Raw genomic sequence first — 60,948 nt, forward strand, 5'->3', positions numbered from 1 at the left:
TTATTGTTCTTAGTATCATTTGCAGCAGATGGGTGCTTATTTCTGTGCCGCTATCTGCAGTAAACAGAGATACTATAATGATAGTATACAATATTCAAGAACTACTTAGTCAAAGGCTTCTCAAAAGTGATGTTTCTGTTATCACCACACTTTCCTTGTCTTCTTTCACTATTTGCTATTTATCCCATAGGGTCTATTTATCCCATAGAGTGTGAATACTAAAAAACTGCTGGCTATAATTTGCAACAAGATTTGCCTCCAAGCATTAAAAGAAGCAACAGCATCGATCAGGCGATGTTAGCAGGACCACGCGTGGTTCATTTTTGGTATTTGGCAAAGGTTAGCAATGTTGAAATGACTGAGTAATATGAAAACAGATTACTGCCTAGAGATTTGAAAGTTGCGTAAAATATCTTTTTGGTAAAGTCACCAATGCGTGAGTAGCAATGAAAGGTTCAACAAGCTATTAACGCACAAGGAAATTGAAAACAGTACAACAAGACTCAGTGTATTAAGACCTACGACACAGTGAGTGCAATCCTTTGGGAACATCCCTTGTGCCAACCCCACTCAAAACGGGAGGAAAGGGGAGAAAGAAGAACACAGCTGTGCTCTTGTGCAACCTTTATTTATTTCAACTGTTGCTGAATCTGGAAAAGATGGCCCTTTTTCAGTATGCCCAATGTAAGAGACAATTCTGGTATATCATATCCACTAGCTTTTCAGCTTCCTTTTTACCTTTTATAATAAAGTTTATCTCCTTCAAATATAGACTGGGGGAGAGGTGATAACATTTCCACATAGTCATTTAAAGCATGCTTATTATATAAATATTTGTTAATGGTGTAATAGTCTGAGGTAATACCCATGATTCAGTCAAACCTAAATCCCACTTATTTTATTTTGCTTATAAGCATGATCAAATATATCCTGCCTTTCTTTATTCACTTATTATTTTAACACTGTTGTGTCTTTGCCTTGTCTGACATTAATATGTGTATGTTTATACTTGTATAATTTTAGTATCATAGGGCCATTGAGGTTATTTTTCCTTTGTTTAGCCTGGCATTTAACTAGTTTTGTATGGACTTCATGATTGTATTTAGTGATTTGATGTTTATAAACCACTTTGAGCTATATATGGCAAAAATGATAATGAAGATGAGAGTGATTAATTTTGGAAATTGCATTGTTCTCTATATATATTGCCCAAAACAATTTCTTCCTCTTGCTGCTAAAGGCTCCACAGGCTCAAAACACTAAACATTGTTCCTGGGAAAAGCAGCTTTTTCGTTATAGTCTTGACAGTTCTCACACAAGTAATTGTTTATGTCATCTCCATTCCATTCTATTTTTGCTTTAGCATTTCATTTAGAGTCAAGAAGGTGTAGTGTCTGACTAGAACCTTACAGATGCAGATTTAGGTTCCCAGACTGCTATGAAGCTTGCTGGATTACCTCAGGCTAGTCTCAGCCTAAGCTTCTTCACAGATTGTTGGGAGGATATAATGGAGGAAGGGAGAGCTATGTATGCCACTTTGAACTCCTTTGAAGAAGGGCAGGCTAAATGTGGAAATTGTGGTTTGTTGATTGTCTACTCATATATTTCCCCAAAAATACATTATTATGTCAAATTCACATATGACTTTTCCTACTAAGATTGCTAGATACCCCTGGCACCCAGCAGCGGTGTGGTTTACTATGAGTAAACAAAGGCCTAGGCCAGCATTGGTAGCAGCATCATTTCCAGAGTGCACCAGAAGTAACATCATGATGCCACCAGTGAAGCAGCCTTTCCTACTCAGAGATATTTTCCTATAGAAAAAATGTCAGATATGAATCAGCCCTGAGTGCTAATGGTCAGCTATAAACAGAATGCAAGTGATATCTTTTATAAAGGGAAGGTTATGTGTCATGTGAAAATTGCCCCACTGTTGTAGTCATGAGTTATGAGTTTGTTTTGAGGTTTGACTGTCTTGAATAGTATGACTATATCTCACCATAAGTTTACTTGGAAAACCTGTTGGGTGATTAGGGATTTTTAAAAGGGAGTGAAATGTGCCTTAATAGCCTTGAAATGTTTTCATTCTTCCTTCAGAAAGTGATACCATCAGAACAGGGGAAGGGCTGAGGGAAAACTAGAGTAATTGAAAGTTATTACTTTGGATTCAGATAGAGGCGAACAGCATTGAGAGGTTTTTAGCAAGCCTTCACTGGACTGGAAATAACAAGGATGGTTAATGATTCCTAATGTTTGGATATATGTACTGCTGCTTGGGGCAATCTGAAGCAGGATCAAAAATCTAACTATTTTTATAGGACTCTAATTGGTTCTGGTAGGCCCTTGTTATATATTTGTAAATAAACAAATACTGGCCCATTCCGCACAATCATTCCGCACAATAAATCATTTTGAGGCAGGAAATGAAATATTTCCTCCATGAAGTTCCACATGGCTTTTAGCCCAAAATGTTTAATTTCCTGCCTGAAACGTTTTATTTACATGTTGTCTTCTAGCATTCTCTTTTGAAAACATTTTGAAAATGTTTTCACTTGCTGTGTGATCTCTTTAAAACATTTTTCATTCTGATGACACAGGGCCAAGGGGGGAGAAAAGGCCGGAGGGGTTGGCCTCTTGATGGGTGCTATTAACCCACCAACAGTTTTCTAGAGCCTGCTAAATTTGTTTGTTCAATGGGCTTTACTATTAGGGTGTAGAATATTCACTATAAAGTGGTCCTCAGTTAAAATGTAAATAAGGCTCAAGAATAGCATGGGGTCCCATACAGTATCAACTTTGTGCTTGGTCAAAGCCAAAAGACAAAAAAAAGTCAAAAAACAGATATACCAATTTCCAAATCTCAATTGCCAGCGAAATCTTCTAAGATTCAATGCAGAATTAATTTTTCCTTTACATAGTGAATGTAAGTTTAAAATCCTTCTAGGTAGGAAATAAGAACATGCATTGTAATTATACTGTATTTGAGATCACCTGTTGACTTGCTTCAGTGACGAGTAAGTTGACAGGGAACGAAACCCTTTCCCTTCCTGAAAATGGGACTTTGTGGTATAGTTAAACCAGGACAACTGAGGGTAGATAGTCTTCCAGTGGCAGGACTGTACTGTGATACATTGTTGTATTTATGGTCTTCTGTGGTACTTTAAAAGAAAAAGAAAATAGAACCAAGTTTTGTAAAGAAATATTTCTTAAAATAAAGTGAACATGAAAGCATATAAGTTCATGCTTCCTTGAACAGCATGAATAGCACAGTTCCTTTTTAACAGCTCCAGCTGAAATTGCATAGTCATTGACAGACTTCAGCAAGTTCAGAGCACATTAGGAAACGCAACATTTTAATTGTGCCACACATTCTGTTTTATGGAGAGAATTAACACTGGAAAAATGATCTTTCCTTCAAGCATTATCTTTTCTGAAGAAACATTTGTTGTATTGGGAGCTTTTCTGAAAAATGTTCTTTCAGTAGGCATCAGAGGTAAAAGAGGCATATTTGCTTCTGCTCCACTGTCAGTTCCAGTATTATTTTGGTCTTGTCTCCCTAGAAATACCCCAGAATTTGCCTCAAGTGTCTGACAATCAAATTTATTGATTTATATCACTTACAAAATTTTCATCCCACCTTTTTTCCCTCACAAGGGCCACCAAGGCAGTCAACAATTTAAAACATACATTTTAACCCCTCAACACATATAATTAAAATAATTAAAAGCGGAGTTAAAATACATACAAGACATGAGCAATTAAACCCTAGGTTAAAAAAGAGGGCTCATTGAGGAAATGCCAGCCAGCCAGCCAGCCAGCCAGCCAGCCAGCCAGCCAGCCAGCCAGCCAGCCAGCCAATCAATCAATCAATCAATCAATCAATCAATCAATCAATCAATCAATCAATCAATCAATCAATCAATCAATCAATCAATCAATCACCTTTATTGGCATAAAAAGTTTAAAAACAAATAAACAAATGCCCCCAGTACATTATGAAAATATATTTATACATATATAAACATTAAAAAAATAAAGAAAATAAAGACCCACAATTACATAAGGGATTGACAGCATCTGGCAACAGCAAAAGGAAAGGAACTACTGATTGTGATTGATTTCACTAAGACATTTTTCACATAGGTCAGGACATGGCAATCAGAATAATTCGGGTTGCTCAGAATGGAATACTGGATTCAGGTTCACATACTTTTGTCTAATTCCCACAGACCTAGAGCAATATAACAATTGATGAACCAACGTTTCAACTTGCCCTGTGTACAGGTACAAAGTCTATCTGATTTTACTGTGTTTTTTAACTGGTCAGATAACAGGGAAGATGGCATAACATTAAATCTCACAAGGTAAGAGCCTTTCTTAAATTGCGATTAGTTAGAGAACACAGATAGTGAGTCATTCATCCTTGCTCATATGGGATTGAAAAGGACAGATGTGAGCAGGTTCTCATGGCATTTGAAATTAAAGTAGAAAATTCACTGTCTAGGAGTTGACCTTTTAATAATTTGAAAATGTATGAACAAGAGAGGGTCTAATGAGTCTAATGTCAATCCCATAGATTCAATTTTCTTTTCAACAGGAAAAACCAGGGATTGGCTTGTGTATCAGATAGCACTAAATGAAGAAGGGAACAATTGGATTGCGCGTAATGAATATGTAACCAAAACCTAAGTACCCTAAGCCAAGCCATGAGTTCTAAAGTATTTTGGCCAAACTCCAGACATAGAGCAGCAAACAGAACACAGCTTGGAGGTCATAAGAACATAAAAACTTAAGAAAGAGCCAGCTGGAACAGACCAGAGTCCATCTAGTCCAGCACTCTGCTACTCGCAGTGGCCCATCTGATGCCTTTGGGAGCTCACATGCAGGATGTGTAAGCAATGGTCTTCTGCTGCTGCTGCTCCTGGGCACCTGGTCTGCTAAGTCACTTGCAATCTCAGATCATGATTTTATTTTAAAAAATGGATTGAAATGAATTCAGTGAATGACCAGCTGCTAAAATCCAAATTAGGACTCCATAAAGGAGTTGTGATCCAATTTTTGCATTAAAATCTTTTAGCGCTGTGGGTATAAAGGAGTGACCATTATTATGAAGAAATGAAGAACTGCAGAAATACTATTGGAGGTCATTAAAAGTGCTGTCTTCCTATGAGAAATCCAGGAGAGATTATAAGAAAATAAAGGAATATAGAAAATAAAGAAAATAAAGGAAACAGAGTCCAACTAGAGGACACAGGGAGATCTCGGAAGCAATACAAGCAGCACAGACCTCCTTAGAAGCACCTAAGGAAAGAGTTGATGTCTGCAAATTCTTCAAACCATCTCCAAACATTTCCAGCATTGCAAGTATTCTTTATTTAAATAGACTTCATGGGAGGAGTCAGAGCCCTAAACTTTCAATATTATTAAACCATTTTTGAACTGTTGCTTATTTGTCTGTTCTGGCCATGTGCAAGGCACCTGCTTTTTAGTTTGCTTGAGGAACAGAACATCATTAGTTATCACTCAGAATAGAGAGAATCCCATTGGGAGTCAGAATACTCAAGCTGTTTATCTTTAGTTAACAACTAGCAAGGCCCAGCCACGCGTTGCTGTGGCAATTGTCCTTCTCATCACAGTCTGCAACCCACACAGATGTCCATGCAGGTCCAATGATCTGCAGCATAGCCTTTTGGGGTGGTCAAATGGGATTCCCTTTACAATTCACATTGTTATATGATGGTGTCTTGTTTTTTTTAGTATAAGGTAACCCTTTCCATTCCACAACGGAACTGTTCAGAGTGCGAATACCACTGTCCATGAGGCTGGTTGACACACACAGTCCTGGCTTGGGTAAGGCAGAACTGGGGCTAGGAGGCTATCCCAGTCAGGCAGCAGAGGCAGGGTGGTGAGGCGCTCATTGAGGTCAGCTCCCTGGGTTCTTAAAGGGCCATGTGCAAAAGAAGCAGAGCCAGTAGTGTTGGTTCGCCCCCACCCCGTGGATTTTCTTAGAAGAAAAAGGCAAACTCCAGCTCGCTTTTCGTAAAAGAGAGCTGTGGCGAATATGGGTGAGGAAGTGGGTAAGTGGAGGTTGGATGTGAGGGAGGGCAGAGTGAGGTGTGTGAGGATGAGCTGGATGTGTATTGTGTGGTAGCAGTGGGTGAGGCACAGAGAGTGAAAGTTACCTGTGTGAGAGGGGGAGGGAACCCCACCTGACATCTCACATGGCAAAGTGTGTATGTGTTTCACTTCCACTTATATTACCTAACAGTATTACCTATTTACTATTTTAACTGCTCATCTTTGCCCATCTGCGTGAACATTCTATGCCCTCATACCAAGCCCTCAGGCCACAGACAGACAGGCTGCACGAACATTCTAAGGGTGACAGTTAAACAGAGGCAGCTTCATGGCTTGGTGCGCCAGGAAAAAGACGTTTTACCTGGCTCAGGTATGGATTTTTGGCAATTTGAAGGTCCAATTACCTGCCCGCAACAGGGAGGAACGTCATGTGAAAATTTGGGGGTGATCCGTCCAGTCGTTTTGGCGTTAGGGAGTGACTAACAAAGTCACTGTTAGCTTTTTATATATATAGATTGGAGTTTATTTTTACATTGAGTTAACTGACTAACGAAATCTGGGAATCTGGACCTTCTATAGCACTGGTAAAGGAAACGAATTTATCTATTAAGCACTTCCTGTCAAACCAGGGTGCTCTGCTTGAGTTGGATTTTTTATTAGAGGATGCCAAGAGATGGCCTATAATACACAGTATTAGCTATTCAAAGCTAGCAATTGTGTCAAAAGGAGAAATCTGCTTTCAAAGGAGATAAAACCAGTCTATGGGATCTGAGAAGTTCTTCAAAAATCATCACCAGACTTGATGTTCATAAAATCCTAGGTAAATACTCATTCGTTGGCAAGGAAACCTCTTCATCTCTATCCTCAAAAAGTAGGACAGGGTTTAATGAAAGATGGTCACTCAATAAGAAGTCTTCAATCGGAAAGGATTGCACTGCTGACTTCAGATTTGGAGAAATCAGAAGATAATCAATAACTCTGCAGTCAAGAGAAGTAACAAAATTAAAATCATGGGAACTATTGTAGCTCACCAGACCATTTAGCCAATTTAACTACTTTCCTACCAGCGACATTAACCTGGGAATCCTTGGAGATGTGTGTGGTAGGAAGTAAAAGTTCATCTATATACTCATTGTCACGTCCCTCTTATTCCAGAAGAGAAGTTAAATTGGCCCCAACTCTCACATTAAAATCCCCAGCCAAGATAATTTCAATTGAGGGGTAGTTAAGTTCTAATTCCTCAATAAAAGAGGATAAACTACTCCATTTATCATTTAGAGAGTTTTCAAATAAACCTGGGGGAATATAAACATTAATAATTATCAATGAATTGATCCCCCACTGGATCAACACTGCCTGGGCAATCTGGGAGAGAGATGAGAGAGGTTTAGCAGAAAGAGTCTGGGAAACCAGTATACAGATACTGCCAGAGGGTCGTCCTGAGCTACATGTTTTGGCTGTAGGGAGACAAAAAGAACAGTAACCCGCTATTCCAGTAGTATAACTGGCCCAAGTTTCTTGCAGGAGAATTATATTAGCCTTCCTGAGATAGTTACAAAAATAAATGTTCCGAGACTTATTACCCCATCCTGAAATATTCCAGGATAGAATGGAAAGGTCTAACGGTCCCTGGCGTCATACAGTGGCATCTAAATTAACAACTGTTGAAGAATCGTATTGAATGCAGCCATTTTTGTGTGTCCTGGCTTGAAAAGAAAAAGTTGCTACCAGTTCATCTAAAATGATTTTACTCTGAGTGTTTTGTTGATTACTAGGCTGATGAATTTCAGCCGTCAGCTGTTAACAGTTCCTTTGGAGAGTAGGGCTGGGAGTATTTGAAGACGTCAATTCATATCCAGAGCTGAGAGAATTTTCATTTCTCAGTTCAATTGATGTTTAAATTGAAGGTTGCATAAGAGAAATAAATTTAGACATTAGTTCTAATAGGTCAATGACTGCTTTTTGTTCATTATATGGGAATTCTTGGGATCCAGTGAGGACCTGTGTTTCTATGATCTTGGGGTCAAAAGCAGCATGGTTCTCATTACAGGCTAAAAAAGAGTCCTGTGAGTTGGTAGCAATATTATCCTGACCTGATGCAAGGGACTGGGGCTGGATTGAACCTAACTCTTTAGCCCAGGATTTTCCTGGCAGGCCACAAGGCTAAGTATCTGTATACTGGTTTCCCAGATTCCCCCTAACCCTCTTGATATCCAAGACCCTTGTTGATCTTAAATCAATGTCCCAGTTCAACAGTTCCAAGTACTCTTACAGTACTCAAGGAGTACTTGAATACACTCAGAGGAGAGTATATAAGATTCACAGCTTCTGTTGGAGGTAGATGTTCTGGAGTTGGAACAAGCAATGGGAAGGACAGTGATCTATTCTTTTATGTATAGACAAGATGCAGTTTTGGTAAATAGAACATCCCCAGTCATGTGTATCCAAAGGAGATCAGTCACAGACAATGGGGTGGTTGTAAAATCAGTAGTTCCAGTAAAATTAAGTAGGGTACTAAGTGGCTTTTTAATTGAATATAATACACCAACAGTCTTTTCCAATTAACAATTCTAAGCTTTTCTTTCCTCAATAAGGTTCATAGCCCCCTTAGCCATAGTAGGAAAATCATTAAAGGACCTTGTTGATCCTTAGATGCGCTCTTGGTCTGAACACCAGGGCCCGTTGGCCTCTGGTTCATGAGTTCTTGAAGCACAAGTTTCATCACTTGGAGATTCTTAAATGCCCTTGTAAACCAAATATCATAATGCTTAGCAAAATGATCCTTTGGTTTAAGCAAAAACAACAACAACAGGGCAGGCATGGGAGTCAAAAACTAGAATCATCCTCAGATAGCTGTTATAAATAGGAAGGCGTTAAGTTGATTTAATTTGAACCTTCCTTAGATCACAATTCAGTAGTTTACTTATGGCAAATGGTCTAGCCTTCAGAAAATTAGTGTCTCTTTGAGGAAATGTCAAAAGAAGCACATCTTTACCTGCTGTTGGAAAATGGCAATGGAAGGGGAGAAACAAATCTCCATAAGGAGGGGGTTCCAGACTTTTGGCACCATGGCTGAGAAGGCTGGCTCCTGAGTTGCCACCTGTCTAATCCAAGAAGACAGAGGCACCTGAAGCAAGGCCTCTAAAAATGTCTATGGAGGTCAGGTAGGTTGAGCAATAGACCCTTGAAATTGACATGAGATTTACAGTCTAGCGAAGTAAAGCTAGCCCACATATGGCCACCCCTCACCCCCACCCCAAAAAAGGCAGTGTGCAACCTTCCAAAAGTGAAAGTCTAAGGAAGTGGTAGGCAGGCAAAATGGTGGCTTGGCTGGAGACACTTTGCAGCAGGAGAATCCCTGTTTAAAACAAACGAAAAAACACAGGAAACCCCACTGCAACGCAAATAATTGCATGGAAAGCAGTAAGTGTACAAAAACCCTGTGTATATGAATTATAATGTGAGGCATTGGATACAGATAGCTGCATTTCATTTTCCCATTATTGATTTACCTGTGTGTTTTTTTGCCCATCATACATCATAAATCTATTAAAAACTGAAAGCCTCCTGTTCATCTTCTGCTATTAAATGTCATTATCTTAATGATTGCTAGTAGTTATCTTTTATGTGGCTAAGAATCTCTTCTTTGTTCCCACAATATCTCATCATGACATTTTGGAGTTATCATGTGTGATGACTCTGCTTCACTTTGAAGATAAGAACAAGACTTTATTTAAGCACTATGCCCAATATGGATTATTGTTTAAGGAATGCATAAAAAGAGGCTGGTGGAAAGTTCATTCATTTCTAAGCCATTGTATTACAAGTTAAGAGGAGGTTGTGGAGGAACTCAGTCTTTCCACTGTCCCATAGTTTTCACTGCAGCTGAAGAGTTGGGAAATGTTCAAATAACTATTACCTAGGCTGCCATTTCTGTCTCCTTTAATTACAGTGTGAGGTGAAACTAAAAACCCAGACAAGTATGGACAGCTGTAAAGGGAGAGATAGAATGGCTTCTTTAGCTATTGGATCCAAAACTACTTAATTACAATGGGCAACACCTGCAGACTTCATCCCAAGCTATGCATTTGTCAAAAGCCTGAAATATTAAGCTTGCTATTGAAAGGAAGTTTAATAGAACAGAATGTACTAAAACAACTAAATACAGTTCAGATAGTAGAATACTTTCCTTACAGTAAGCAAAATTCAGTGTTGGGGCAGTGTTCGAAAAAGGGTGAGGAAATCTATAATGTCATCTTAAGTAAAACTGCACACTTCTAAATCCACTGAGGTCAGTGGGCTTAAAATGGCCATGTTTGTTATTCAATAGTTCCTACATTGAAAGACACTTTTGCTCCAACATGGAACCATAAATCCCTGCATGCTTCTCCATTCATGTGTAGTGATAAGGAGAAGATTTTTCCCTGAGGTAAAAGAACAATGTGGAAGATTGTGTAATCATATAACTTTAAGTGGACTCCTGTTGATGAAGATCTGGAGAGCTGCTGTGGTGATCTGCAGTGGGAGATGGGCTCCTCCCCCTTCGCCATGGTACAAGGGAAAGTGAAGGGTAAAAGCCACTACCAACCATTGCAGGTTAATGAAGAAAATAATCTGTATCTAAATTTCACCCAAGGCACAGTGGCTAGAACTGTGTAAACTAGTTTCAGAGGAAGTCACAAAAGTAAACGTCAACCTTTGTTTTACCTTGCAGATGTTTTTACTTATCAGTCCTGGATTAGATGGACTCTGGTCTGATCCAGCAGGCTAGTTCTTATGTTCTTGTTCTTATGTTCTCTGCAATCTCCCTGACCTCCTTTAGCACACCTTTGTTCCTTCATCATCTAATGGCCTACCGCTTCCCTAGCTGGCTTCCTACTTTTGATGTACTTGAAGAACTGTTTGTTGCTGGTCTTGATGTTCACAGCTTCCTGAGCTTTTATGCAGTTCTGCCAGTTTTTCCTCCAGCAGTGGCGTAGGAGGTTAAGAGCTCGTGTATCTAATCTGGAGGAACCAGGTTTGATTCCCAGGTCTGCCGCCTGAGCTGTGAAGGCTTATCTGGGGAATTCAAGCTGGGTGACCTTGGGCTAGTCACAGCTTCTATGAGCTCTCTCAGCCCCACCTACCTCACAGGGTGTTTGTTGTGAGGGGGGAAGGGAAAGGAAATTGTAAGCCCCTTTGAGTCTCCTGCAGGAGAGAAAGGGGGGATATAAATCCAAACTCTTCTTCTTCTTCTTCTTCTTCTTCTTCTGTAAGGCATGGGCTGTCCTGCTGTAAAGATAGCTGAAACATCCAAACCCATCTCTGTTGCCTCCATGTCCAAAATGGCCACTAGAAAACAGATTACTTGGAAGGACTAAGCAGCAAGACCTTTATTTTCCTGGTCTGTCCACCTTTTTCTTTTGTCATTTCTTACCAGATATTTTAACAAGAATTGACTGGCTTGCTGCTCCCTCCAGGCACTACTGCTAATTCAGGTTTCTGGTGCCAAGGTGAGCTGTTCAGGGTGTGGTGTTCAGTGATAGGTTTTATATTTTTAAAATGCCTAAGTAGACACACTCTACAGGTGAACTTTTAAGGCTCACATTCAGATTTCACTGTTTTTAGCACAACTGCTTAACTTGGCTAATCTATTGCAGTTCAGACTGAGTTGCCTGGTATTGTATTTAGAGGTGAGTGAAATCCCAAACTCTAAACCCACCATACAACAACACAGCTGAGTGTCGTGGGTCTGAATCTGCTCCCCTAACCTTCTGTGAGTCCTCACCCCATTATGAGACCCTCTGACTTCCCCACCTTCTCTGTTCCCTTCCCCCTTACCTAGTTTTGGGAACAGTGGCAAAAGTTGTGGAGAGATTCCTTTGGGGGCCTTCCTCTTGGTATTTTGAATGCAGTTATGGCAGCACCCTAGGTATCATGAGCCCAAGGAAATTTGGTTTTCACTCAGTATATGATAATATGTAAATTGTTTGTGGTACTGGCATAGCAGAGCTTAAGGCTCCAGGGATGGAGGGAGAAACCTCCTTGCTTCAGTTACCACCACCAATGTGTGGCAATCTTATACATGGCAGGCAGGGACAACTTCTGCAGCTTGAATTGTGATGTGAGCCAGATAAGAGTTTTCTCTGCTGTAATACTTGCCTCTAATTAGAGGCCAGCATTATGAGCTGCACAAGTTTGTAAACAAAGCCTGTTTATTATGATGCTCCCAACCTTCCATTCAACTTAGCTGCCACTCTAATTGCCAAATGCTAGACATTTTGGGGGGATCCAGATGTCCATAATTTTAGCCACAATCCCACTGTGGCAGTGCAGTCACCTTATTTTGGATAGGCAGGCAGTTTTGCATCCTGAATGTAATGCCAGGGAAGCCTGCTCCTCTGGTTTGCGAAATTGGAACAGATGAGGCTGTGCAAAGAGCTCACTGGCTGGATTGAGTGTCAAAGAAATTCACCTCCCCTTAGCAGTTTCTTAAGTATCTGACTGTTTCTAAAAATGTTAATGAAGCTCCACCCCAAAGTTAGATCAGATAAACATAGAAGCTATTTAGAAGACAAGAAAGGCTGCTTGAAGCATGGTGGAGGAGGCAAAGAGAAAGATGTAATCAGTGTTTGGTTTGGACTCGGAGGTTGTTGGTTGTAAGTGGAAGCCCGTGGTCAGCGTGGAAACCCGAGGCAGGCGGAGATAACATCTGAGTGGAGATGTCGCCAACAGCGGGAGACGGAGGTCCGTGTTCCCTAGCGAATCTCCGTCACCGGTTCCTAGCACCTTTATTGTTCTCTACTCAGTGTAGAAGGGAGGACTGGGGAGTTCGGAGAGCAGGGGCCGGGGAGGAATTGGGAGATCATCATGTTATGTATGATTTCATCTTGCTACGATGCGAGGAAGGAGCATGCAGCGTCTGAGCCTAATCCTCACACCTGAAACCCAGATCATTGTCCCTGCGCCCGGTGATTGAGCCAGACAGTTCATGACCCGTGACTCATGGGGGGATGAGGAGTGGGGGTGCGATGCGACCGGCAAGGCCGCAGGTCCATTGGCATCCCAACGTTCTACTACGGTGCTGCTGGGTCGGCAATGCACTACTACAGTTGGTGTGTCATTTGAAAAGTCAAGGAGGGAGCAAGCAAAGCTCTCACCCCAGCAAAAAAAACCCCTGCATTCACTCCTCTTGGCAGGTCTGTCATATGTAACACAGGGTTTGCAACACAAAAATGCTGGATGAGAGCCAGAAATGGCTCTTCGTTTTACTTATTTATCAATAAACACTACAATGGTGTTTTCAATTTAGGGCCAGAAATGTAGGCTTTTTCTTAAATATCATCTCTCCTTGGCCATTTGCTTCTCAACATGAATCTGGAAATTGTAACATGTTGGGATATTGCAGTCTTCACTGTGAATTAGTTCATCAGGCAAGTTTAGTTCACTATGGTGAACTGTTCCTGGGATTATTTTGCTCATCTGGCAAACATTGAGAACATCTCACAAACTAGTTAGGGGCTATGCAATTGTTTTTTTTGCTACTGGCAATATTATTTGCTACATACCCAGGCATAATTAACAGACAGAGCAGCCATCAACTGACAGGAGGACTAGGAAAAAGTGGATACTGAACTCCAAGAAGGGAACAAAGTCTTTGTGCTTCACAACTATAAGTTTCTCCATATGAGTCACCAAGGTTTCTGGCAAACTAATTTGGTGGTGACGCTCAGTGAATTTGCCTGGCTGAATAACCACTGCAAAAGAAAAACAGAAGAGAGAGAAGATATTCCTCATTCCCCCCATAATGATCAAGAGCTCCAAATTCACTCTCTTATAGGGCACATGATAAACCCTGGGCTAGACCTTTGCATTCTGTGTTTGACTGTGCTTTAAAAGCTGCAGCAAATAGGAGGTATTTTGAAGGGATCGTCCCTTTCCTGCACAGAGGAAAGAGTCTAAAATGGGAATGAAAACTTTCTTCTCCATCCTAGATTTAGGAGAAGGGTATTTTCTTACACTAGATGCAGTGTTTCTGTGTTTCCAGGAGGCACTCCATGCCCATGAAAGTCCTCCTTTTCAGCTACTGTGTTGGCCTTCAACCCTTCTCTGCCCCACTTACTAAATTTACTTGGGTTAAAGTCCTTGCTTTAAGTATTTCTGTTGAACTTTTCACTTGGATTGGGGGGGGGGGGAGTGCAGCCTATGGACCTCACTATAGTAATGTGATTTAGAGGTAAGTTTGGGGTGATTCTGTGTAAAAAACATGAGGATACATTTAAAATCCTCTGGTGAGTTATTGTCAAAGACAGGCCCTCAGGAACCAACAGACAGTCCAGACACAGTTATTCAGCGAGTGCAGTTATTCAATGAGTACACAAGGCTAGGAACAGGGACAGAGACCTGGAAACTAAAACACAATGTTGCTGTCACAAGATAGCTCAGTTGCAACCTCTCTTTTATAGCCAGCCTCCCATTCCCAAGCCTAGTGCAATAACCTCTTGCATCTGGGTTACTTTAGTCTAGCTCAGGGGTAGGGAACCTGCGGCTCTCCAGATGTTCAGGAACTACAATTCCCATCAGCCCCTGCCAGCATGGCCAATTGGCCATGCTGACTGGGGCTGGTGGGAATTGTAGTTCCTGAACATCTGGAGAGCCGCAGGTTCCCTACTCCTGATCTAGCTCCTGTAAGGATCCAAGTCAGCATCCAAGTCCAGCTCACCGCCCCCCATGGTTTGCTAACCTGCTACTGCATCTCATCTGTTGTAAACTAGCATTCAGTCTCCTCCTGCATTGCCTCTGGGACTCTGGAGTCAGAGGGGCGTGACAGGACTGTCAGAACCCCTTCTGGCTCATTGTGAAGGAGGCTGAAGAGACTTGAACCTGGCTGCTGTGGATCCCCACCTGCATGCTCTGCCAGAACCTCTAGGTTTGGTCCTGCAGGGGACTAATGACTGGTGAGGGTTCTGCATTTTGAGGGGGTGCCTGGGGATCTGGAGACAAACTACCTCCTCCTCTCCATCAGAGTCTTCCGGGGATCCCCTACTAGACCAGGCTGAGCATAACACTTGTATAGCCTCATGAATAAAATCCAGCACTCTTGATCTTATGAACTGGTCTCTTCTTACTTACTACAGAACTTCCAATTGCCCATCCAATAAAGAAGCAACATACTAACAGCTTCTGCAAATATTTCAATTACCTGCTCTTGAAATTTAAAGAGAATATTGCATAGAAAATAGGCTTAGAAGGGTGTCCTGCTGAAATGGAGCCCCAAAATGGAAATAAATCACTTGCGGAGGGGTGAGGTAAGGTTTCAACTGCTTCAATGAGGCCCCAGAAGGGAAGGCATTTGTACTAGAAAGTGATGCTTAGAATATCAGCCAAGAACTAATATGAAAAGCTTATGAGACAAAGCAAATCTATTGTGCTGCATGAAGCAGCACACTGCTGCACCTCTCTCTGAATAAATTTGTTCATGATCAAGTATGGCAGTGCAGTTTTGGAAACTTACAGCCTAGAGGTTCCAGTGCAATCAATCCCAGATATGTGGAATCCCACTCAGGGGGCCTTCTTGGCTCTGGCCCCGGCCACAGTGGAATGTCTTTCTGTCGAGTGAGACCCAGTACCTGCTTTGTACACTAATACATTAGTTATTCTGTACATGTGAGTCCTATTGCACGGATGTTTATGAGGATTGGTAGCTTTGAAGTAGCCTATAGTATGGTTTGGGTTCTTTTAGCTTTAGTCTTTCTGACTGCATTATACCTGTAATGTTTAATGCAAATTTAAGCAAACATTTTGTTGTATGTGGCTTACACATATTATTCATTGAAAGAAAGCTTCTCCTTAAAATACAGAGTGGGACTCAATGATCTGTTGGTGGAAGACATGGCCAGATGTGGATTTTTGCCATGTTCCCTTTCCTCTAGCTTTCTTTCTAAACTACTGGAAAGCTGATTCTAAGGGCTGTAGGAGTGCATGGGAAAAACAACCAGTTCATCTTTTCTCAGAAGAACTACACATTCATAAGATGAGGATTCGTTTCATCCCTTCTCCTCTTCACTGCAGCCTCCCTGATCTATGTGACTATTAGTCTCTGAGCCTGGGAATCAGTTTTCCAAGCATCCAAAAGAAACTACTAGAAGAGGGGAATGCAGCAAGCAAGCAAACAAACTCGGCTCTCCTGTTAAAAGGTCTCTGGACCAGGTATATTATCTCTGATAGATACTGATTCTTATCTAATATATCAGGGTGGGTTTTATACAAGAAAATGTTCCTGGAAGTGGGTCAGCTAAATTATTACTTTTATTAATGTAAGATATTCGTGGCACATCTTTCTCATTAGGAAGTCTTCAGAAAGGTTACAGTGATTTTTAATAATAAACAGTTTGAACAACTTCAGACAACTCAGGCATATGCAAATTGTTTGTTTACAGATGTTGAAAAGCTAGTAATGCAAGTGTCTTCCTGACTTTTACAGGAAGTTTATTCCATCAGACAGGAGACTCCACACAAAAAAGCCCTGAGGTGAGCAGATGCGAATCTAATCTGCCTGTATAATGGCACTCTGACAGTGAATTTAACAGAAGGGTGTAACTCTGCTTGGGATTACACTTTAAGTAGGCCATGGTGAAGTTGTGAAGGTATATGGACCCTAGACGATGATAGGTCATAACTAGCACCTTGAATCGCACCCAAAAACAAACTGGGCATGAATGCAATCACTTTAACCATGGTATAAGATGTGAATGGCAGTTACCTCTGCCATTCTCTGTAGTTAATGAACTACAACATTTTGCAATATCTGAAGTTTATAGATCGTCTTCCAGGGCACCCATTGTTAAGAGTGTTATAGTAGCATAGCTGAAAGTTCACTGTAGCATCAGTCATCATGGCCAAATCAGTGAGCTGACACAGGGAGCTTATTTCCCCACCAAATGCAGATTGTACTATGTTCTTTTAGCCAGTACATTAATTGGCCTCTCTGTAAGAACAACAACATATCCAAACCCTTAACAGCCAAAGATAATTACATCCTGTTAAAAGTGAGGAGTGCCATACATGGCAGGATGTCAGCCTTGTTGACCAGCAACACTCCTGCCTTTAATTATGTAGATTTGAGACTTAGGGTTTAATTTTAGAAGAAGAAGAGTTTTGGATTTATACCCCATTTTTCTCTTTTGTAAGGAGTATCAAAGTGGTTTACAAACTCTTTCCTCCTCTCCCCACAACAGACACTTCGTGAATGAGGTGGGACTGAGAAAGTACCAAAGAACTGTGACTAGCCCAAGGTTACCCAGCAGGCTTCATGTGTAGGAGTGGGAAAACAAATCCAGTTCTCCAGATTAGTGTCCACTGCTCTTACCCACTACACCTCGCTGGCTCTCCAAAAGGCGACTTTAGAGTATGTTTAGCATCTGCGTTCATTCACAGCAGAACTCTTTTTAGGATTACACCGACAGCCTCAGTCCCCGCAACTTCTACAGTTATCAGAAACAACAAACTCAAAGGTGTAAATGTTGGAGACAGCGACTCAGCATGCCTGGATATTGGGGACACTAAATCTCTCTGTATAAGTGTTATCTCTTGGGATGTCTTTGTCTCTACCTGAGAGCTGCCCTCTTACCCATCCTCCTTCCAACTCAGTAGTCATTGCTCTTTGTGTTTCTCCACATTGACTTGCATGGAGGTAGACACTTCTACAGGTCTCTCCTTTAGAAGTAAATACTCCATACTTTTCATTCACATGATGCCAGAAATAGCTGACCATTTGTACAGGGAAGTATATTCTTTGGATTAGTATTTCTATCTTTCTTTCAACTGCAACAAAAATCTGAACAGAATCTATTTGAATAAATGTAAGTTCTAACTTTTGCAATTTCTTAGGAAGACTGATTTTACTACACTCAGCATCACACTTCTATGACTGGGCAAAACTCTGCTATATTAACCAATATACCCAACAGTAAGGTTCTTTGAAGTTCATCAGGAGTTTCCTGGGCTCCTAACAGCTCCCTGCTTTGCCAGGAAAGAGGGCCATAAAGTACACCAACAGATTAGTGAGGGTAGAATTGGTTTCCACAAAGAAATAACCATTTGCTCTAGCTGCCAGGAAGGGTAAGCTGGATAGCTGTTGTAAAACATGATCTGTGTATTAAGACAGGTGTGAAATATGAACAGTTGGATTACTGGGAAATAGTGGTTCACCATCGACATGTGAGCGAATTCCCTGATTCCCTGACTGGGCAAGATACTTCCGGCTAGCTAAGGCAAAAAGTGTTAAAAAGTTAGAACATCCAGTTAGTGTTGTTCAAATGATTTGAATCAGATCCCCCTGCATGCAGCAAGTGGAGGTCAGGATTTGAATTTATGCCATGAACATCCAGAAGTGATGTGGAGATAAACCTGCATATTATTAAGTTTACATCAGTGATGTGATTTTTCCTGTTTCTTCCTTTAGAACTGTGAAGCAAGTAGTCATGATAGCCATTTTCCCTTGTTTTGGGCTGTAGTGTAATAACTCAGCAATACATTTTCATGTTAAGAGAGCAAACTTGTGTTTCAGTTCCTTCCTATGTGCCTTGCCCCTCATTCATGTTGACACACACACAGAAGAAAGACTTAAGTACTTTGGAAACTTTTCCCTTTGCATATGCTCAGAGGTAGTCCTTACTAATGATTGCCAAGCTATGGGAGACTGGATTTAGTTTAGGATGGTGGCACCAAAGCAGAGGGAAAACGGGCCCCCGGAGACAAGCCTTCTCCAGGTGCCCCCTGTGCCTGGAAGTGGGACTTGGGGGTGGGGCTCGGGGGCAGGGCCCCACCTCAAGCCTCTCCCCCTGCTGGCCTCTGCCTTCCCCAGAGCCTGGGGAGAGGAGAAGCCGCTTCCAGCCTCTAGCCTCCAGAGACATGCTTTTTAAAGCACTGAGGCCAGGGATGAGGCATAAGGGTGGGGCCATGCCCCCAAGGCCATGCCCCCAAGCCCTGCCCCCAGTCTCAGTGCCTTTAAAAGCCTGTCTCTGAAAACTGTAGGCTAGCAGTGGCTTTTGCTCTCCTCGGGCTCTGGGGAGGGTAGAGGCTAGGCTGCGGGGGCCCCGGAGGGGAGAGTGAGCCAAAGGGGTGGAGGTCTGCCCCACCCCACCCCCTGTTTCTGGAGGCTGACTTCTGACCTCCCCAGGCCCGGGAAGGCCAGAGGTCGGCTGGGAGGGGGGCAGGGCATCGTCTTCTGGCTATCTTGGCCCCATTCATGCCATCGCTCCCACAACGTGGATGGAGTCAAGGAAACCTGAAGACAACGAGGCAGTAGGACAGTGGTGGCAAACCTATGGCACGGGTGCCAGAGGTGGCACACAGAGCCCTCTCTGTGGGCTCACACAAACAGAGTGGCCCCCCCACACATCTAGGCTGGCCTGGGCCACTTGGCTCAATTATTAGCATTAAACCTAAGACCTAGTTTTGGGGAAGCAGTGTAGGTAACCCTGTTAAGCGATGTTAAACCCCACTGATTTTCATGCAAAGAACAAAAGCGCAATCCTTTACCTGGCAATAAGCTCGGTTGTTGGCAATGGGGCTTGCTTCTGAGTAAACCCTCATAGGGTCGTGATTCACCCATTGGAAGAGTTGCACAGTTGCTTCAAAGCAAAGGCACCGACTGCCACCAAGCTTACTCCAGAGTAACATCCGCCTCGGAGCCAACTGTTTTTTCTAAACTAAAACCTCAGTATTCAGGTTAAATTGCCATGTTGGCACTTGCGATAAATAAGTGGGTTTTGGGCTGCAGTTTGGGCACTCGGTCTCAAAAAGGTTCGCCATCACTGCAGTAGGGCTTCCTGCTGCCTCGTCATCTTTGCAAAGGCATCTGGTCATGTGGGGGACTAATTTTGTGCCCCCACGTGACCAGATAATTGGCACCAGGGAACAGGGGTTACCCCTTGTCCCCAGGCAGATACACCACTGCACCAAAGACAAGGAATCCACATAGACCCAAAGTGAATTCATGAATACATTATGAAGGTTTTGGGAGTGATGATATCTATAAGCTTCTAACTGACATGGTACAGTGGTCATTTGAGAAGAATCCTGTGAGTAAAGAATGTAGCTAAAAGTAATGTTTGGGTAGTGTCAGGAATCCCTCCACCTCTAAAATTCTATAGTTCTGTTCCCACTAGAAAATTACTAGCACTATCACCATGTGTAGTTTGATCCTAAGATCCTAAATCTGTTTTCATTTTACTATGGAAAGATGATGATGACTAAGATGAACACCAACATCAAAGGATGCCCTTACAAAACATATTCATCTCATTTTTGTGCACTTCCAAAGGACTGTCAGAAAGATATTTCTTCCAAAGGACTGTCAGAAAGATATTTCTTCCAAAGGACTGTCAGAAAGATATTTCTTCCAAAGGACTGTCAGAAAGATATTTCTGAGAGAAAGAATCTGGACACAATGGGGAGTGATTTCATTGAGTATAGATTCTATTATTTGCATAAACTAAGAAATACGTTGTTACATATCTTCATTGCTATTTGGCTTCTAGTTGAGATTCAGACCTCTGACAAGATACTTCAAAACAGCACTTGTGTGCAATTTTGGGTGCTTGGAAACTTCTTTGGTGACTGGCAGCCATAAAAATTGAAACAGGCTGAGCTTATGACGCACAAATGAAAACCAGAGAAGTTCACATTAAAGGTTGACATTGTATCATTAACAGATCTGACTATTGTGCTTATTTATTCCACCAATGATTTGTGAACAGGAAAGTAAATTGTTGGGTTATTTAAACAGCTGGAATGTGCAATTCCAGACAGCTTTGGGGAGTTGGGCTACTTCAAAAGTCTTTAAAAATAAAGCAAACTCTGTTACTCAGGCTGAAGCAGAGAATAAAAGTGCTTGTTTCAGCAAGTACTATCAATTTCAGATCTTGACATTTTCTGTGTTTTAAATAACTACTAAAATATTTTCTTTCTTCTTGTGGTATATGTCAGAGAGAAGCCGGCTGCCTCTTAAGCAAGTACATATATAATATAGTTCCATAATTTGTAGTAACAGGATTAGCTGAATGGAACCTATTAATAATTGCAGTCATAAATGAATCAGCTGAAGACAGACATTTTCTTGAGAAAACTGGTGGTGCTGGTGGTGGTGTCCTGAATAGTAGTTTGCCACACTGGATGGAAACAACAGGCAGCAGTCAATTGTTAGTACTTCATGTTGGTATAGACTTCCTTTCCAGCCAGCACTGAAAGCAGCTGAAGGCTTAATAATGGGCTAGACCAGTGATGGCGAACCTTTTCGAGACTGAGTGCCCAAACTGCAACTCAAAACTCACTTATTTATCACAAAATGCCAATACGGCAATTTAACCTGAATACTGAGGTTTTACAGGTTCTGGTGGGTTTTCCGGGCTGTGTGGCCATGGTCTGGTGGATCTTACTCTTTCACCTGTCTGGCATCTTCAGAGGTGTATCACAGAGGGAAGTCTGTTACACACACTCTGGTGGTCTGGTGGATCTTACTCTTTCACCTGTCTGGCATCTTCAGAGGTGTATCACAGAGGGAAGTCTGTTACACACTGTGATACACTCTGTGACTTCCCTCTGTGATACACCTCTGAAGATGCCAGACACAGGTGCAGGCCATAGACCCTGTGATCCATGGGCAGAGAAAGCTTGATGGGGATGGGGGTGGGGGTGGATGGGAAAGCTGTCACTGCCCATGGACCCTGTGATCCATGGGAAGAGAAAGCTTGATGGGGTGGGGGGTGGATGGATCAAAGGAGACTTGAGCGTCACTCTCTCTCTGAGAGGTAGCCTCTCAGAGAGAAGTGGGCTCCAGCCCTTCCTCTCAGAGAGAAAGGGGACCTCCAGTCTCTGCATTTGTTTGGGGGGTTTTTTATGCCAAGAAAGGGTCCCGAGCAGGCCGCCCGCTGCCGTCTCTCCCTCGGGCAGAGGGGGTTGGCTGCTCGGCACCACCAGCTCCTGAGCCGTGAGAGCAGGCGGCCCCGAGCAGGCCACAGCTGCTTTCTCCCCTTCTGCCAGAAGGGCAGCCACCCCTTCTGCCTGAAGGGCAGCCACCTTCTCCCTCAGGCAGAGGGGGTTGGTGGCTTGGCGCCGCCAGCTCCTGCGCCATAAGAGCAGGTGGCTCCGAGCAGGCTGCCACTGCCATCTCCCCCTCTGCCTGAAGGAGAAGGCAGCCACCTTCTCCCTTGGGCAGAGGGGATTGGCTGCTCAGCGCCGCTGGTTCCCACGCCGCGAGAGCAGGCGGCCCCAAGCAGGCCACAGCTGCTTTCTCCCCTTCTGCCTGAAGGGCAGCCACCCCTTCTGCCTGAAGGGCAGCCACCTTCTCCCTCAGGCAGAAGGGGTTGGCGGCTTGGTGCCGCCAGCTCCCGCGCCATAAGAGCAGGTGGCTCCGAGCAGGCTGCCACTGCCATCTCCCCCTCTGCCTGAAGGAGAAGGCAGCCACCTTCTCCCTTGGGCAGAGGGGATTGGCTGCTCAGCGCCGCCGGTTCCTGCGCTGCGAGAGCAGGCAGTCCCAAGCAGGTCACCACTGCTGTTTCCCCCCCTGCCCAAGAAGGTGGCTGCCTTCTCCCTCGGGCAGAGTGGGAATGGCGACGGTGACCTGCTGGGGGGAGAGTCGGGCACTCGCGAGCCCGGCGAGAGGACTCCGCGAGCCAGCTGTGTCATGTGTGCCAAAGGTTCACCATCACGGGGCTAGACAGACCATCAGTCTGACTATGTAAGATGGTTGTTAGTCTTTTCTGAGTCTTACTGAAAATGCATGGACTGTGAACCTAAAAATATTTTTAACACTGAGACACTGTTAATGCCAAATACTTTATGTTGACTGTCCACATACATTGTCCTCAACCCTCAGTTTGTGGAAACCTTAGACAAGTATCTCATTCACACATTCCAAGGAACACAATTAAGTATGGTCATTGTGTGCATATGTCATTGTGTGCATATGTCATTGCTGTGCAATGATGAAAGTGTGTTCCATTTCAATTTTTCCTTAAATTTTAACAATACTATAAGCTAAATAATGAACTTGGTGAAGTGTTTTACTGTAGTTCCATACTTGTACATTCCATCAGTGCTTGTATGGTGGTCTTTAAAGTGTATATATTTAAACCATTTAAAGGCCAATGACATTTTTTTTGCCAGATAAGTGATGAAGATCTAAAGTTCCTGTCAGTTCTATCAATAGAAAGAACATATTTCATGCAGAACAATTTCTCTCAGTACTTCACTGACACAAAGGAATTTGCACCTAGTTGTTAAGGGAGGCAGAATTTATGCATAAGAAATAGCACAGCAAGGCATCACTTTGGTTGGTAATGGCTGGTAAGCAGAAAAAGGGATCAGAGCAGTACAATAGTTGTCCAGAACGTAACCTTGCAGTCCCCTGATCTAGAGACCAAAGTGTGGAAGACTAATCTGCAGGCAAGTTAGGGCAGTTTGCAGAGGCCATGGCACTTCTCCAAAGTCAAGGATTTCCCATTCACTACCTTTTTTTCCTGTTCCTGTCCAGCAACAAGTAATAATGTAAAAGCTTTTGCACTGGCTGTGTCATAAGGAGATTCTCTTTTCTAACCAATTTTTAGAGCTAGTTTAGCATTTGCACTCAGGTATGGAGTACAAAATACACAAACAATTCAGAAGGTATGAATTGTAAGTTGTGCCATTTTAAATGGAGCAGCCATGAGGAAAGGACTATTACTTAGGCCCTTTCCGCGCACGTGGGCCATATAGCGGCGCATAGGGGGACGGCAAAAACGCTTCATCCCTGGTAGGGAGCCGCTTACAAGACAGGTGGCGCTGGCGTAAAACGCGAGGCAGCGCTGACCTGGCTCCCCTCCATCACCACCAGGGCGGCGTCAGGCCGCCTCCAGTGCAAAGCTCTCCCTCTTTGGAGTGGGAGGTTTTGGGAACGCAACAACAGGCCATTCTCGGCAGCGCTGCGCTTAAGCGGGCACCGGGCCCGAGGGAATGCACGTATTCTGCCCGTCTCCTCTTCTCCACTCACTCTGCCCAGTCGGCGGTCATTAAGCCCTGCTGAGCCCAGCTCCTAAGACCCTCCCTCGACTGTCCCTCCGACCCCTGGAGTCGGAGGGCAGCGTGCATGGTCTTAAGGAGGCATTTTCAAAGCAGGGCTGCACGACGGTGACGCAGGGTGAGTGGGAGAGGGACGGGGAAGAGGGCGGCTCCATGCGGAGCCACCTCCTCCCTGTAAAGCCGCCCCTGCGGAGGTCGGCCAGACGCTTCTTGCAGCAGTAACGTCTCTCATTCCCTCCACCGGCAGAATTCCTGCCGGTGGGGAAGCGCTCTTTGGCCCATGCGGAAAGGGCCTGAGTGTGATTCAACACTAGAGAAATGTACTGCAATCATTCCTTCACATGACTAAGCCAGCTCCTGATGTCATTTTATAAATCTGCAAATCTTCTATTCTTTTCACTTACATTTCTTTGGAGAAGCTGTTTGGTTGTGACTTCTTCTCTGTGGAATAGATGTGCAATCTCTGAGTTGGATGGATGGTTTTTTTGATGCTGTTTCATCATGATCTCAAGATGGCATCTATTCTGGCACATTGTACATTGGTTCCAGTTGCTAACCTCTGAGCTATTTACTACAGTCACCTTTTCATTTTTTAAAAGTGTTGACTATTTTTTCCATTATACTATTCTGAATTGCTTCTATTTTGACTATTAGACAGTCTTTATGAGGGCATCAGGTCAAGTGAGTCCTGGTGGCTATGTATCTGTTTCATATTTGGAGAAAGGAGAACCTTCAACAATGAAGTCACTAGTTGTTTATTAAAGTCAGCCGTGCTGTGTTTTAATAATGTTGATGGTTGAATCTAAAACAGTCACCAATAACTGCAAATATATACTCAAAAGTGATGAAAGTTTTGTGGAATCTATGACTATGGTCCATTCTGCACAGAACATTTAAAATATCTTGCAAACATTTTAATAAGAACTATTTTGGCTTTTTTTCTCCTGTACAGTGCAGGAAAATGAAGCTCTCACTTCCAGGTGAAAATGATCTTTTTCCTCACCTTTTGCCTGGATGTAAAGCTTGTCAATTTCATTTTGTTGTGCCTGCCATTTTGTGCCACTTCCTTGCAATTGTCCATGGCACCCATCATTAGCTAAAGATTTCCCACAGAGATTTCCTGTGCTGGCATCGGGTCTGGGTGACATTTCACTGATTTAAGCACAGGCATCAACTCATTCCCTGCCAGTTTTGGCAATGTGTTACTTTCCTTTTGTTGTGTTTTTAGTGAAGCAGCTTTGAAGCTACACAGATTTGATACGTGAATCAGCAGTATGCTCAGAATTCAAGTCTGTGTAGTTTTGAAGCTGCTTCATTAAAAAAAAAGAAAGCGACACATTGCAAATATCAGCAGGCAATGCTGAGTTGATTCCTGTAGTTAAAGCAGTAAAATGTCACCCAGACCTGATGCCAGCAGAGGAAACCTCCATGGGCAATCATCAGCAAATGACAGGCAGCTTGGAGACTCACTGCAGCAACAGAAAATGGTGGACTTGAGCTTAGGTAGGAAGAATAAAATGTTTCCTACTTTCTGCACAGCAAGCAGGAAATGTTTGGGAAATATTTCAGGGGAAAATTAATGCTAGTTTGCATTTTTGGAATAAAATGTTTTGAGGAAAAATAAAATGTTTCACAAACATTTTGAGAAAAAGTTGTGTGGGATTCCTGCAGGAAACTTTTTATATTTCAGCCTCAAAATGTTGTATTTATGTTGTGCGGAATGGAATCAATCACTTTCTGAGAAGAAAAGGGAGGTAATGACACTCAAGAAATTATAGTCCAATGCTGAATTATTAACTGGCTTATGTGGGAGGGGGATGGTGAATGTAAATACTGGGTGGAAACATAATGAACCACCTTCTGTGTATGGGAAATATCAAGGAGGTAAATTATTTCAGGGGCACAATAGTCATAAAATGTGTTCTAATTCTTTTGACTGCCAAGAATAAATAGGCTGGCCAACAGACCTGGAAAAGAACTGTCTGATCTGTTTAATATAGACTTAATAGATTTTCAGATTCACAGGTGATGTTATTTACCTCCATGCCCAAAACGCTTTAACTACCCATCTCCATACAGTAAGGGGAAAAGGTGTCCCCCCTCCGTTCTCAGCCTGTTGGCAACCCTAAGAACATCCCTAGTGTTAAAACACCCTGCATATTAGAGGAACAGGCATTCACTTCCTTCATAATTTCAGAAGAAGCTTGTACATTTTGTATGTGGGTATCCGTTCCAGAACAGTTCTGCAATCTAGATATTGGCTGTTTGGGATGAACTAAGTATGATGATCCAGCAGGGATCTGAAAAAGTTCCTCATCAACACTTAGCACCTGGAGATCAGGCAGAACTGACACTATGATGACTTGGATTTCTATTTAAGTTGCAAGAACAGGTGAATTTGCAAATGTAATGCAACTGTTGTCCTTTTCTGACGACTGTTTTTTAGTTGGTCATCTGTAGATGGCCACCCTGCCTGTCTATTGGAGTGCACCTTGTTCCATGGGTTCTGCTGATATGGAAGCTGGCATAGAATTGCCATGCATAAGGGACAAAATTAATGAAATGTACTGAAATGAAACTACTCATTTGACACAATGGCCTTCAGTAGTAGCACACTAATAAAAATTAATGAAATGAAGGGCTAGGCTTGATGCTGCCTAAAATAAAGAGCTCTATAAGGGAACTGTTTGGCACAGACATCTTTGAAAATCACATGTCAGCACAGAAGATTGCTTTAACTTTGCAGTTTAAAGCTTGGAACAAGGAAAATGTTACCCTCTATAAAGATACAATCAGCATAGGCCCACAAAGCAGTGTTAAGGAATGATAATGTAAGTAGCAGCAACTTTGAGATTCAGGTCATGCTGCTGAAGTCAGAATTCATTTCATGTCTTATGTATGTCTTCAGTATAGCAAGGTGTGGTTCAGCTGCTGAAGACACTTCAGCTACAAAGCTGCTGTTCTCCTCTGCATATACATTGAGGTGCTGCTATATGGACTCAAATTCTGACCATCATGATAATATGAAGCATTTTTTTAAATTTCCAAAATGCATAGGATCCAGTAAGAATAATGAAAAGATGCCAGTCCGAAGATTAGAACAATCAGAGCAAATAGAGCATGCACTGTGTGTACTGGCACATACGAAAAATAAATTGCAATGCACCAGTGCATAAAGTTAATATACTTTCATTGCAGTAATAGAAAATTACAAATATTCATAGTACATATACAAACAACAATCCATAACTGTGTATATAGAAACAATCACTTAAGAAACCTTCTTCTACCTCACTTAAGAAACCTTCTTCTACCTTACCTGTTTTCCCATCTATGTAACTGTAAGTAATTGATTCTATAAGCACAATGAATTATGTTTATATGCACCATGAATGTTTGTAATTTGCTATTATTACAATAAAGATATGTTAGCTTTATGCATAGGTGCACTGCAATTCATTGTTTGTACATGCCAGTACACACAGTGCATGTTTGTACATGCCAGTACACACAGTGCATGCTCTTGCTCTGGTTGTTGTAATTTGTCCTGTGTATAGTATAGTGTCCTAAGAGTACAGCAGGGGTGTCAAACATGGGGCTTGGGGGCTGGATCCAGTCCTTTGAGTGGCACTATCAGGCCCACAACCAGCTGAGGCAATTCCCCCCCACACTCCTGATCTGGCCTGGTGAGTGCAAATTGGGAGGGGGAGGAGTTGCCTCAGCTAGCTCACTGTGGGTTCATCAGTTTAGGCCTCCCAGTGCCATTCTGGGGCCAGCCAAGACAGCCCCCCTCCCACCTCCTTCAGAACCTGGCTCGACAAGGTCACATTTATGTCATTTCCAGCCCTCATAACAAATGAGGTGTGATACTCCTGGATTATTGAGCTTGGTTTAAATTCTTGCTCAACAGTCTGGAACAGTAACTGCAACTTCACTCACCCTCCCAACACCCTGTATGAGACACAGATGTTCTTAGCAACAGGGATGCTCCAAGGGCAGAACAGACAGTGTATGTTGACACATATGGGCTGTAGAGGGCTGAACAAACCTTCTCTGGCTAGTAGTATTGAGGAGCACAGAACTTTCCTGGTGAACAATGCAAACTATGGAACTCTGTCTTTCTCCTCTGACATTGGCAGCTCATCACCATAATTCACCCTTCATACCACCGACAAAATAGCCTAAGTTGCTTTTGTTTAATACTGTGATGCCAAAGTTACACAGACACACAAACTGACTATTTGCAAGCTGATTAATACTAAATTTAAACTTTATTGACTAAAGTTTGTTCTCCAGAAAAAAAGTGATCTGATGGACTATGGCAGAATACATGCAATCAATGAGCTTGACAATAGTTTTAACATGGAATGTCAAATGACTTAATATAATATAGTATTTGTCTTGCTGCAAAATGAAACCAGGTTGTGTTCCTGGTTGAACTGTGTTGAAGTAAAAGGCACTGTGGTTGAAATAAAAATGGTATATTTCCTTAGCATATATTTCAAATAAATTAGAACTGCATTCTTTCCAGCCTCACTTGCATTCCCCAAAATTTATGTGCAAATATCAAAATTGTCACTGAGAAGGAATGAAATATCAAAGCTGAATTGAACCATCATGTTACAGTTGAACTGATTTGTACATGAACAACACTCAAGGAATGCTTGCTACCGTAAAACTGACATAGACATTTATTATTAGTACAGCTCAAAGCAGTTATTCTAAGGTCCTATTCACACAATCCTCTGAGACTGCAGTTTTCAAGAGTCTTTTTTTCTCTCTGCCCTTGTATAATCCATGATGCTCTTTTCATACTCTTGAGCAATCATGCGATAACTGCAATTGCTACAGAACAAACATGGTTGTGTAAATTGTCCCCAAGTCTCTCACATTATTGGCAGGCTAACATTTCTCCCCTCCCCCACACAGTACTACCATTTATGTTATTCAAGCATAAGTCATTACAAGTCAGAGAAATGGATTACGTAATCTATCAGATTCTTTCCTTAATTCTTATAAAAGAAAATCATTCGTAACTGCAGAAAAATGTGACTTTTCTCAACAAATCTTATTTATGAAGCAATACGAAGAGGGTTTTTCTTTTGAACTGGTAAGAATTTGTTTCCAAAATTGTAGGATCCTATAGTACTATTTATATTTAGATACTCATAGCATCAGCTATAGAATATAAGAAAGTATTGTTTGATTTGTTAAAATGGGTAAAAGTTGTATTCATTGGAATAATTTAATGTAAACATCATATTGACACATGAATGTGTAAGTATTTGTGTGCATATTGATGTGAGAGTGGGCCATTCACTGATATCTTCTCCACTCCATGCATACTTGTTATTTGAAATAACACACAAATCCCTACTCTTGGCCTAATCTAATAGTGTGCCATGGATATAGGTCTCCAAATTTATGTAGAAAGCTCACTGTACATTGTGGGTGCTTTGTATTCTTGAGGATACAGAGCCATACACTTTTTTAATTACTGAAGTAAATGATGTTTCTTATGTACAGAGCTCTGAGTGTCCTTCTCAACACTGAAGAGACTCTAACAGGAGTAAGTAATCCATGATCCACTCAAATTGAAATTACCAGCAAATTTAATTATCCTGGACTGCATCCAGTGACTATAGTTCCAACCACAGTGTTCAAACACCAATGATAACAGTGGGACTTAACTGTGGACAGATATGCAATCTATGTAAGCGTTTAAATAAAATAAAATGGCTTGATTGTCCAGCTTCACACCATACCTGACAAACTGTTTCCTAGAAACTGTGACAGTGGTATGAGATCAGCACAATATTGAGGTGGTAAAACAATGACACAGAAACAAGAACTTTAATCCTACACCCTGAACTAGATCTGTTTGAATCATCCAGTGAACAAGACCAAAGAATGCTGGTTGGGCCTTGTCTGAAATGTACTTGACTGATTTTAAGGAAGCAGATTATTTTTGCATAATTGTGCAGACACTGACCAGGTCATACCAGGAAGTTTTCCTTCAAAGTGCAAATTTTAACAATGGAATGTTCTAACAGGAAAATGATCAAAATCTTACATAAGACAGTCAGTAAAAGAATACCATCTCCATTTCCTTTTGATCAGAAAAACCAGTTTAACTTTTGTTTTTAGTATAACAAAAACAAAACTCTTTAGAAAAGTCAGCATATTATAAACACACACATACCACTCATTTAGAATTTTTCTAAAGCAAATAACAAACCCAAATTTCCTCTAACATATTGTTGACTAGTTTTTTTTAAAAAAATTAGCATTTTAAACTTTTTAAATCAGCTACTTTAAATACCAACACTTCCTGTATTTCCCCACACCACCCAGCTTCCCACTTAAAAAAATTCCCCAAGTTTTTTAAATGTTTGTTAAAATCTCCTGATTGAGATTGTTAAGTACCACCTCCAATGGGACAGCATGAAAACCATGTGTGCATCTTCTAATGCATTTCATATCATAGTTGTGATAAGTACTGTGGCTACAAAGGGTTAGATCTCCAGATCATCAGGTCGAGGTCTGCTGCTGGCTCGACTACTGGCTCTGCTTGGTGGCCTTTGGTCCACAACAGTGAGAGGTTGTAGCTCATGCCCAGAACCCATTTTTTTATTGTTCTGGGGATCATCAGCAAATTCAAATGGTTGGGCATGTGAGTTGGAGATGGTGCTCCCAGCCTGTCCAATCCTGTTCTGCTCAGCACTGTAATTTGCCCAGTTTTGTTCACTGGCTTGCTTATTGTAGTTACGACAAGAGGAAGAATTGTTCCTGTCTCCAGTGACAAGTTTGTATCCTGGTGGAGACATGGGTGACAAAGGGGCAGTTGGAGAGGAACAACCATTGAAATAGGCGTATTTGGGAGATCCACATTCCTTGGAGGGACTCAAGGCACTATTAGGAGAGAAGGGGTCATTTTTTGTCTTCATGCGATCCTTAACACTCTTGAAGGTGACGTAAAAAATTTCAATGATGTTCAAAGACAGAGAGACTAAAGACACCACCAGCATGAAGATAATGAAGATGGTTTTTTCTGTGGGACGGGACAGGAAGCAATCCACCTTATGTGGGCATGGCACTCTTTCACAAGTATAAATGGCTTGCAGGGTGAATCCATAGATGTACCACTGTATGAGCAAGAAAGCCACCTCAAAGATAGATTTGAAGATGATGCTGATGATGTAGGTGCGGAGCAATCCTCCACGCATTTTGACCTTGCCATGTTCTTCAATCCCATACTTGAATTTCTTAATTTCTATTTGTTTGAGGTGCATCTCTACATTAACACCCTCACTTTGGACAAGCTTGAGCTCTTCTTCTTTCCTATTCAATTTTTCCTCTTTCCGCATCACATAGAAAACATGTGCCAAATACAGGAGGGTTGGCACGGAGACAAAAATGAACTGCAGAACCCAAAACCGCACATGAGAGATTGGAAAGGATTTGTCATAGCAAACGTTCTCACAACCAGGCTGTTGGGTGTTGCACCGGAACGCTGACTGCTCATCTCCCCAGGCAGACTCCACTGCTGTCCCTAACAGCAAGATTCTGAAAATGAAAAGGACAGACAGCCACACCTTCCCTCCAGCTGTAGAATAGGCCTGGACTTTGTCAAGAAGCCTTCCTAATGCACTCCAGTCACCCATCTTCACTGGCTGCTACCTATAAACATACAAGAAAAACAGATGAAGTACTGGTGATAGCCAGCACAATTATGTCTGAAAAGGAAAGAATGAATTATCACACCCAAGCACAGGAACTGCATGATATGATGACATTTAATTGCACTAACTGTTGCTAAGTAAAACTTATATCATATTCATCTGTATGACATCAGTTGAAACACTCATTTTGTTCTTGTTAAAAATATTAGTATTGGGAACTGAGACTCTTCTTACTTGGAAGTCACACAGAACCAAAATTAAGAATCTGAATGGTAAAATTTCTGTGAAGGTAAATCTGGGGATAGTTGCTTCCTAAAAACAAGTTGAGGTTAACCACTAAAAAGGGTTTAGGATACATATCATTAAATCATTGCTTTTTCTGTTCTAAACTTAGGCCCCTTCCACACACGCAAAATAATGCGTTTTCAAACCACTTTCACAACTGTTTGGAAGTGGATTTTACTATTCCGCACAGCTTCAAAGAGCACTGAAAGCAGTTTGAAAGTGCATTATTCTGCATGTGCGGAATGAGCCTTAGATCTAACAATAGCTAATTGAAGCTATCTATTAGATATATAAAAAACAAATTTTAGCTGTGCATTTAAACATTTGCCTTATCCTTCTCAAAAAGATTTCTTTTCACCAGTCCGCTGGCTGGGTAATAGTATTCCCAAATTGAGAACTGAAAATAAGAGACAGTAAATTGCCTAACCCTGAACAGAAATTCAAACCTAGTCTTTTTTTGGTCTCAACTAATATACCAGAGTATATTAGGCATCATAGGCCCATTCCACACGGGCCATTTAGACCGGCGGGGGCCGGTAAAAATGCTGTTGTGGGGGAGTTCTCTCAACTCGCTCATTGAGCAAGTCTTTTTGAAAATGCTGGCTTCCATCTGGTGGTGAGCGAATGGCATCATGTAGAAGCCGACGTTTTCCCTGGCCGCTCCCAGTCTTTTTTTTACCTCCTGCCAGCTCCAGTTGCTCTGTGGAGACCATGGGACATGCCTTTGGCCTCTGACACCAGTGGCATTGCTATGGCCATGGGGGCAGGTCCCCTGGCCTCCACAGAGAAGTGGGAACCGGCAGGAGGTAAAAGGGCACCAGAGCGGCGTGGCCCATGCGGAGGGCGCACTGCCAGCTGCTGGACCAGCGGAACCATTCAAGCAAATGGCTCCGAAGGGTGAATTGCCATAGATTATCAAGGTACACCCCACTTGCTTGGCCTGTGCGGAAAGGGCCATAGTGTCTTTATTTATTAAAACATCTCTGCCCTGCCTTTCCTCCTGGTTCAAGGTGGCTTATTACAATAGATTCAAAACATTTACAGTTAAAACCAGAATACAATATCAAGCCCCACATCTCCCCATCTTGAAAGATGCCTGCCATGCAAGCCTCTGCTAAAGCTAGAATTACTAGCTTCCTGCTGTTAACAACGGATATCCTACAGAGGTGGGATCCAGCAGGTTCTCACAGGTTCCCGAGAGTAGGTTACTAATTATTTGTGTGTGCCGAGAGGGGGTTACTAATTGGTGATTTTGCCATGTGATTTTTGCCTTAGTTACGCCCCTCCTCTCAGCAGTAGCGCGCAGAACTTGAAGCAGTCTAGCAGGAAGTGCACCGGCGTGCGTGGCAGCCCGCGCCTGCGTGCATTCATTTCCCGCCCAAGGACTGGTGCAGCAGCTTTGTCCTTGCCACAGCCCCGCCCCTGGAATGCCCCACCCCCTGAATGCCCGGCCATGCCCCCGTCGTGCCCCACCCAGTCCCACTGGCACTACACCACAGTTTAAATCCCACCACCATGGGAACCTGTTACTAAAATTTTGGGATCCCACCACTGGATATCCATGTTACAATGATCAGTTCTCCTGTAGAAAATAGCAAATTTGGAAGTGGGATGGAAAGGTGTCATACCCCACTGAAGTACCTCCCTTCCCCAAATCTCAGCCTCCCTTCTCAAGCTCCACCCCAAAATTTGCTGGTATTTCTAATGGCATTAGAATGAAAACTCAGCTACATTTGTCTAGAAGTCTCTATAAACCCACCATATGAAGCTGAATACTCTGCATTGAGAAAGAATTATTTTAAGTCTTGTTGCCTGAGATCCTGAGGATGGAACCTTGGATCTTCTTTAAACAGGAGGATTCTGCATGGGCCACTACAGTGGCTTCCCACCAACATATATGATGTAGCCCTGGGGGTGGTTGCACACTGAGGTGTAAGCGGCCCAAGAGCGGCTGTAGCCCACAGAGGCGCCATGGAAGCGCGTCTGTTTTCTTTCCCCACACTTACCTTATCTCCCTGTGGAGCTCTTAAGGGACAGGTAGGCACGCCCATGCTACCCTCTGACCCCCAGGGGTCAAAGGGCAGAATGGACATGCCTCCCCATCCCTGTGGAGCTCCACAAGGAAAGAAGATAAGTGTGGAGGAAAATGGAGGCACCAAAAAGTGGTGCCTCCAACCAAATGCCATTTGCATTGAGCGAGGCAGGAAAACAGCATTCCTGTCCTGGTGGTGGGGAAAAAGCATGGCTTCCTCATTGCAGAGGCAGCAGTTGTGCGAACAGCACTGATGGAATTGTGTTTTTACTGGTTGTTGCGGGTTTTCCGGGCTGTGTGGCCGTGGCCTGGTAGATCTTGTTCCTAACATTTCACCTGCATCTGTGGCTGGCATCTTCAGAGGTGTATCACAGAGTTAAAAACACCAGAATCAAAGGCCAAGGGTACGCTGGGTTCATGGACAATGGACTCCACCCAGACACAGGGTTTGCATTCACTAAGACTTTTGCTGCTGCAGGGAATGCAAATATGAATCACTCCCTGGACTGAAAAACCCCATGCGCATTACAATACAGTCAACCACACCTCTGCATAGCAAGTTCCACCAAACACTTACTGATTGGTTCCCCACCCTGGAACATGGACAATAAGAACATAAGAAAAAGCCTGCTGGTTCAGACCAGAGTCCATCTAGTCCAGCACTCTGCTACTTGCAATGGCCCACCAGGTGCCTTTGGGAGCTCACATGCAGGATGTGAAAGCAATGGCCTTCTGTTGCTGCTGTTGTTCCCAAGCACCTGGTCTGCTAAGGCATTTGCAACCTCAGATCAAGAAGGATCAAGATTGGTAGCCATAGATCGACTTCTCCGCCATAAATCTGTCCAAGCCCCTTTGAAAACTATATATACAATATAAATATATATACAATATACAATATAAATATATATACAATATAAATATACAATATATACAAAATAAATATATATATACCCAACTATGTATACCCCATAGACAATATATGAGAATATATACCCCACTATATAATATAAGTCAATATATACCCCACTAAATTTTCCCTTCTCACTGGACACAGTGTATAACAGACTTCTCTCTGTGATACACCTCTGAAGATGCCAGATGAAGGCGAAACGTTAGGAACAAGATCTACCAGACCACGACCACACAACCCAGAAAACCAGAGGCGGAGATGCAATGGGGACATTTGGGGCAGCTCGCCCCGGGCACTGGCATTGCAGTCATGTGTCAGGGCGGGGGGCGGGGCCTGTCAGGGGCCTGTTGGGAGCATTTCAGGAATGGGGCAGGGGTGGGAGGGGGTGCATGGGCAGTTTATGTCCCAGGCACGGTTTCCCCTCCCTTCATTACTGCGAAAAACCCATAACAACCAGTTGAATCTGGCCATGAAAGCCTTCAGCTGTGTTTTTACTGCTCTAAGGGTGCTGCTTTTGGCCTGTGTGGACTCTGCCACAGTTGCAAACTCCAAGTCATGAAATTCGTGGAGATTTGGGGTAGTGCCTAGGGATTATAATGTATCCACCCTCCAAAGTAGCCATTTTATCCAGGGGGACTGATCTCAGTCATCTGGAGAACAGTTATAATTCTGGAAAACTGCTGCTTAAAGACTGACTGTGAGGGAGAGCTCACCACCTCTCTAGGCAGCTGATTCCACTGTTGAACAACTCTTACTGTATTTTTTTCCCTAATATGCAGCTGGTATATGCCCATTTGTGAGTCCTATCCTCTGCTTCCAGAGGAGCAGCTCCCTGCCCTCCTCTAAATAACAGTCCTTCAAATACTTAAAGAGAGCAATCAGGTCTTCCCTCAACCTCTTTGTCTGCAGACTAAACATTCCCAAGTCCCAACATTCCCTCAGCTTTTCACCTGCTCATCCTCATTGCTCTTCTCTGCACCCACTCCATTCAGTCCACATCCTTTTTGAAGTGAGGCTTTCAGAACTACATACAGTGAAACTATGACATCTTGAATTTGGATATTATGCCCCTATTGATACTCCCAAGATCCCATTTAAGTACTAATATCAGAATCTTCACTCACCAAAGAAAAGGATTTGAGGTTTTAGATTTTAGCCTGGGGTGCTAAATGTCACACGCACGCACGCACGCACGCACGCACGCACGCACGCACAATTATGTTCCCGTAGAGTTACATCCGCCCTGACTTGGATGGACCAGGCTATTCTGATTTTGTCAAATATCAGAAGATAAGCAAGGTCAGGCCTGGTTAGTACTTGGACAGGAGACCATCAAGAATTACTAGGGGTTGCAGTGCAGAGGAAAGCAATGGCAAACCAACCCTGTTCGTCTCTTGCCCTACAGGATCTCTATAAATTGTCTATGACTTGGCAGTACTTTCCACCACTGAAAGATCAATTCATGTGGTGAAGTTTCTGTATGTAGACTGTCATTGCTTGAAAAATAAAAATGTGAATACCAAGTGGATTTTAAAGCCAAGGGAAATGAAATAGAAAGTTATGAAAGTTGTCTTCAAAAAGCTACCTTTCGCTGTTCCTTATCTGAGAAAAATAAACTTCTCTCTCAAATAATAGCTTCTTGATTTCATTAATTGCTTTTCTGATGATTTTAAAATATGCCATTATCAAAATTCCCTCTAGGCTCAGTGGATTTCTTTACAGCATAATGTTATTTCAGATTGAAAGTATGATTGAAACAAAGGAAGTATTGTTCCTGAGGAGTTTTAGATTATTTGCTTTTAAGTACATTCCACTCTGTCCCATTAATGAGATATACACAAGCCTTATCTGTTTAATTCTACGTCAGCAATATTTCTTTTCAGTTTAGCATCAATTTAAATTTTTGTTTTAGTAGGCAAAATTCATTACATCCTGGCTATATTTATTTCAGGAGGAAGCATTCCTTGAATGAATTATTCATGCAGTTTGAAGAAACAAATACATATTTTAAAAAGTCACTCACAAAGCAGTTCTGTTAATGCATAGAAGACAACTGTTAAAGAAATACAGTTTTAATGAGACCAAATTTTGGGGGGGCAATATGTACTTATTTGAATGTCAAATATTTTACAACATCAAGGAAATAAACTAATATATTGATCTCAAATTCATTTAAGCAATATTTGAACTGAGCACCATTTTTAGCACCATTTTAACTAACTTTTAAGAGTCTCAGCGCTTTCTTGGTATGCTTAGAAGGGAACATACAACATAGGCACTCAACTGTTCATTTTATACAGTTTAAAAACCTCAAATACAGTAACCTAATTTGGCCAGGCCTCCAATATTGAATTTTTTAAATGTTCAAATTCATTTCTCCCTTTGTTTTATTATGTACCTGCTAGACAATGCTGATACTTGAGTGATAAGCCTATTCACCTGGAAATAATTCTTTAAATTTTCAGGAATCTGTGAATAAGTATACTTGAATGACTGGAAATGTGGTTGTTGTCTTAAATACACTTGTCTGAATTCTTTTGTCATGGAAATCAATGTAACTTTGGAATGACTCAAACATGTGCTTATGACTGGACATCTCACCACCATCTAGTACTCAATAACTTACAGCTGAATGCAATATTTTTTTTTCTTGTTCAAAATCATGTCAAGTGATTTGAAAACATTTGATGACATTTGATCTGTGGCAGATGTTTCACACATGCAAGTAACAACCTAATGCAGTCTCTGAGTGAGGAAAATACACAGTTAATTTCAGATAATAGTATGTAATTTATGTCCCTCAGCTACAGTCAATCTCCAAATGCCGGATATCTGGACAAAGATTATACTACTGAAAGTCTGTCTGGCTCATTTCCCCCCACAATTATATTTTGTTAACCTTGGAAACATTTCTATTAGAGAACCATTATAAGTACCGCTCGTTCACAATCAATAGAATAAGACAGAAAACTTGAGCAGCAATAGTTATGACTACTTGCTTGTCAGCACAGCTGAAATTCTGCACCTGTTTACCAACAAGTACTCTCCACAGGATATAGCAAGTTTTACTTATGAGAAAAATGCATTAGTTTATGCTGCACAACTTGTTTCAACAAGTTGCTTGACTGCTTTGTTTCAGACAGACAGCATGGTATAGTGGTTAAGAGCAGGTGAACTCTAATCTAGAGAACCGGGTCTGATTCCTCTCTCCTTCACATTAGTGCCAGATGCTTACATCTGATGAACTGCATTTGTTTTCCCCACTCCTACACATGAAACCTGTTGGATGACCTTGGGCTAGTCACAGTTCTCTCAAAAATTTATCATCCCCACCTACCTCACAAGGTGTCTGTTGTGAGAAGGGGAAGGGAGGGAGTTTGTAAGCCACTTTAAGACTCCTTACAGGAGAGAAAGGTGGGGTATAAATCCAAGCTCTTCTTCTTCTTAAACCATGAACATAAAAGGAGATCTGTAGATTTGAATGGATTTTATTGATGTGAATATTGTGCTTCTAGATTTGGAAACTTAAAAAAAAAAAACCTCAGGAAACATTTTTGCCATAATGTGATAATTCTGTTTTCAGAAAATGTATTTGAAAGAATATAATGGCTTAGTTGATTTTCATGTATGTCTTGTACTGCCAAATACAATTAGACATGGAATAGTATGAATCTCTGTATACATTTTTAAGTTTCTGCCTTCTGCAGAACATTGGATATTTTAAGAGCCCTCTAAATCTTCAGTATTTAGGTTTCACAAATGTATTTATAATATATGGCACAATATGGACACAAAGTCATATTTTGTACTTTTGCATTGGCATCACAACTGGCACATTCTAGACTAACCACTTTTATGTGTGGTCATAGGAAGCCTTCAACCATCTTTACATTTATACTATGTGAAATCCCTCAGAACTGAGTCACATGTTTGGAAGAGACCATCAGAATAACGAAAAAGACTTGGCTGTTTCCAAATAATTCAGGAACCCATTTGCCTTCAATATATATATTATAGGAACCACTCTTACAGCAATGCAGGAAGTATAATGGTAGGATCTTGATTTGATGTTTGTGTGCATAGTATTCTATCTGTGACCAAAGAAGATTTTGCAAGGGTTTCTATAGAAATTCCCTCTGTTTCTGACAAAGGTAGCTTTGATTCTTGAAAGCTTATACTCTGAAAATCTTGTTGGTCTCTAAGGTATTACTGGACTTGAATTGAACTGTTCTATTGCAGACTAACACAACTATCATCCGAAACGACAGAAGTTCCCTGTGCTTCAGGTCAAGTGTTCTGGTTTATGCAAAAAAGACTGAAAGAATGATCTATGGAATATGCCAAGTTCCTTTCCCTTCTGAGACAAACCTTCTCTCATTTTGACAAGCTCGCTGCAAACACTGCTAGCCCAGACTGTTCCCTGTGATATATGGAAGGCTGTCAGGGGACCAGTTTAGATAATTTCAGTTGTGATGATTCCATGCTAAATGTTCAGGTGGTTTTTCACTTGGCTGACAGTATCAGTTATCACATCTAAAAGATGAGTAAAGCAAAAGTTATGTACACTACAGCAGGACATATAGCTTGCTCAATGTCCTTCAGAGGCATGGGTGCCACAATGACAGCACACTGCAGAAGGGACTATGCATTCAAGCAGACTGGGTGGGTTTGTAACTTCTGAATTCTGAAACACCCTGTACAAATGATTTGTTGAGAGCAGGTATGATAAAACAAAGGATTCAATGAGTCAATCTGTTGATGGAGCTGTCTTTCAGAGTCTTGTTAATGTGTTTCATGTCACTCATGTTTTCCAGGCAGCCCCACAGCCCCTGTGTGTCTATGGTAGCAGAGTGCCATGTCAGAAAGTTACAGGTAAGCATTTGTCATAGAATCTTATGAGATTGTATCGTGGAGTTGTGTATGCCTATTGCAATTAGACTCAAACATTTATCTAACTCTTGGGTTCACACAAAATCCTGAAGGAGAAGCCTGTGAAGCTAGAGCTTCCAGACAACTTCCTGTCAGAATCTGAGCAATATTCAAGTACGTGTTAATTTGGACATTTTCCAGGGAATACCAAATACATAATATATAGCAGTGGATCAAATGGTCTGCAGACAAATTTGGGTGTGAAGCAAAGGCTCTTATGAGAACTCTGCAATTTCTTGAGAAAAATAGCAGGGAATTTCAGATGTGAGCAAAAACAACCATCTTAAATATTCTGTTACTGGATTCCTTTCTGTTAAAAAAAATTCCAGTATTGCTTTTCAACTGAGATCTACCATGGACCTTTACATCTGCCCGGTTAAGCTAGGAATTCCTCTTCAATGAAAATAGAGGGGAACCAAAGGGCTAAAGGGACTGAAACCAAGACTTGGATCAGCATGAGGGGCAATAGGGAAGAACACTTTTTCTCTACCTGAATGCCCAATCCTTGTCCCCTAAAGTATGTCTGTCATAGTTGAAGTCAAATTAGTTTTATTTTACAAATGTTTACAAAAGGGCTGGACTGACATAGTCCTGTGACACCTGAAAGACTAAGGCATAAGCATACAGCTTGTCATAAACAAGGATAATCAAATGCAAAGAAAAGCAGGAAAAACTACTACAATTGGAACGTGTAGTCAACATGAAGACCAATAATATGCCTACATAGAATGTAGCAGAAAGACTAGTTTAAGCATGTTTCAGAAGGCCAATACTATTTATTCAGTCAGGAGTGCTACTGAGCAACAAGCAGATATCATTTGTGCAAAGCTTTTCTAGTCAAGCCCAACACGCATTTGGGTATGAGACCAGATACAGCTCAAGTCAGATAAGGGAATTATTGTCTGATGGATAGATCACTGAGTTTTGAGTTGTACAACATATAGCAAGATCCCAATGCATATTTACTTAGAAGTAATTCAAAACAAAGCATTGCATTTTGTGGGACTTTCTTCAACTACAATTCTGAGATTCACTTAGCAGAAAGGTTCTCACTGATCATTAGAAAAGCAACTTGATTAAATTTCTTTAGGTGCATCTGAGTTAGGCTCCAGATTTCATTCTCTTGCTGAGGATGTCTTCTTCTCAATCTAAAAAATGGGACTACAGAGTTTTTCAGTAAAGTGACTGATACAAATTGTGAAGTAATTTGCATACTGGAGTGCTACAAACATCAATAAAGTTTGTTCTACCTGCTTTTTTTCAGTGATTGACTTGATGTACTATTATTTTTGGTGTAAATCAATTCCAGTGTGTCTTTTCCTTTCCCCATTTGAACTCTGCCAGTTCACTTTTCTCCTATTAGTATTCTAGATAGGTATCATGGGTCAGTGCCAGTGCTGAACTCTGAAGGGTTTCCCCCCACCCCCGCCAAATATGCAGTAAACATTTCAAAGTCTGGAAGTTTCAGAAGTCCTGATGTTAATGGGGCTGAAAGAAAGATCAGAGCAAGCCATTGAAAATGGGCTTGAAACACCAGGGAAGTCCAATAAAAAGAAAGTGGGTTTCCCCAAAAAGATTGCCGCTGAATTGTCCTGCATTCCCCTCTTGCCCTCCTCCTTTAGCTTCTGGCAAGAATTCTAGTCAACGCTAACTATAAGGAATCAATAAAGGGATTTGAGAGAGACTCTCCCTCCTTTCAGAACCCCCCCCCCCCCAGCTTTCCGGGCTTAAACTGTGTTTTTTAAATCAGATTGGAAGACCTGGATATTGACACAGACAGAAACTGAACTCAGTCAACAAGCAACCCAAAGTTTTCACAGGCATTGTAAGCGTGGTGAGAGGCATCAGATTCTTTGAAGCTGCACCAACGACATCTGAGGGTGCTAATAAAGGGTAAATACATAATGAAAAGCTTAAAAATCACCAACAAAGGCCTGGAGCTATTATCAAAAAAGGAGGAAAAAGGTTCAGAAAGGCCACGTGAAAGTCACCCGATTAGTAGCCACAGCAGCAACAGCAGCATCTGAACAAAGCAACTAATTAAAGACTTTGCTTTGTATGAGCTCTTAAATACCAGTCAGGATCTCCATATGAAAGCAAAATCTGTGTACTTATTCATGGTAGGGGTTGTTCTACACTTGTCATGTGCTCTGGTTAGCTTTTCCTACAGCTGAACATTTCTTCTCTATAGAAAAAGAATTCTATTGTCATGTTTTTTAAAAAGACTTCAATTAAACAAGGCTTCTTTGGCAAATGAAAAGAAAACCTAGTAAATGATATTTTACATTGGGGACAGTAACCAACTCAAACAGCTGAAAAATGAAATCTCCTGAAGACACATTAAAATTGTACAAGAGACAAACAAGACATCCACAGTTATAGTACTTGTGACAAGAAAACATTTTTTAAAAAAATCAAGTTGAAATGTGCTCTTAGTGTTCAGGTTAAAGGTTAACTTAAGTTTTCTGAAAATATTTACTTGGAACTAACTCAACAAGTGGAAAAAAATGCCCATCCTTACCTCGCTAGTCTGCAGTGAAGATGGTAAAACAAGTGCTTCAGTTCTTCAGGAGGTTAAAACTCAAATGCAAGGACTACTTCAGGCACCCAGACCTGCCTATTTAAACTTTAAAAGTCTCCTGCTCTTTTGTTTTCACTGTCTCGCCTTCCCCCTTTCCTGAAAGACCTTGTTTAAAAAAAAAAGATACCCTCTTTTTTCCAACTTGAAGCGCTGTGAGAGCTTTTAAAAAGTTTTCAAGCCACTAACTGTGAGGGAGGAGGGGAAAAGGAGGAGTGAGAGGAGGGACTGCCAAGGAGTGGGGAGGAGGAAAGACAGAGAGGATTCCGAAGAAGCAAACGGTGTGGAAAAATCAGAAAGGCAGGGAGAATACTAAGTCTCAAAGTGGTTGATGTAAGCACAGAACTTTAAAAAAATTGCGGGATACATGAAACAGTCCTGAATGGGAATGTATCCAGAGACGTCTTGCCGCAGGGAAGTGACACATTCATTTACTGTGGTTTGTCAATCTTACTAAGTTACCATGGGCTGGTGATGAGCTTGTGTTGATTTAACCAGCAGCTGGCTGCAAAGTTTGAGTCAAAAAGCCATCTGGGGCTCCTCACCAGAAGCAGTGCCCCCAGAACCCCTGTCTAGGCAGCTGGCTTAAGGTATTTCACTTTTAAGAAGGGACAAAAGTTTGCTGTAAAACTTACAAAACTATGTACAGAGAGAAATTCCCCATATGTGTAGGCAGAGATAATAGGTTTTGTGCCCTTCTTGTCTGTTGTTTGGTGCAATTACAGGCATATGCTGGATTTCACTGTAATCTTTGCACATTGCACAATTCTCCATGAGATTTTAAAAGTGGCTGCTCTAAATTTATAGGGGCAGCAAACAAACAAACCTACTTTCCAGCAAGTGAGGAAACAAACACCAGCCTTCATTTCGGAAGTCACTTTGAGGTGGGAAAGCTGACTGCTGTATAAATACCAGGTTTCTCATATAATTCTGCAGCCGTTTTAAGTGGGAGCAGGCTCAGAAGTGCTGAAAGCCCTGTGAACTAATACTAAGCAAGGCTAACTGGCTGGATGGACAGTCCCCAAGTGGAGAAAATATATTTTATGTAAGGGGAATCTATTTACCTCACATTTTGAAATTCAAGTATTTTCTTGGCAACTCTTTATAAAATTTTTAAAAAGTGCTGAAAATTAAATTCTGTAAGATATCAAGTGTTAAATGCAATCAAATATTATATACCATTCTTTGTTCTCTGTCAAATACTAGATATTACTGCACAGCAGATGTCATGAACTGTCAGACACTAAAATTATTAAATGCATTCAAACACAAAATATCACTTAAAATGATCCATACTAAATATTTGTCAAAAGGTTGATGCAAATATAAGAGAATCAGGTATCAGACCAAATGTCAAATGTTGTGTACCTGGTAGACATTAAATGAAAATACAAAAAAAATTCTCTATCAAGATTTGCAATGAAGGAAATCTAGGGAAGCAAACTGATTTAAACAATACTTTGGTTCTCTCTCTGGCCCCTTCCGCACATGCAGAAGAATGCACTTTCAATCCACTTCCAATGCACTTTGAAGCTGTGCGGAATTTCAAAATCCACTTGCAAACAATTATAAAAGGGGATTGAAAGTGCATTATTCTGCATGTGCAGAAGGGCCCTCTGTCTCTTTTTCTGTATGAAGGGTCTGCAGAAAGGCAATGTAGCATTCCATCTCAGAACAAAACACAACACATGGCTTTTTTTATTTCTGGGGCATAGAAAATACAAGCATTCTACTTGTTCTGAAACAGAACCTGAGCCAATCCCTTGTAAATCTTTCTAGAATAATTCCTTCTTAGAAATCCATCCAGAAAAAAAACCTGTGGTGGTGCCAAACTACATATTACACTGCAGTTACTCAGTTCTCACCTTGCCAACTACTTGTGTTTGATTTAAATGTGAGACTGGCAAGACAAAGAGCTTCCTCATGTGACCTGAAGCCCACTAGTCTCATTTCAATGTATGTGAAGCACTTTCACATGCTTAGTTTTTCTAGTTAAGAGTTCTGTAGCCCTTGTAAGTATCATGCTGGTGTTCTAACTTTGCACAGGTTGCAGCATAGTTTAAATGAGATGCTTACAATATTACATGCGGAAGCCTTTTGCCTCTTGTGTTTAAATCAGGCTTACCTCATGATTAAACCAAGCTCCTTCCCATTTTCCTCAAGGATTTTTAGACACAAGTTAGTAAGGGGAATATGGCTCAAGGATATTTAAGAAATTAAACAGAGCTGTAGGGGTAAGGTTCAGGGATAAGTAAATAATACAGGAAGGCTTAGGCACCTCATTTCCCCACAACCTCTTCACTGAGCTAACTTTGCACACAGTTTCAGTGGGACATAGTGTGAGCCTCAGTCAGAGGCCCTAGTAAGGCTAGGCCTTACTAGTAGGCCTAGTAGTATACATATATATGTAGTAGGCCTAGTAATATATATAGTAGGCCTAGTAGTATATATATGTGAAGTGCTATCAAATTGCTACCAAGTTATTCAAGAATAGTGATTAAGGAGAAATGGTTTGCCATTGCCTTCCTCTGTATAGTTACTCTGGAATTCCATGGTGGTCTCCCATTCAAATAATATCCAGGACAGACCCTGCTTAGTTTCCAAGAGCTGAAGAATAAAGACTAGCCTGGTCCATCCAGGTCAGACCTACTTTGACTAATCTAATCTTGCCTTAGAATGGAGCCCTTGTAGTTATTTTTGCTATTTTGAGCTGCTTTGTACCCTGCACTCCCTTGAGCACTGGGCGACTCCTAGAAAGGCATAACAGATATTCTAGCACAGTGGTTCTCAACCTTCCTAATGCTGCGACTCTTTAATACAGTTCCTCATGTTGTGGTGACCCCCAATCCTAACATTTATCCATTTTACAGATGGAGAACACTGATGCAGAGAGTCTTAGGCGACCCCTGTGAAAGGATCATTCGACCCCCAAATGGGTCCCGACCCCCAGGTTGAGAACCACTGTTCTAGCAGGTCTCAGTGTTTGGACAGCTCCCCAAGAGGTTTCTATATTTCAATAAGGTTTCTATATTTTGACAGCTGAGAATTCTTGCTCTACTGCTGGGTTTTAGAAGGTTCATTAAAGGCCATTACCCTGACAATGGTAATTCAAGGTATACAACTTTGTACTTTTATAAAGGCAGTAATTCATATATGGAGGCAGCTATATCACCTCCTTCCCAGGCTTTTCCTCCAGAGGTAACAGTGAATGCCAGTGAATGCTGTTCCACACTATTTTAAAAAAAGTAAAAAAAAATATGTCATCTTAGAAGTCCTTTTTTAAAGTTAGTGGATCTCAAAGCAAATTCAAAGTTGAAGACAATAATTCTGTACCATTTCTAACATGACATTACATGGTAGACTGAAAAATCTACAAGATGGAGCAACCAGGCTTACGGTGGATATTTTGGGAAATTTGGAAAGGTTTTATTTAAATCACCGGATTAAGCCTCTATCCTCAAGTATCAAGTGATGTGTGCACATATTATGCAAAATCCTGACCAATATCTTGGCCTAGTAATTCAAGATTTCTAATAAAGAAGTATTAAAAAGATAGAACATAAAGTCATGAATGAAAGCAATTGGATGAGGTTGGGAAGGGTGGAAAAATGAACAATTGTGTGGGTGAGTAATGGAGTCTGGAACTTCCATAGTAAATGGGCCTGGAAACGTGCTATTTTCTTCTGAAAGTGACTCCCTGTCATCTGGCTGGTGGTGGCAGGGAAGATGGTTGAAATACTACCATGTGTATACTTTCAAGCCCAAGCCACCCCTAGACAACTGTCTAGAGCAGTGGTGGCAAACCTTTGGCACTCCAGATGTTATGGACTACAATTCCCATCAGCCCCTGCCAATTGGCCATGCTGGTAGGGGCTGATGGAAATTGTAGTCCATAACATCTGGAGTTCCAAAGGTTCGCCACCACGGGTCTAGAGGGTCTTTTGCAGTGATTTGGGGGTGCAAGCATAGTCCCAAGCCACTGCTGATCACCTGCCTGATAACCAGTACAGTTCAGAGCTCAAGACTGGCAAGGGAGGAGAACAGGATGGGATTTCCACCACCACCACCTTTGAGTTGTCACAATTCTTTCTAATACTAAAAAGTGGCCTGCTATTATGAATACTGGTGAATCAGGACTAGCCTCAAGGATAGTATATGCTACCATCTAAGGAAGGGTTCCATAATACCATCAAGTAGAATCTAAACTTCCCCACTGATCATGATAATATAAGTATCAGATACAAAGATGAAATTGCATTGATACAAAGATGAAAAAACTAAGAGGAAGGAGGATATATTTCTTCACAGAGTACACCACTAGCAGAGCTGGGAATGTCTGCTCCAGTTCTATATTCTTTCCATCATACTGCTGCCCCCTGTTTAAAAACAACATACAATTGCACTAAGAAAGGAATTGGTGTCAATAGCTTTAAAATGTGTTGCCATGCTTCTACTAGATTCTTCAGTGGTAAAATTAATATTGCCATCTGTCATTCTAAAGGTGATGATGCTGCATCTTACATCTTGAAAGTATATTATGATGTTGGACCAATGTAGAAAGACCCCCAGTGTAGAAAGACCTGTAAGTCCTCCAATCCAGTGGTGGGATTCAGCAGGTTCGCACCACTTCGGCAGAACCGGTTGTTAAAATGGTGCTTGTAAACAACCAGTTGTTAAATTATTCCACCACTGGAACCGGTAGTTAAATTATTTGAATCACACTACTGCTCCAATCTGATAGTGATGCAATCAGTGTTGAACTGCTGTTTACAGTTAATACTATGGAAGCTTTGAAGGACTTGGATGGTAGTGGTAATGTTTGCATTTAGCAAGTTGCCCATGTTTTGGGGCTCATACCTTTGCCTCCTCAAAAGTTTCCCAGTTATACAGATTAACATACTAGACTATGTCTTACCTGAGTCAGTGTCTTGTACTAGCTTTATTGGACTTACATTTTTCCTGAATGCTACCTAACAATATTTGCATTGTTCTCATACTCCATTATAAAAAGTCATTTTACTTCTTAATTCAAGAAGAGTACCAATAAAGCGACAGCAATTGCACCAGGCCTATTGATGCTTTTACCATTCAGGATGATGACCTTGCTGATGATTTTCATAAAGTTTCTATACAATATTTGCCTGATAAAGTTTTGCTTTATTATTTCAAAATTCAATACTAAAAATATTTTTGTGTAACAAAAGAAAACCTTTGAAGGTTGGGTGAAATGTTCTTATAGATTCTTGCTGCTTTTTTCTGCAATCAGCAGGAAATCACAGGAATGCTAGGACGAAATATGCTAAGTGGGTGAAAAGTTCAGACCTGAGCTGCAATAGGAAGACTGCTTATTTTGAAATCAAACATAAATCCTCTTATGTCTCCAGACCCACAGTGCTGCCAACTGATACTGGATGATACTTACATTATGGAAGCAATAAATCTCACATAACACTAGAAGTTAAGAACACCAAATGAAATTGCTTGTCAGTAGGCTTAAGACAGACAAAAAAAAGAAGATAAGAGTATTTTTCATGTAACGGAGCACTTATGGAATTCACTTCCATCATATGTCCACTAGAGAAGGCTCCAGGAAAATGTGTCAAGTAGGAGTTTTAATTACCTCTCTCATCTTCACCTTCAGACGGATCCCAACTAAAAAGAAAACAAGTCTCCAAAATGGTAATAAGCATTGCTATCGACTCAAATGGGAGCACAATAATTCATGTGCAATATGTCCCTAGTTCTTTTAGCATTTGGAGGTGGCCCATTTGACATACTAAACCCAAACTATCTACTTGTCTATAACAGGGAACATGATATAGCATCTTGATATGTAAAGAACATTGGTTCCCTTGCACAGCCCTTCAATATTGTCATCAGGCTATAGATATGGAAATACATTGGTTTGTTACATGACAAGAAAACTACATGACAAACCTGTCCTTAACTCAAAAAACAATACTGATCAAACATTTTTGTGATATGCTTTGAATTTCTAAGCAGTAATTCAGTACAATAGGAAAAAAGGCTAATTTTTTGAAAATATGAATCAGAGATAATGCTGAGCAGGTTTTCTAGGATATCTTTATACTGAAGGACTGTTAGACATATGGGACCTTTTGCACACATTTTGGTTCTTAAATAATGTTCCCATCCTGAGCCTACTTTTTATATGATGGGAAAGGCTCACATGTAAATAGAAGGGTCTGCCACCATCAAATCTAGTTTGACCCTAAATGTTACTCAGTTTTTTGAAATATGCGAACATGCTAAGGTACTCTTCTATTTATAATCCCTGAACATGTTGACTGCAAATCTAGCTATACAGCCTGTTACAAATTAGTTGAGGGAATGAAGTACTTAACAAAGCCAATTGAACAGAATACAAAGCACAAGCTTTCAGCTTCAATCCAGGAGGATTATGCAGCTAATCAAGAATACCACACCTCTTCTCAGTGACCTTAAATGGCCTATTAAACGTCTGTTAGCATCAGGTATAACTTCAGTAAAGAAAGATACATTGGCAAAGGCCTAATGCTGGTCTGAGGGAATGGAGAGACATGTATAGGAGAAGCCACTATCTTATTTTGTCATATGCAAACTGAAGGACTTTGAAGGCATTGTTGAGCGGTTTCATGAACTGGAGCGCAGTAGGGAACTGGCAGAAGACAGCACAGATGATCTAATTTCTCTTGGGGTTAAGGAAGCACCCCATAGTTAGGGTTATAGATACTCCATAGTTACAGATACTCCATAGTTAGGGTTGCTACGTTCTCCCCTGGCCCCCAGTGGGGAATGGGGTGTAGGATTGCCAGACCTAGGTTGGAAGATTTGGGGGTGGCGCCTGTAGAGGACAGGAATTTGAGTGGGGTACAATGCTATAGAGTCCATTCTTCAAATCTTCTGATTTCGCCTGGGGAATTGATCTCTGTAGTCTGAAGAGGAGTTGTAATTCTATGTGATCTGGAGGCTTGCATCCCTATCCACAGTTCACGTTTGTCAAAAGATGGGCTGTGGCATCAAACAACAGTCAAAACATCCAAATGATCACATATGCTACATTACAGTAACTAAATGATACATTTGCAATGCATGGTTGGTATTTGTAGACTCCATGTGAAAGGTAGTATAGCAAAAAGCACACCAAAAAGCACACCTTTCCTCTGCATTACAAGGCATATAATCTAGCTTTGTGAGTGTCCTTTCAGTGAGAATATATGAACAGATGTCACTCCTACCAAACAGTATCCCAACAATTTTGACTGAAAAGGGTTAATCTTAAGTGTATTGTTTGTGTTTGTTCTCTCAGCAGAGTGATTTTATGAGTACATCCTAATTTCCAATAATTTGTTTTAAATACCCGAGATATAACAAGAATAGAAACTTCACAATTCCTTTCTTTCATGACTTGTCTACAATGGCACACTCTGTGCTTTTCAGCTGCTTTGCTTAATACGTCCTGGAATATTCTGATTCATTGTATTTTGGTTGCTGCCTGCTAGTCAGAAATCAAGAATGATAAAAGCCTCATTTAGTTGTCCTATGGTCCTCAATTTTATCCCAAACACCTTCCTTCAACTTACTGACTGATTCTGCTTCAGTAGATTTTACTAGACTTCCTAGAAAGTGTATAAAAACTTCTATAAATATAGAAATTGGTCACATAAAGAAGTCTGCAAATAAACAAACAATGTAGCTAACATTTTTTTGCATTTGGCTCCCCCTTCTGTACACAAGAGAAACAAACTGAGGAATGAATGCATACCACCAACGTTATTTATTTTTGAAAGATTTGTGAAACACTTCTATAGAAACAAAGTTCAAGTTGTTTTCTGACATTTGGAAAATGGATGTAGTGAAGGAATCAAATGATAATAAATTAATAATATAAGCACAAGCCATTAAAACAAGTAAGTGGATATGAACAGCATGAAACTTTAAAAGATCTCAGACCAAAAGTAGGTCATTTAAAATCACAGATCAAAGCCATACAATCTGGAAAACCCACAATACTTAATTGGTTCTAGTCATGAAAGCCTTTAACAATATGTTTAGAATTTTTTCACTGAAAAATGCTTAGTCATGGTAGGATTTTTTTGGTTTTTTGTTTTAAAATATATTTGTTAGCTTTTGTCAGTAGTTATAGATGGTGGGCATGTGAAGGGTTTGAAGAATATTGTGTAAAATACTTTCACAACAATTTGTAGCTTTCATTAATCGAAATATATTGAACAGTTTATCCATTGTAAATCCTAACATTTATTTTACTGAACATTGTCCCAAAATAGTCTACAAGGTCAAAATGTGCAAGTATGAATAAAACTGTGATTAAAAATGTTGCTGCCTTTCTTCTGAAGTTAGCATTTACATGGATTTTGTCCTAATGAAATTCTCCACATTACTCTATGTATGCATATGGACAAATGAGATATGCTTAAATTTATCTGGTGGTCTTTACCTAGAATGCCTACATTAAAAAGTTTACATTAAACAGTATTGACCTTGATGAAGGTGAAATGCAATAATCAAAGAACATGTCTATACCCTTTCTCACACAAAAATAAAAGTGTGGTCGTTAGCAGAATGATGGAAGTGCATACTTATTCAGTAGAAAATAGTTGTGAAAGACTATGAGTGGCAGGGGTGGAGAGACGTGGCCTGTGCCCCTGCTGCAGCACCGCCCGCCTCTGTCCCGCCCCAGAACGCCCCTGGAACACCCACGTCATGCCCCCAGAATTTCCTGGCCATGCCCCTACAAGGAATGCACCCAGGGCGTTGCGCCCCCTGTCCCGTTGGCACTACACCACTAATGAGTGGCTAAACAAGTGAGCAAGCATTGAGTTGGGGAGGGGAGGCAGATTGGCCCAGCTTGGTGATTGGCGCGGTGGGTGGGAGGGATGGAGGGGGGGAAATGGGGAGGCTGTTGTCAGACCTGGTGGGAGAGCAGCAGCTTGCCACCACTGTCCCAGCAGTCCTGGCTTGGTGTTTGCAGTGGGGGGGGGATGGTGGGCAGGGGAATGGAAGAAGGTCCAGCAGGAGAACTTTCCCACTCTTTTCCTCCTTTCCTTCCCATTCTTCCTCCTCTCCCTCATTGCCTCCCCTTTTACTCCAGTTGCCATTGGCTGCTCAGAAGGAGAAGCCTGTGCTCAGGTCTTAGGGCAACTGGAGCAAGGAAGTCAGCAAAGGAGCACCAAGCAAGAAGGTTTGGGAAAAGCTGCTGGTCACTGAGTGAGTCAAACTCGCTTTCGAAGAGAAGAGTTTGCAAGCAACATTGCTGAGTCTTGGCAAGGCGACCCTGATCCACCTTTTGGGCTGCAAACCTTTTTCTATTGTGGCTGCAGCTGTGCCACAGTCCAACATGCAGCCAAACATCTCCTACAAGCAGTTAAGGTTTTTGGGGTGAGGGGAGACTGGGGAGACTGGGGAGGGGAATGGAAGGAGGTCCAGGAAGTGGTGGTGAATGAATTCAGAGACCTCCTTGGATCTTTTTGTAGGAAAAGGTATAGCTATAACTCTGTATTAATAATTGAAGATGGGGTGGGGGTATATTTATTTTGTTTTAACAGTGCTGGTACTTGTATATAACATTGTACTTATTTTTGCCCATTCTGCTCTCAGGACTTGGGAGGGCTTCCCAAAAGGGGCATGTACTGTATACCAGTGAATAGCCCCACAAAAAAGTCCTGCTTGAAGACAATATACACACCCTTTCTGCACAGCACAAATAAAATGTCTTGCAGATGTTTTTAAAAGATCTGTTTTGGCTTTTACAAATCTGTATAGTACGGACAAATACAGCATTGGCAGGGAAAGCAGTCCCCCCCCCCACTTCCCCAGCTCTTACTTTCAATTTCCACAGAGCAGCCACACCCGCCATTTTCTGCCTTGTTCAGATGGCTCCATGCTGCTGCCATTTGCAGAATGTTCCTATGGAGTTTCCTTTGCTGGCTGCTCATCCGTGCATCCTTTCAGCATATAAAGTTCATTAATAAAGCTAATTTTTCCTGGCAATGCCACACTCGTGTTTTTCCCTTTTTTGTTTTAAATGAGGTATCTTCAAACCTACATCATGATATGAGAATTGGCCTGAGCCCTTCGGGGGAGGGCGGTTTATAAACCCAATAATAATAATAATAATAATAAAAATAATAATATCGTAACAATATAGCTTCAAAGATCTGTCATTTAAGACAAAAAGGGAAAATGACACGATATGCGGGATTGCTAACTTTATTATAGTTACTATACATTATATTATATATAATATTATTATATATTATTATACACTGAAAGGATGCACGGGTGTGCTGCAACCAGAGGAAACTGTGGGAAAATTCTGCAAATGGCAGCAGAATGGAGCTTACAGAAGAGCACAGAAAGTGGTGGGCACGAGCTGCAGAGAAACTGATAGGGAGAGCTTTAAACTCGGACCAGAAAAATAAAACTCTTCCTTGTTCTGCACAGCCAAGAGAAAACGTCTTCACCCCACTTGGGGTGGGGGATCACTAATTTAGCATTTTCTGGAAAACCTGGGTGTCATGGGTTCCCCAACAGTCAGCCAGGATTCCTCAGATGAGGAATACTGGCATGATAATCCAGCTCCATCAGAATCTCAGCTGGCTGATTCTGCAGAGCCATAGTTGGTGGAGTCCTGTGAGCAGCCGGCACTCACACAGATGGAAGACAGTGCTGGCCAGAGGCCAGGTGCACCGGTGCATCATCTGAGGTTTTTTGAAAACAGAAGCTTCCAACTGCTACCGTGCGAACAGCAATGGCTGGAAAGCACCATTCCCTCCCTTTCCCGAATGCTTTACTGTCCCTCCAACCTTCTGGCGCGTCACCCAGGCCAGGGGACAGCCCCCCTGCCCTGCGACTCCAGAGCTGTCGCACAGGGCAGGGGTGTGTGTCCCCTGGTCTGGGCGACGCGCCATAAGGTCGGAGGGACGGTAAGGCATTCAGGTGATGGTGCAGCCTCCACGCAGGCTGCGCCATCTTCCCCGCCCCTACTGGGACTGTTCGTGTGAACGGTCCCTGGGGTATGTGTGTGTTGGCGTCATATACGCCGACGCACCCCCCGAGCGTGGCCGTGCAGAAACAGCCTTAGTGTTAGTAAAACTGTCACATATAATCTATTGCAATCATTTGGAAGGTGGCAGATGTAGAATAATCATATACCTTGGATGGGAAAGGGTGGGATATAAATCCAATAAACTAAGAGAGGATTGGGAACACTGACAGAGCATTGTAAAAAAAGCAAAAACTTTTATAAATAGATTTCCTGACTGTGCAATATTATCAAGGTCTTAAAAAGACAAATGTTTCATTGTTTTTTGAAATCTGATTACTCTTAACAGATGTTTCACACATCTGGATGTGGCGATATACCGTTGTGCTGAATGCATACTTTCTGGAACACTGAATTCCACTGACTCTGTAAACCTGAATTCCATAATTTCACTCCTAATTTCCTACATGATTTCTTAAGGAAGTGTTTCCCGGAAAGGCTCTTAAGGTTCGTGTATCATGTCTCCTCATAATGCATTTTAGCTCATGCATTAAGTTCAGGGCAACTTCAAATTACCTAGTACAAAAAATATGAAAGTTTACTGAACTGTGAAATGATTAATGAACTGGATTGATGTAAACATTTGGCGCAGATAAGACATGCGTATTGCTGGACCAATCTGCGAAGGAGATGTAATGCCTTTGTTAGAAGCTGCTCTTCCTTTAAAATTTTGGTCTGCTACTTGGGGATGCTTCTAAATCAGTGTTAACTTCTGGATAGTCAAATTGAGGGTGTGGGGCCAGGAATGCCTTTAACTAGCTTTGGCTGGTATACCAGCTGGTCAGCAAGATTTTAGCAAAGTTTATTCATGCCAGAGGCATCCAAACAACTGTAATGCATTACATGTAAGGCTGACGGAAGAGTTACTGGAACTGTGCCTAGTCCAGAATGTGTCTCTCAGGTTGTTAGCTGCAGCTGATAGGAGCATGGTATTTTCCTATTTTGCCTCATCTTCACTGTCTTTCTAATTCAATTTTACCCAATTCCTTCAAACAGATCAGGGCAGAATACATCTTTTCTATTTCCACAACAACCCTGTGTATTATATTAAGTTGAAAATGAAAGTTATCCCAGCAAGCTTCATGATGGAACAGGGAACTGAATTATCCGGGTGCAACAGTTATGCAACAGTGGTTGTCAGCTGTTTTAAAGCTTAGACCTTTAAAGTCCTGAGTGATCTACATCCAGAGTATCAGTCTCTCCAGAATCTGGGAGCTTCCTAACAGTTCCTTCTGTGTGAGCCCTCAGACATGGAGGATGGTGGAGACATGCAGAAGAGATGGAATTTTCAGTAGCAGTACCATAGCTTTGGAAAGGCAACAGGTTTTCACCTGTAACCATATTAAGTTCTGTTTTGCTGACAGTTAAAATTGCCATGTTCAGGAAGTTTGGGGGGGGGGGGCTAGGATATCTGCTTATTGTATACTGTATTACAGACTGTCATGTTATTTAATGTAGCACCTGGATTTTATGCTGATGATCTTTGCTGTTATTTCTTATTTTATTACTAGCAATAAAGCCCACTATGCAAAAAAAAAATGCAATGGACTCTAGAAAACTAATCCACCCAGAGAATGAGACATGGATGTGGCGTATCTACAGGAAATAGTGCCCAGCACAGACACTGAAATTGCGCCCCCTCCCCACAAACATCTTAGCTTTGCCAAGAAGGAGGAGGGTTTCTGTGAAGATGGGGATAGTTCTTTGAATCTTCATAGCTCCCCCCCCCCCCAATTTGCAAAGCTAGATTCTGGCTTTGCGGAGTGGGGGGGCAGCCAGCAGGGTGCCTGTGAAGATGGAGAGAGTTCTGCCCTGCTACCTCAACTGTTTTTCTGCCCCCTCTACCCCAGCTCTCTTTGCTTACCCATTTATTCCAGCTCTCCTTTCTCTTTTCCTACCCCAATTATCTATTCTTTATGTTTTCCTGGCTATACCCCTACTCCCTAGCTTTTGTTCTCTGTTTCTGGAGTCAACTCCACCCTTGCTCTTCCTTCTGCCTTCTCCCCAGCATTCCTATTCTTCTCGTCCCTATCATCCTCTAACTCTCTCTTTCACCTCTCCCCTGGAGCCACAATCTTCTCGGTAGCTTGATTTACCTGAGGTGCTCTGGGAGTGGGTAGTGAAGCCTCTTCCCCACATCCCACTCTCACTGCCTGAGCCAGAACTGTTCTGGGTGTGGTGAGGCCTTCACTCTCCACCCCTTACTCCCAAATGAAAGCCTCTGCAGAGGGTGGTGGCCTGCTCTTAGTCCCCTGGCCATCTGGCTCCAAGCTTGCCTTTGAAAGCTTTGGATTTACTCAAGAATTGGAGTTTGCTAGTTGTGAATAGGACAGCCATGTGAGGGCTCCTACTGGAGAGTCGGCTCAGGCAAGGAATAGGACAGCCCTACAAGGACCCCAGACCTTTAAGAAGTGTACAGGCTAAGTGGGGAGTCTGAGAGTTGAAGTCCCATCAGTCCCTCTGTATGTCGGAAATGGCTTCCTCTAGACTAGATCTCCCAGAATCCTTTGTTTTTTTCTGGCTTGTCGTTGGGAGCATGCTGTTCAATTATATAGTAAGATTGTTACTTCAATATTGTGATGTATTACGTTGGCTGGTAAGCCACCCTGAGGATTCTTGCAGGTTGAAAGGGTGGTGAAACACTTTAATAGATAATGCAAATATGGGTTTCCTCTCCTGCTACTCAAATACATTTCTATTTTTAGACCAAACTATAAATTAGAAAGACCAACTTTAAGCAGCCATTTAATGCTGGTTGACATGATGATCCCTTCCTTCCCTAAAGAATAAGTTGTAATTGGATGGCCAACTTTATTTGTATGACTTCAAGAAGGAGTGTAATAACAGTACTTTCAGTGTGCAATGCTGTAAGTTTAGATTGGACAGCTCATTTCTATATTTAACTGGGTTGGTAGGAAGAACAAGCACCCTGTCTAATTCAGTGAACGAGTATTATTTCAATGGACTTGTCTCATTCAAATTGATTTTTTTTTAAAAAAAACATTATCGAACACATACACAAGCACAGTTCAGCAGTTTTCAGATGATGTTCCTGGGAACGTATGATTTCCTCAATTTACAAGAAGCTCTTCAAAGCGAAGAACAGTAATGGAGAACAACCTTCTCTGAAAAACGCTTTGTTCAGTACAGATCTTCTACTGAAATTTGCAGGTTCAAGGGAGTGTCAGGAAAGTTGTAAGGGCACGCTTTTTGGCTTGGATGGGAAGAGGATTAGACATGAGTGTATGTCATCAACTGATTGTGCATTCTAGAATCTGCTTTAGAGTCCTCTGCAATTTAACAAAGCTGCTTATTAAACAAACAGATGTGGAAACAGACATGTGAAAACTAGTAATTAGATGAAATAAATTAAACCTGGCAAATCAAAGCAGTGTGCAAGATGATGACTGGAAAATGCTCTTGATGGCAAGAGCGTTGCAGTGAATGACATTGTGATTTGTAGATTCTAGCCAGTGCACAGTTTTATTTTTTGCCCTTTCAAACTGACTCACTGGCTAGAGGAATATTCAGTTGTTCACTAGTATCCACACAAAATCTGAGGCTCAACCAGTTATTTGCCACTTTTTAAAAAGCCAGGCAGATCTGAAAGAGAAATACCAATAATTTTCCTAGATCAAGGTGTCTATTTTACTTGACAACATTTTGGAAGATGGCATAGCTTTCCAAGTGATATATTGACCATCAAATAATGCATTGAGAATTCTTATTTTCGTTAATTCTTATTTTTGAGGGAGGATCATGAATATTCAAGTTATTCATGCTGGAAAAAAAAGACATGGGCCTAAAATTGTCTCATACTTGGGACTGGAACCAATAGGCATATACAATTCAAAACAAATGTATTGTTTAAAACCATGAGCCATCACTTTGTAAATAATATTAACTGTAAATGTTTGCTCCTTCAACGCCAATTATTCTGGATGAGGGAGGACCTGTTATTTAATAGGGCTGGGATACCCTGTCTGCAGATTTCTCAGTGAGTAAACTTGTGACATTCTGACCTATGTATACTCTGAACCTGAGAGAGAGGTTTTAGAGGGGATGGAAGGCCACTAAGGAATACCAGGGTCACCTTGCAGAGGAAGGCAATGGCAAATCACCACTGTTAGTCTCTTGCATTGAAAACCCTACTAAGTTGGCATAGGACGGTTGACTGAGACTTGACGGTTCTTTATGCATACTCAGGCACTCTGTGTGAGTGGAAAGGAGTGTTACAACAAATCAATGAAGATGGATGGCAGCTATACTCCTCTATATTATAATGAGCAACTTGACGAGCATCAGATTTATATCTGTGAAAATTGATTCAAGAAGTGATACTTGTGTAAAAGTTTTCTTACATGCAGATCTCTTATAGGGGAAGGTATCTGGACTGAGTCAATACAGATAAATGACACTGTAGAACTGGCTTTTCAGTATGAAAGCCACATCATATATTTCACAATTCTTTGTGGGCTGGAAAAGAAAAGTTTATGATATGAATGAATTAATAAAATTTAAATGAATTAAAAGCCTTTGAATGGAAAAGTTTGAGATTTTGCAAAAGGATTAGTCAAATATAACTTTTAACAATGTTTGACTTCTATCCAGTTTTTGTTACTGCCTTTGGCCTCATGCCATAAAACAGAACTTAAATCAACATTACAATAAAGTTCTTTCTAAAATCTCAGGAAGCTTTTGAATTCACTTGATTGCCTGTGTCTCTCACCCTGAGTGCCTTCCCATCTAGACATACTATATAATACAGAACATTATTATTACTGGTTGATTTTACAGCTGCCAGTTCTTTAGCTGGTTGTTGGCCTTTCATTACAATTTGAGCCTCACCCAGAGGCTTGGGAAGTTGTAATGTTTCGGTGTAGTACTTGTGTGGATCTCAGCAGGGCTGCCTTCTGAATCTGACAGTTGTTAATTTTGTCAATTTGAAGATGTTTCAAGTGCTGCTCTAGTGTTTTCAGGATGGCGCCCAGCGTGTTGATTACCACTGGGATGACCTCAGCTGGTTTCGTCCCAGTGGTAATCGGCAATGAGATGATGATGATGATGGCAATGATGATTAGACAAAGAACAACAAACACATTTTATCACAACCACCAGATCATTGGTTGGTGTTGGTCTTCTCTACACTTTGGGTTCTACCCTGGAACTTAGGAAGACATGATGTATCAGCATAAAACACCGCCCGGAGCCCCTCGGGGATAGGGCGGTATATAAATAAATAAATAAATAAATAAATAAATAAATAAATAAATAAATAAAAAAAATGTTTGCAGAGCCAAGTAGAGCAGCTTTCTGCATTTGGCAGTCAGTGATTTTATTGATGCTGTAAGTGTTGCCCCAGGGATTTTTTGACAGCACCCAGTGCCCCGATTATTACTGGAATCACTGCTGTTGGTTTGTGCCATAGATGTTGCAGTTCAACTTTTAAATCTTGATATTTTGTAATATTTTTACTGTCACCGGGTACTGCTATGTCAATGTTGGTCACTTTCTTTCTCAATCACGGTGTATTATGTTTCAACACTTTGTTGGATTCGAAAGTTCCACAGGATCTTGACCTCATTTTCCGTTACTTTCTATTATTGTTGTTGTTTGTTTCATTTTTATGTTGTCCTTCCCCTCCAAAAGGTTAATACATACAATAAAATACAGATTAAAATCTGTTTCAAATTCCGATTATGATTATAACATTCCTGATTTCCATATACACAAAATACAATGGACCCAAAGCAAAATCCAAACTTGAAATCAGAAAAACTGAAAACAGAACATATCTGAGTGGCACATAATCTTTAGCAGTTATGAATCCGTACCATGTTTCCTCAAAATAAGACAGTGTCTTATATATTAATTCTCTTTTGGCTCCCAAAGATGCTTATGTCTTATTTCTTTCAGGGATAGTCTTAGTTTTCTGTGTTTTGTTCCATCGGGCATGCTTCCAAACAAAAACTTTGTTACGTCTTACTTTCGGGGGATGCCTTATATTTCGCACTTCAGCAAAACCTCTACTACGTCTTATTTTCAGGGGATGTCTTATATTCGGGGAAACAGGGTAGCATTTTCTTATAGTTTCATTTACATTTGTCTTCTGCTACAGTCATACAAGTTGACAAGTTAGTATGGCAATACATGCCACTTTAGTACAATTGTTCACTCTAGTTCAACTGTACACACTAGTTCAAATTGCTGTAGTTACAATACCATAAAAAAACACTACTCAGTCCATCTGCACATACAGAGGCAGATCCTGAAGGGCATCAGTGTATTTATTTTATAGGCCATTGAATCTAATTGAATTCAGAAGCAGCATCTTACATGATTTCCAACTGTGACTTTAACCAAGCAATCAATCCAGCTAATTTGAAAGCATATATACGCAAATGGTTAGTTGACTAATGATCGAAATTAACAATGAGATTATGATGGAACTGGCAATAAATCACTAGTTAATGTTTTATTGCAGGCAAACTGCCCTAAAGGAACAAATGGAGGGAAGTGCTTTTTGATGTAATACATGGTATTTGTTTTCCATCTAGAAGGCAGCTCTAAATATCTATGTCAACTGAGAACACCTTCAATACAAAACAAAGAATAGGATGAAAAAGGAAGCAAAGACTACACTTAGCAAAACTAGGTTGTTTCTGCCTGGTCCAAAAATTTCAGATTGAGCAATGGAAATATCCCAGTTTGGCCAAGAAGTTTGCATAGTTACTGGTCCTAAAGTGGGTTTGTCCCACAATATTTTCCTCAACCCGGGATTTTCAAAAATCTTTTTAAAAAATCCCACGTTGAACCCGCTACCATGCAAACACCACAGGAGCAGAACCAGTTTATTTTTTTTCTGCCCAGCTGCCTGATTTCCCCGTCCTGCCGCATGCCCTCCTGATCTGCTTATCTCTGCACCTGATGTCATGTCAGTTTTCAGCTCTACTGAGCTGCCGATTGTTGCAGTCCGTCCTTCCTGAAACATTCCCACAAGCATGTTTACTGCTCATGGTATCGACCGGGTGCCATTTCACCTGGGTTAATCAGTAGTGGAGTCCCAAAATGTCTCCTTTTTCTTTTCTGCACATGTACTGGTTGCTTGGAGCACATAGCTAGGGAGATGTGCACTATGGGCCAAATGTTAGTGGGCATATCATGGGGGGGGGGCTTGTTTCCCACAAAAATATGAGAACATGAGCAGGAGTGTGATGTGATGCTGTGCCCCATCATTTTTTGCTGCCACTTGCTGTGTTGAGGCCTGCGCTGAGCCCTATCCAGAACTGGGAAAAAGAGGGGCTTTGTTTTCCCCTGCTCGCTGTGGGTCGACCAATCAGAAGCACAGCC

General features: G+C 41.4%; 1 protein-coding gene across 1 annotated transcript; it reads right to left on the bottom strand.

The window, feature by feature from the left end:
• Positions 1–28,369: 28,369 nt before the first annotated feature.
• On the bottom strand, positions 28,370–42,736 carry GJA1 (gap junction protein alpha 1). The gene is made up of 2 exons (XM_048492031.1): positions 42,477–42,736; positions 28,370–31,797 (listed from the first exon to the last, which is right to left on the bottom strand). The coding sequence occupies exon 2, from the start codon at positions 31,779–31,781 to the stop codon at positions 30,633–30,635; it is 1,149 nt and encodes a 382-aa protein (XP_048347988.1). The 5' UTR covers positions 31,782–31,797; positions 42,477–42,736; the 3' UTR covers positions 28,370–30,632.
• Between the last annotated feature and the right edge of the window lie 18,212 nt (positions 42,737–60,948).

Source organism: Sphaerodactylus townsendi, linkage group LG01 (genome assembly GCF_021028975.2).
Source record: "Sphaerodactylus townsendi isolate TG3544 linkage group LG01, MPM_Stown_v2.3, whole genome shotgun sequence".
Classification (NCBI taxonomy): domain Eukaryota; kingdom Metazoa; phylum Chordata; class Lepidosauria; order Squamata; family Sphaerodactylidae; genus Sphaerodactylus; species Sphaerodactylus townsendi.

Excerpts from the sequence above, each read along its gene's own strand:
- GJA1 (XM_048492031.1), bottom strand. The coding sequence starts at position 31,781 with ATGGGTGACTGGAGTGCATTAGGAAGGCTTCTTGACAAAGTCCAGGCC.